This window comes from Carcharhinus amblyrhynchos, chromosome 7 (genome assembly GCF_965287045.1).
Source record: "Carcharhinus amblyrhynchos chromosome 7, sCarAmb.v2.hapA, whole genome shotgun sequence".
In the NCBI taxonomy this organism is placed as follows: domain Eukaryota; kingdom Metazoa; phylum Chordata; class Chondrichthyes; order Carcharhiniformes; family Carcharhinidae; genus Carcharhinus; species Carcharhinus amblyrhynchos.
This window is the reverse complement of record NC_137330.1, coordinates 90,750,275-90,822,363: the sequence shown is the minus strand read 5'-3', so window position 1 is coordinate 90,822,363 and position 72,089 is coordinate 90,750,275. Positions and strand designations below refer to the sequence as shown.

At 42.4% G+C, this 72,089-nt stretch overlaps 1 protein-coding gene across 3 annotated transcripts; it reads right to left on the bottom strand.

Moving 5' to 3' along the window:
* Positions 1–22,602: 22,602 nt before the first annotated feature.
* cnr1 (cannabinoid receptor 1) lies at positions 22,603–59,648 on the bottom strand. 3 transcript variants are annotated; one of them, XM_080192780.1, is made up of 3 exons: positions 59,587–59,648; positions 59,141–59,254; positions 22,603–26,417 (listed from the first exon to the last, which is right to left on the bottom strand). In XM_080192780.1, the coding sequence occupies exon 3, from the start codon at positions 26,350–26,352 to the stop codon at positions 24,931–24,933; it is 1,422 nt and encodes a 473-aa protein (XP_080048906.1). In that variant the 5' UTR covers positions 26,353–26,417; positions 59,141–59,254; positions 59,587–59,648; the 3' UTR covers positions 22,603–24,930. The 3 variants fall into 3 exon arrangements, with proteins under 3 accessions (XP_080048906.1, XP_080048907.1, XP_080048905.1); XM_080192781.1 differs by lacking the exon at positions 59,587–59,648 and adding an exon at positions 59,504–59,554; XM_080192779.1 differs by lacking the exon at positions 59,587–59,648 and having other exon boundaries at positions 59,141–59,391.
* Between the last annotated feature and the right edge of the window lie 12,441 nt (positions 59,649–72,089).

Here is a 72,089-nt window from a genome sequence, read left to right as displayed (position 1 = left end):
TTGTGCTCAAAGTTGACAAAGCACTGGGACTGGATGTAATGTGTCCAAAGATACCGAGGGAAGTGAGACTGAAAATTGTGGAGACACTGACCATAATTTTTCAGTCTTTCTTAGACCCGGGGTTGGTGCCAGAGGACTGGAGAATTACAAGCATTACATCCTTGCTCATTGTTCCTCCTTGCCATCCCTGGTGAAGTACATAGAACATAGAACACTACAGCACAAACAGGCCCTTCGGCCCACAAGTTGCGCCGAAGGATTGGATAGGGTGGACAGTGAGAGCCTTTTACCTCGGATGGTGATGGCTAACACAAGGGGACATAGCTTCAAATTAAAGGGTGGTAATTGTAGGACGGATGTCAGAGGTAGGTTCTGTGCTCAGAGGGTAGTAAGGGCGTGGAATGCCCTGCCTGCAGCAGTTGTGGACTCGCCAACTTTAAGGGCGTTCAAATGGTCAGTGGATAGGCATATGGATAACATTAGAATAGTTTAGCTTAGAGGGTCATTAGATTGGTTCCACTGGTCGGCGCAATATCGAGGGCCAAAGGGCCTGTACTGCGCTGTAATGTTCTATTCTATATAAGATCATATCCCTACCTACCAGGCCTATCTGTAACTCTCAATCCCATTAATTCCCATGTACTCATCCACAGTACATATATGGAAAGCCACTCTTGCCTGTTGTAGTCTGATCTGATGGAGTGAGTCACTTGCTTGTTGTAGAACCAGCTTGATTTTCCTCCCATTGAAATGAATTGTGCAAATAATTGCTAAAACTGATGACTGGAGCTGCTCCTGCTGCAAGGCAGAAGTCAAAATGACAAAGCTGCATAGAATTAATAATGAAGCTAAAACAATCCCCTCCATGTTAGTGTCCTTAAAGTTGTGTAGGTGGTGAAGAACCTCAGATTGAATTGTTTTCCTGCTGTGATTCCTGTAAATTTGAATTTAATGCTAGAGTGGGAAGAAGGACATTTAAAAATAATGTATCCTAGTTAATTTTAGGATGCTTTTTTAAAAATACGTATCTTATTCTTGATCACTTCAGTGCACTGAATCAAATATTCAGGCTATTTTTATTAACAGGTCAAAATATGAGCAAAATCACATTTTAGTTATCAACAACTCACTGAAAATTGAAATGCTGAGGGAATAAAGCAGCTAGAAAAATTAACACACAACCCCATTGTGACTTGATACCTCATGTCAACCTATGTCCTTCTAAACCCATTTCTCCTCATACTCCATGTCAGCCCATGCTCCTTTATCTCCATGGCCCCTATACCCCCATGCTAAATTAGTGCTGACACATGTCAAACCATGCTCACATCCACCAACTTTTAGCTCTTGGCCCCTCATGTCAAATCATCTCGTATCCCTTGACAGCTATGACACTTCTTTGACAGTTTTGAGTTTGTGTGTAAAAGAAGCCGCTCCATCATGCCAAAAATATGGACCAATGGTCTTCCATTTAATTAGAAGGAATTTCTGCTGATCAAGCAGTCTGATAATTTAGAAATCTCACAATATCAGGTTGAAGTCCTACAGGTTTATCTGGAATCACAAGCTTTCGGAGTGCTGCTCCTTCGTCAGCTGAGTGACTCACCTGATGAAGGAGCAGTACTCTGAAAGCTTGTGATTCCAAATAAATCTGGGTGTTGTGAGACTTCTTATTGTGCTCATTCTAGTCCAACTCCAGCATCTCCACATCCTGATAATTCAGAGACAGTGGCAAGATTGAGAGAGGTGATGGTGAAGTAGAGCTGGGTATTGTCAGCTTTCATGAGAGAATAGACATGTCTTGGCATTGTGTCACTGGGTGTCAGCACAACAATGAGAAAAAGGAAGGAGCCAAGGGTAGATCTTTGAAGAACACTAAATGTTACAGCATGGGATCTGGATGAGAAGTCACACAAGTGATTCTCCATATGACTAGATAGATAAAAATGGAACTAGGTGACAAAACTTGGACAAGTGGTGCAGCATTAGGAGAGGACGGTGTGGTCAACTGTGTTGAAGATCACAGACAGGTCAAGAAAGATGAGGAGGGGTAGCTTATCTTATTTTAGGACAAGAATATGAGAATATTGCTGCAGTGATATATTACATATCCAAAATTTCAGGGAGTTAAACAAAATCTTCTTTATTTCAATGATCACAGCTTGCTACCAAATGTAATTCTCTTACAAAATGTGATTGCAAAATGCTGTCGTTGCAATTGAATGTAAATAGCAATATTATCCAGGATAGTATTTTATTTGTTCAAACAAAATGTCTGAACAAAATTAATATCTGATTTTTGGGAGTATTGATTCACCTGCATTTTACAAAAATATTGGTTTAGTTTGTATTGGATTTGCAGAAGACAACTCAATGATATAGGGGAGCATGGGAAACAAATTCTGTTTCATGATGGCGTTCCAACATGTAACAAAATATCAGTCACTGACGGTCCTTGGGAATATAATCAATGGAAACCGTGAAAGCTATGTGTGGTTGGATGTTGCAGAGTGAGGACTGCTTTGTTATCATATTACTATTTTAAATAAGAACATAAGGACATAAGAAATTGGAGCAGGAGTAGGCCATCTAGCCCCTCGTGCCTGCCCCGCCATTCAATAAGATCATGGCTGATCTGAAAGTGGCTCAGTTCCGCTTACCCACTTGCTCCCCATAACCCTTAATTCCCTTATTGATCAGAAATCTATCTACCTGTGACTTAAACATATTCAACAAGGTAGCCTCCACCACTTCAATGGGCAGAGAATTCCAGAGATTCACTACTCTCTGAGAGAAGAAGTTCCTCCTCAACTCTGTCCTAAACTGACTCCCTCTTATTTTGACGTTGTGTCCTCTAGTTCTTGTTTCCTTTCTAAGAGGAAAGAATATCTCTGCCTCTACCCTATCTAGCCCCTTCATTATCTTATATGTCTCTATAAGATCACCCCGCAGCCTTCTAAACTCCGACAAGTACAGGTCCAATCTACTCAATCTCTCCTCATAAGCTAACCCCCTCATCTCCAATATCAACCTGATGAACCTTCTCTGTACTCCCTCCAAGGCCAATATATCCTTTTGCAAATAAGGGGACCAAAATTGCACACAGTACTCTCGTTGCGGCCTCACTAGTACTTTGTACAATTGCAGCAAGACCTCCCTGCTTTTATATTCTATCCCCTTCGCGAAAAAGGCCAACATTCCATTTGCCTTCTTGATCACCTGCTGCACCTGCAAACTGAGTTTTTGCGATTCATAAACAAGGACCCCCACGTCCCTCTGCACCTGCATGTTGCAAATTTTCACCATTTAAATAATAGTCCATTTTACTATTATTCTTTCCAAAGTGGATAACCTCACACTTACAAACGTGAGACTCCATCTGCCAGATCCTCGCCCACTCACTCAGCCTATCCAAATCTCTCTACAGACTTTTTGCATCCTCCATGTAATTTGCTTTCCCACTCATCTTTGTGTCTTCAGCAAACTTTGTTACCCTACACTCGGTGCCCTCCTCCAGACCATCCATGTATATGCTAAACAGTTGAGGCCCCAGCACTGATCCCTGCAGTATGCCACTAGTCACTAACTGCCAACCAGTAAAGCACCCATTTATTCCAACTCTCTGCTTCCTGTTAGATAGCCAATTCTCAATCCACGCTAACACTTTACCCCCAACTCCGTGTACCTTAATCTTCTGCAGCAACCTTTTGTGAGGCACCTTATCGAACGCCTTCTGGAAATCTAAAAACACCATATCCACCAGCTCCCCCCTGTCAACTGCACTCGTTACATCTTCATAAAAATCCAATAAATTCGTCAAACACGACTTTCCTTTCATGAATCCATGCTGCATCTGCTTGATCGAACCACTCTTTTCCAGGTGTCCTGTTAGTTCTTCTTTAATGATGGATTCCAGCACTTTCCCAGCTACGGATAGATCAATATTACTAAATAGATCAACTACTAAATAGATCTATATTACACAGGAATATTCCCTGCTGGGTAAGCCAGAGAAAAATCTATGTTTGTTAATCACTAATGCTTTAAATAGTAAAGTAATTATTCAAACATAAACTTTTAACGTCAAAGATTACTGGTGAGCGATGTTAAGAAGGCAATTTAGTTAACATTTCAAGTTGCTCAAAACACTTGTAAAAATAAACTTCACATTGTGCTTGATAAAAATTCAACCTCATTCCTTCCCTCCTAATCAACCCTCATCTCTGCCTATACCTGATAATACATAGGCCAGAATATTTTCACCATACACACTGGTGGGGTTTTCCCGTCACGCTACAATGAGCAGAGATTTGGCCTGCTGCCAAATTCCCCAGCCTTGCTGCAGCAAGGGTGTGATGTGAATTGCTGGTATGATTTGCCCCTAGTCATAGAATTATAGAATCCTACAGTGCAGAAGAAGGCCATTTGGCCCATTGAGTCTGCACCAACCACAATCCCACCCAGTTCCTATCCCCACAACCTCATGCATTTACCCTAGCTAGTCCCCCGACACACTAAGGAGCAATTGAGTATGACCAATTCACCTAACCTGCACATCTTTGGACTGTGGGAGGAAACCGGAGCAGCTGGAGAAAACCCACATAGACACAGGGAGAATGTGGAAACTCTACACAGACAGTAACCCAAGCTGGGAATCGAACGCTGGTGCTGTGAGGTAGCAATGCTAACCACTGTGCCACCGTGCTGCCGCATGCTCCCAGTCAAAACTAAATTAAGTAAAACTCAATAAACATTTAATTCAAACAATGTTGGGTAATAGCACTTCCTTTTAACATATGATTCAAGCTAGGAAGTTTTCTGTCCATCACAGTTATTTGACGTCTTGTGCTAGCAAAAAATGACTTACCAAAAATGGTAATACAGTAAAATGTTCTTGCGCATAACTTCCTCCACAATTATATAGAAGATTGGAGTGTATTTTAAGATTGTAGTGCATCTTAATGTTGAAATCTGTTTGATGAGTCATTTTCAGTTAGTAGTGCGTTCTTCAGCCCTTGATGTGTTGCTGTATTGTCAACTTTTATGGCCTGTGTTCCTATATAATACCCTACTGAGGCTAATGCCTGGTAAGATGTTTTGTCCTGTATGGATACTGAATAAAAAAGTCTAGAAGGTATCAATTGATTAACATGCAAAGGGCAGAGTATACTTCTTCCATTGGAGTGAGCAGAGAGGTGGGGGTGTCCTTCACCTTCCCGAATCCTGCTGATTCAGTCAGGGGTGAGGAACATCAAGGGTGGCCATCCTGCTCAGAGGCCAGTTGAAACTGCTAAGTGATGAATTAATTGACACTGAATGTCAGCATCCAGGGAAGTGTGTCAGCTTGTCTTAGCCATTCAAGCAGGCACCAGCAAAGGTGGGGCAGGATCAAACTCAAAAGTAGAATCTAAAACTAGAGGCATAGGTTTAAGGTGAGGGGGAGAGATACAGAAGTGTCAATTTTTTCACACAGGGGGTGGTGAGTGTCTGGAACAAGCTGCCAGAGGTAGTAGTAGAGGCAGTACAATTTTGTCTTTTAAAAAGCATTTAGACAGCTACATGGCTAAGATGGATATAGAGGGATGTGGCCCAAATGCAGGCAATTGGGATTAGCTTAGGGGTTTAAAAAAAAGAGCAGCATGGACAACTTGGGCCGATAGGCCTATTTCCATGTTGTAAACCTCTATCAATGACTTTATGTCACATCCTGCTCAGTGACATTGGTGGGACTGAAGAGTTATTCACCCTCTGTTTGGCCAGTAACTTGGGTAGGTTGAATCTCTACCCTTAAAAGAATAGAAGACTCAATGTCAGGCGGGAACTGCCTGATGAGCATGTGTTTGGGTTAGGGCCAGGGTGTGGATGCCCTCATCCATGCTTTTGTTCCATCTAGACTTTTCCATCTGGACTGTTCCATCTTTGCACTCCTGGCTGTTCCCCCACCTTCTACACTCCACAAACTTGAAGTCATCTAAAACTCTCTGTCCGTGTCTTAACTCACACCAAGTCCTCTTTCCCTTGTGCTTCCTGGCCTACACCGGCTCCCAGTCAAGCAATGTCTTAATTTTAAAATTGTCATCTGTGTTTTCAAATCCCTCATTGCCTTACCCCTCAGTACTCTGTATCTACAACCGCACAACCATTCTAGATATCTGTACTTTAATTGTGGCCTACTCTTTCCCAATTATATTTACTGTACAACTGTTGCCGTGCCTTTAGTTGCCTAGGCCCCAAGCTCTGAAATTCTTGTCCTACACCGATCTGCCTCTCTATCTTGCTTTCCTCTTTTAAGGCACTCTTTTAAACTTTCAGTTCTGATGAAGGGTCATCCAGACTCGAAACGTTGGCTCTATTCTTGCTCCACTGATGCTGTTAGATTTACTGAGATTTTCCAGCAATTTCTGTTTTTGATTCCTTCAAACCTACCTCTTTAACCAAGCTTTTGGTCATCTGACCTAATATCGCCTTATGTAGCTCAGTGTAATACTTTGTTTTATGATTCTTTAATGAAGCATCTTGGGGTGTTTCATTATCTTACATGTGCTATATTAATGTAAGTTATTGCCGCCCCTGGTTTTCCTCTTTTAGACAGCACTATCATCATTAAATACATCCATAATATTAAATATCTGCAAATTGAAAGAATACAGGAAAAATTCTCCGGCCTCCCAGCTGCGTGTTTCCTGGCAGCGGAAGGTGGTGCACTGTTCACTGGCAGCAGGATTCTCCAGTCCCGCTGCTGTAAATGGGATTTCCCCTCAATGTCACCCACATCGCTGCAAAACCTGCGGGAAGGGGTGTGCTGCTGGCAGAGCCAGAGAATCCCACTGGCGTGAATGGCTGGAGAATTCTAGCCTGCATGTACATCTACATCAAATACCAGAAATTCAGAAAACAGAGATGGACATGACAATAACAAGTGCAGGATTACTAACTTTCTGGCTAGATGATTTGCCGTACTTAAAGCGTATACTGGTACATAACCATGAGAAAATAACACCGCATTCCTTAGCCGTCAAACATATCTTTATTTTACAGGATGTCAAAGACTAATACATTAGGTGTTAGGCATCAATGAAAAATCACAAATAGCAGTTGGCTTTGTCCTACAAAACCAGGAGTTTATCTGATTTATACTGTTAACATGCAAATTCACCAGTCTTAAAGTGCAGATACAATTACATCCTGGCACACGAGTCACGATCAGAGGTTGACATCAGATTTTACAAATAAATAACACTGGTTCCCATTGGAATAATACAAGGAAAAGGACTCTATAAACCAGGAAGCAAAATCACATCCTACCTGCTAAAGAACTGTGTATCTCAGGTTACAGGTTGCACACACTTAATACATCTACCAATCTCAGCTAGTTTGTCATTTTAAGAACAACTCGTCACAATTTACAGTTGGTTAACTAAACAGGCAGTACCACTTGCTTTTTCTCTACGTTATTTTCCTGTCAAATGTGCTTAAAACAAAGTCTGTAAGAACACTTTTCAAAAGTCTGTTGACTGTTTTGGGAGTTTTTTTTACATTTATTGTTTAATTTCAAAAATGCCTGAACAAAGGAGGTTGATGTAAAATATCCTGTCTTTTCAATAATCCAATGCCAATTTTGTTACCAGGCTGAGTACAGTGGGAGACATTAGTGTCTGAGTAAACAATTAAGGATTTTATTTTTGCTGTGCCATTAAAAAAGGTGATGGATGCCAATACTGGGAAATCAAATTACTTTTCCATTGATTATATCCAGTGGCAGTATATAACACTCCTTGGCAAGGTACAGCACAGCTAGATGCAGAGTTACAAGGCCTTAGCTTGATAGAGCAAAACCTAATGCATCAGCGTAATTCTTTTCTCCCCTTTTCCCATAGCAGCTATTCTTGGGACCTCCCTGAGTGAGATTGCCAATTTAGTGACAAATTAAGAGCCATTTGTGCTGTGGATTCATACACATTAGGAACTGAGTTGAAACTGCTCAAATCATTTCTCTTAGGACCTTTCCAGGCAGCAGATTGAAGCACCCTTTGTCTCTTCAGTCTGGGCTAGATATGAACCTCGATCCCAGAAGTAGGACAACAGTATGGAAACCCACTGTGCCACACAGCTGCCAACTGTTGGCAATTATCGAGTACAATTTTCTTAATACGTTAAAAGAGATGCTGTCGCTTCCATAACACTCATGAATCATATTGCAGCTGCACAGCAGTCTCCCTCCCGTCTCTCTCTCTCTCTCTCACTGTCTCTCTCGGTTTGTGCTCCGAGTGAGCTGTGTAAATTTGGAATTTACCCTGATCTAAGATTCAGTCACCATTGTATAACCAAGTTTGAAAAAACACAACTTCCACTTTTCTAATTTGATGCACAGACCAAATACATTCAACAAAGCACACAAAATATTTTACAGTAACAGATGGGAAATGAGCGCCCTTGTACTTTTTTTTAACCCATCTTAAAATTGTTTATCCTAGCAACAGAAATGTAAATTGCACATTTTGCAGCTGACAATGCCGCCTTTGTAATGTAATGAGTCCTTTATTACACTGCTTTTTCATATTGATCAAAGATAACTCTCATTTTCTAGTAGATAACATTGGCCCTGCTAACAAATGTTATTGTACCCTCTAATGTTGGAAAAATTTCTCATCACGATATCTTTGAATAAACTGAAAAAACAATTACCTTGTGCTTTCTTTCATATATTTTGATGGAAAGATGAAGCCACTAACATCAAGCGATAAGGATGATGGCAGCATGAGATGTCAGGAATTGGGCTGCGCAGTTATTTTCTTATTGAGCTTTATTCCAACAAATAGGTCGCAAGTTTCTTGTTTCCCCCATTTGACAATGCAGTCCTTTAACTCTCCTAAAATTTCTACAGCCATTTTTAAAAAATACCATTAATATTTTTCCTCTTTAAAAGAACTAATCCCCTTCCCCCACTCCCCCCCACCCCACCCCACCACACCCTACAACCCCTTATGGGTTCCTTCAGCACATTCCCTAACAGTGAGAGGCAGGGGTGATTTGCTCCCAGGTTTCTGTCAGTGCCACTCTTAAATCAATTATTGGCAGATTCATAAGAGCATCCTGAGTGACTCATTCTTTGACTTTCCTTCCTCCTCTAACAGCCCAACTGAGACTGAAAAGTCACACTCCGGGGGACTGCAAGCACAGATGCTCATGTAAGTGCAGTATGTTAGATACTGCATTGTGGCCTAAAAGTCTTTTTTAAATCCACTTAAAAAAAAGGCTCAAGAGATTTTAACTTTTCCTTCTAACCCTACCATTAGCAGTCTTTATTCTCCGCCCTCTTTTTAATATTTATTGCAGCAATTTCATTGAGATTCGATTTTACAGACAGATGATCAGTAAGAGACAAAGTTAAGCCTCTCGTTTAGTTATCTTTGAGCTTTTAGTCCAAACAGCATTTTGTGTGAATGATGGTTAACACTGGCAAAAGCAAAAGCGGAGACAATTACCAGCAACGGTCTTATTAATCAGGGGACATTTATCAATCAGAGAACTGATGCAGCACAGCACTAATAAACAAGTCAACCAATACTGGGTGCTTCAGTGTTCCAAAAGCTAAAATCCATTTTTAAACATTTATTGCAGCAAACATAAATTGTGGGATTCTGTTAAAAACAATCTGAATTTCAGTGACACTGCCAAAGCCTAAAATGTTCTCCACTGGATACCTCTTCTTCCTAGAGAGATGCTGAGGTTAACTGATGCAGATCTAGTTCTTTCTTGCCCTCTCCAACAGCACTGTATTAATCACATTTATATATAAATGATTAAAACTGAGTCCAACAGACTGATTTGAAAATGCTCCCTCTTGATTAATGGGCAGCACGGTAGCACAGTGGTTAGCACTGTTGCCTCACGGCGCCAGGGACCCAGATTCAATTCTGGCCTCAGGGCTCTGTCTGTGTAGACTTTGCACATTCTCCCCATGTCTGCGTGGGTTTCCTCCGGGTGCTCCAGTTTCCCCCCCTCCACAGTCTAAAGATGTGCAGGTTAGATTGATTGGCCATGCTAAATTGGCCCTAGTATGAGGGGATTAGCAGGATAAATAAGTGAGGTTACGAGAATAGGGCCTGGTGGGATTGTGATTAGTGCAGACTCAACAGATCGAATGGTCTCCTTCTGCACAGTAGAGATTCTATGATACATGTGGGGAAATCATGCCAACCTCACTTTTTAAAGTGGGGATTTTATAGGGGCCTTGTCTGTCAGCAAGACAGTCGGTAAGAGACTTGCCTTGCTCCCTCTGGGAAGGCCTGTCAGTATTAGGTGCTCCTTAAGTGGCCACCATCTGGCCTTCCTTGGGATCATAGACCTGGAAATCCCACCCCTGAGAGCTGCTGGCCAGTCAGAGCTGCTGGTCTCCAAGGGGGTGGCGGCTGTGTTACTGGGACAACCTGCCAAACCAGAGGTCCATCGATCATGGAGCCACCCAGGCCAAAAATAAGGCATGACAGTAAGGGTTTCATGGTGTGGGAGTCAACAAGGGCAAAGAATTTCTCTCAGTGGGTCCCCCTGTTCCTGCTGCCAGGTCCCTCAATTAGGTTCTGAGTTCCTTTCAATAAGCAATCCCCCACTGGAGACCACAAGTGGTTTTCTTGTCATACAAGTTTTTTTGTCATGCTCATCGAGTGGTGAAAGGCCCTCCTGCAGTTGAGTTAATATCAATGATAGTGGGACCTTTAAATGATCATTAATTGCCCAGTGAAAGGCCTTAACTGACAACAGCTGGAAATCTGGCCATAGGCCGTCTCACCTCAACTTAATCTTGGTGCAGACTGGAAAGCACCAGCATGCTCACCCATTGTCCTCCCATTTGATTAAATGCCCCTCCCTCCTACAAACATGCCCCCATGTTTCAGGATCACTGACAGTTTGAGTGTTGTTGCTTTATCTCTGAGAATCTGGATTCAAATGTTGCTCAGACGTTATGGGATGAAAGTCTGCTCTCCCTGATAGGTCAAAGGAGTCAATAGTGATAACAGAATTATGGTTTGAGCTTGGCCAGTCTCCAGCTTCTAATGGACATGCATTCAATGGCATCAAATTACTTAATTTGATCGCAACGACAATGTTTCCACTTGTCGGCAAGTGCAAAACTAAAGTCATTGATATGATAGTCATCGAGAAATCAATTAGGAAATTCAGAATAAACTCCTTTGCTCAGAGAGAGGCGAGAATGTGGAACTTGTCACCAGATATTGGTAGAGGCAGATATGCTGGAGTTTTACCTTCCTGCCCGCCAAGGGAATCATAGTGGCCAAGGGGTGGATTTTACAGTTTCGGGACAAGCGAGGCAGTAAAATCCCACTCTATTTTATGGACACGAGACTAAATCAGCATAAGGGAGAAGGAGATGCAGAAGGATTGACAGAGCTAAACGTTGGAGATTTAGAAAAAGAGCATAAAAAGCAGCATGAACTGTTTGGGCCTGTCTCTGCTCTACATTCAGTGGAATTCTATGTATTATATTAACATGGCAATTCCAACCGAACAACAGAAAAGGCCAACAGAATTGGAATTCTAGAAATGTTACCATAGAGTACAAGAGTAAAGGAGTAATGATAAATTTGCACAAATCATTAACTTGGTTAGAGTTAAGAGTGGTTACGTTCCAGGCACTCTTGTATAGAAAGGTCATTAAAGCAGCTTTTAACATAGTCTCTAAAGTATGATGTCAGGGATGGGAAACTATAATTACGAGGAGAGAATTGAGATGATGGAACTATTCCCAAAGTGACAGAGAAGGCTAAAAGATTTTTTAAAAATTATTAAGTGTTTTGTTAGAACGAATAGAAATGGAGTATTCCCCTTGGCTGGAAAGTCAATAATGAGCACTCATGAATTTAAATTTGCCTCAAAGAGAGTAAGTGGAGAGCTCAGGAGAAATGTCTTTCCACAGAGCGTTACTGAAAAGTGGATTCTTCAACACACACAGTGGGTGAAGCAGAGACCATTGCTTCTTTCTTGGGGAAATCTGGGAAAAATCTTTAAAACAAAGAAGGAATGAAAGAAGGGCAGTGGGGTTCATTTTCATTTGTAGCATAGAGCCGACACAGATACTGATGGTCCTTGCCAAGATGTTGGCAGGTCAGGAACCTGTTGACAGTTTCAGCAGGATTTGCTGAGGCTCTTTAACTGAGCCAAGGCATTGGCATCCTGCTTCTGGATTCCCTCACTTGTCAGTGGCAGCAGGTGGGATCACACAGAGATTTTTAATTGAAGGGCTCCTGGAAAAAGCCATGAAAGCACTTGGATTTTTGAGGTTGCAGCAACCACAAGAATGGAGAGGGACTTGAGAAAGCCATTCCTCGAGTCTTTCACTCTTAGCCGGAGGTACTGCAGCGTGAGTTTTTGCAAGGACAGGAGGAATGTCCTTAAGGAAAGAAATCTGCCGTCCTTACCTGGTCTGGCCTACATGTGACTCCAGAGCCACAGCAATGTGGTTGACTCTCAACTGCTCTCTGAGCAAGGGCAACTAGGGATGGGCAATAAATGCTGGCCAGCCAGCGACTTCCATGTCCCCTGAATGAATAAAAAAAGAGACATTGTCACCAACAAAGCAGGTGTGGATGGAAGTGACTGTGGAAGTCAGCAGATTGAGTGTGATCCCTCCAACCTGTAGACAGTGTACCACGAGGATCTACGTTCTCGGAGGTGCAATGACAAGGCAGTGACAAACCATTTTCAGATGACAAGCCACGCACTCTGACCAATTCAGCATTCTACTGTCCAGCACCCCTCAGAACAAGATACCCTGCAGCTTCACTCGTTCCTGCCTCTCCGGGCACCTCACATTCCCATCCGAACAGCCAACACTCACACTCATCCTCATGCAACCATGAAGTGACCTGCTGTGAGGGCCCAGGCCTCTGGAGGTAGTTGTGTTTAGACATGTCAAAGAAACTGAATCCTTTGCCTGGATACATTGTGTTGGGGCTCACGCCTCCTTTCACCTGGATTTTGGGGTGTCCATCCACTCTGTCCTATGGAATGCCATGCAGTTGAAGGCAAGGCTGCTGGTGTTGCTCCTGCTACTGTTGGTGCTCTTGCTGCTCCTTGTGTCCTTCAGCAGAGGATAAAAGCTGCTGCTAGACTGAGGTTAAAGCTAGCAGCTAAGGAGTGCAGTTGAATATGGGTGAAGTGCCAGACAGGTGGAATGTCTTCCATGAAGTTAGTAACCACATGTCAAACAGTAAAAGAACTCTTTGAGAGAAGGGGTATGGTGTCCGGCAGCCTTTCACTTGGCAATGGCTGGTGCTCTTCACCTTCACTGGTCAAAGCCTTACAAACCTGTCAGTTTCACTGGCTAATTCTGGTGAGTTGCTGACAGTTCTGTTACATTGGTGCACAGGCTGGTAAAGTCAGAATGCAGGGCTACACAGGAACTCAACTGCATCATCCAAATAACTTCCCAACAACTCAAAGAGGCCTCCTCGTTCACCTTTAGACCCTGATCCCCAGTGTCACTTTTAGGGTATTTAACTCCCCGCATCCACCCAAACCCATCTCCCTCTTGCTTGGGAAAACTCCTGCTGGTGAGCTGAATGATTTCTTGCTGCTCTAATGTTTTATCTTGTGATCAATGCTCCCTCTAAGCTGCGACACCACTTCTCAAGCCAAAGGTTTCCATGCAAGCCGCACATGTTTTGATTCCTTTTAAGTTACCACATTTACACAGTTGTAATGACTTCTCACCCGTAATAAAAATTACCCTGACATTGCAAAGAGGCTCAGTTGCAAATTATATGTTAATTTAGAAATTTGTTCTCCTTGCCTGAACAACAATATAATTTTGAAGACTGACATCTTAAAAGGTATTTGTGGAACAAGATGGGCTTTTCTGAACAGGATGACCGATTAGATAATCAATTAGAAAATCATTTGCTTAGACCTCAGCTTTCAAAATCTCAACCATCTAGTCTTTGCACTACCACTAGCCCCACTCCCCCAATTCACCACCCCCCTCGCTCTCCCTGCCATCCCCTACCATCCCCCCTTCACTCAGTAAACATTTCTGCTGTTACTGATCAGCTTATCCATATGCTCATTTCACACCCTAATCTCCAATAAAACCATAACTCTACTCACTGTGGTCGTTCCCCCAGTCCGGCCCTCATCACCACTCCCTTACATCAAGACTCAGACTTGAAAGGATATGGCAGTCATCTGTTTTAGCCAGCCAAATCTGGCTGGACCACCTGTAGCACTATCAGGCCCTGCTCTGGTCTATTAAAATGGTTCATGCTTCTAGGACCATTCTGGAATGCCTGGCTTCTTTTCTCTACTGCAAACCATCTTCTGAAACTTTTGTATTTCGCTTCTACTTCTGTCCTTATTTCCAACAATATGCATAAGGAACACAGGGAACTTTAGTCAAGCAGAGTAAAGTTATCCAGTTGGCTGTCTCTGGCACTTCCCTTCCCTTCCACTAGTCCTCTAGGCCAAACCTTCTCTAAAGTTCAGTCCTACCCTATCCTTGAATTCATATTATTCTCCAGTTTCTTCCCTGTCTCCCCTTTTGACCTCTCCAAGCTTATGAAGTCCGCCTCCTGCTCCCTCAATATTTTTCCCACTAAACCCCTGACCACACAACTCCTCTTCCTGATTCCCTGTTAACTGATATTGCAAACAGTCCTCTCACTTCAAGTGTTATCTCTTTCTCCTTTAAATCTGCCAGCACTACACCATCCTCAAAAAAAACACTTGACCCCCCACCATCTTTGAAAACTAACATCCTATCTGGAGCCTCCAGTTAATTTGAAGTTTTTTTTATTAGTGTTACAGGCAAGCTTACATTAACACTGCAATGCAGTTATTGTAAAAATCCCCAAATCACTGACTGTTCAGATGTACTCAGGGGGAATTTAGCATGGCCAATGCACCTAACCGCCACACCTTTCAGACTTGGAAGGAAACCGGAGCACCCTGAGGAAACCCATGCAGGCATAGGGAGAATGTGCAGACTCCACAGATACAGTGACCTAAACTGGGAATTAAACCCGAGTCTCTGGGGCTGTGAGGCAGCAGTGCTAACCATTGTGCCATCGTCCTTGGAAAGTTCCTGTCCAAATGTTCTTAAATGTGTTATTGCTTCCCAAATCCATGCTCGTCTTTCCAGAAATGTCTTCAATTAGGTCTGCCACCTCCTGAACCCTTCCATCTTCCCACCACTGCCACCCCTCTGGCACAGAACTGATATAGATCATTTCGAAGTCACAAATTACACCTAATGAGATAGTGACAAAGGTAACTTACCCCTTCTCATCCTTCTTGACCTATCTCCAGCCTTTGACACAGCTGACCATGCCATTCTCCTCCGGAACCTCTCCATTATTGTCCAGCTGGGTTGGGCTCTTTTCACCTGGTTCCATTCTTATCTATCTACCCATAGCCAAAGAATCACCTACAATATTGCTGCTACCTCAACATTACCTCTGGTGTTTCCCTAGGATCTATCTGTGACCTCCTCCTGTTTCTCATCTACATGCCTCCCCTGAGCAATGTCATCCAAAAGCACAGCATTAGTTCTCACATATACACTGAGAGCACCCATCTCACCACCACCACCTCTTCCAACCCCTGCATAGTGACCAAATTACCAGACTGCTTGTCCCACATTCAATACTGGATGACTAGAAATTTCCTCTAATTAAATATTGGAAAGGTTAAAGTTATTGTCTTCTGTCATCATCCCCAACTCTACTCAACAGTTACTGACTCCACTCATCTCCCTGGCAGCTGTCTGAGCCTAAACCAACTGATCCACAAGCTAGGTGTCATATATGATCCAGAAATGAGCTTTCAGCCACATAGCTATGTTATTATTAAGAGTGCTTATTTCATTGCCTAACTGAGCTCACCTGCCGTTGAAACATCATCCGTGCCTTTGTTATTTCTGGATCTGACTATTCCAATGCCCTCCTGGTTGGAAGCCCACATCCTACCCTTTGTAAACTTGAGGCCATACAAAATTTGATTGGCCAGGCCCTTACTTGCACCAAATGCCATTTGTCTATTAGCCCTGTACTCACTTGTTTCTGATATTTTTACTTCTGCCTGAAGCATGCTGCACAATTGGAAATTCAAGCACACACCTCATCCAATTTGTCAACAATATTTACATATCACAGACATACCGTCTCCCTCAGCTGGGAATTAAATAGATTACTTTCCTGTTCCAGAGCATCCACAGTAAAAGTGAAGCAGCTGTTTTATAACAGCTGGCTGTTTCACATTAGCACCTGATGTGGATTTTCCTCTACAAATGGGACAACATGACAGCAAATAATAATTGCTTTATAATATTATTTAACTAAATGGAAGTATTTACCTTCATAATGTGACTGTCTTAATTCCTGACATTCCTATCCATTCTATGGTGCTGAATACATCAACCACAGTTTGTAGATTCAGAAATGGGCCACTTTCACCAAGGGTCTCTCATTTTAAGGACAATTCTGAGCATTTTCACTCAGTGTTTCTCCCTCCACTGAGTGTCATTTTAGATCTATACACTCAGGAAGATGTTCCAACTAATCTTGAATGCTGAAGTTAAACACTGAATAATCGTACATACACATTGTCATAGAAACCAAATGCAACCCTCATCGGATGAAATAAAGATAAAAGACGCTGGAAATACTCAGGGGGAAAGAACCAAAGTCAATTAACCTCCTGTCTTCTGCTCTGTCACAGGGCTTCCTTCTCGCGGTTTCCCCCTTTCATGCCCTGTTTCTGTACTTGCTTGAAACATTCTGTGATCATCCTTAACACCGGTGCCCCACAAGGCTGTGTCATCAGCAGCCTACTATACTCCTTACACACCTATGACTGTGTGGCCAAATACTCCTCCAATTTGATTTTCAAGTTTGCTTATGACACCACCATAGTTGATCGGATCTCAAACAATGACGAGACAGAGTACAGGAATTAGAGAATCTGGTGAATTGGTGTGGCAACAATAATCTCTCCCTCAATGTCAACAAAATGAAGGAGATAGTCATCGACTTCAGGAAGCACAATGGAGGACAGGCCCCTGTCTACATCAATGCAGATGAAGTAGAAATGGTCGAAAGCTTCAAGTTTTTAAGTGTCCAGATCACCAGCAACTTGTCCTGATCCCCCATGCCGACACTATAGTTCAGAAAGTCCATTGACTCGTCTACTTTCTCAGAAGACTAAGGAACTTTGGCATGTCAGCTACAACTCTCACTAACTTTTACAGATGCACGATGAAATGCATTCTTTCTGGTTGTATCACAGCTCCTACTCTGCCCGACCGCAAGAAACTACAGAAGGTTGTGAACGTAGCCTAATCCATCACGCCAAACCAGTCTTCCATCCATTGCCTCTGTCTACAGTTCCACCTGCTTCAGAAAAGCAGCCAACATAATTAAATATTCCGTGCACTCCGGACATTCTCTCTTCCACCTTCTTCCGTCAGGAAAGAGACACAAAAATCTGAGGTCATGTACTAACCGACTCAAGAATAGCTTCTTCTCTACTGCCATCAGACTTTTGAATGCACCTACCTCACACTAAGTTGATCTTTCTCTACACCCAAGCTATGACTATAGCATTACATTTGGCAGTCTCTCATTTCCTTCGCTATGAATGGTATGCTTTGTCTCTATAGCATGCAAGAAACAATACTCTTCACTGTATACTAGTACATGTGACATTAATAAATCGAATCATATCAAGTCAAATGCCTATAACTTTATCCGCTTCTGATAAAGAGTCATTGATCTAAAATATTAATCTGATTCTGCTACTGCAGATGCTACCTAATCTGCTGAGTGTTACATATTTTGACAGATTTCCAGCATCTTAACACATAAATGTGCAATAAAAATAAAATGTGCTGGAAAAACTCAGCAGGCCTGGCAGTACCTGTGGAGAGAGGTACAGAATTAAGATGCCAAAACCTGTATAGTTTCTCCACAGTTCTGAAAAAGGTCGTATGAACTTGAAACATTAACTTTGTTTTTCTCTTCAGGCCTGCTGAATTTTTCCAGCAATTTCTGTTTTTAGGTTTCCAGTGTGTGCAGCATTTTGCTTTCACACAGAAATGAGTATACTTCGATCGCCTGACAGATAGTAGAGTTAAAGGGTTTTTTTTTGGTTTGGGACTCTCAATGGTATCCCTCGATTGACTAAGGGTGATTATCATTGCCATGCAATGATTTTTTAAAAATTCATTTATGGGATGTGGGTTTCGTTGGCCAAGCCAGCTTTTATTACCCATTCCTAAATGCCCTTGAGAAGGGAAGGAGTAACATGAAGAGATACCAAAGTGATCTGTATTGTCACAATTGTGTTACCGTTTAAAGTTGTGTGGGACCATCCAAAATCAAAATCAAGGTGAGGAACATTCGAATTAGAAGCAGAAATCAGCAAATTCAGCCTTTCACACTTGCTCTGCCATTCAATCAGATCATGGGTGATCTCTCCTTGGTCTCAAATCCAGTTCCTCACCTTTGCCCACATCCCCTGATCCCTTTCTTTATTAGAAATATGTCTATCTCCTTCTTAAATCATTCAATGTTTCAGACTCCATTGTGCTATGGGGACAGCAAGGCCCACAAATACATCACCCTCTGCAGGAAGTTCCTCCCCATCTCAGTTTTAAATCTACCATCTCTCAACCTTTACCTGTAACCTCTTGTTTCAGATAGCACCAAAAGAGGAAACACTTGGTCTGCATTTATTTTATCAATCCCTCTTAAAATTTTATATACCTCGATCAGATCCCCTTTCATCCTTCTAAACTCCAGCAAGTATAAGCCCAAACTGTTCAATCTCTCCTCATACATCAACCCTTTCATCCTCGGAATCAATCTGATGAACCTCCTCTGAACTTAAAGTTTTTAAAGTTTATTTATTAGCGTCACAAGTAAGACTTACATTAATACTGCAATGAAGTTACTGTGAAATTCCCCTAATCACTATACTCTGGCATCTGTTCAGGTCAATGCACCTAACCAGCATATCTTTCAGACTGTGGGAGGAAGCTGGAGCACCCGGAGGAAACACACGCAGACACGGGGAGAATGTGCAAACTCCACACAGGCAGTGGCCCAAGCTGGGAATTGAACCCCAGTCGCTGGTGCTGTGAGAGAGCAGTGCTAACCACTGTGCCACCATGCCATCCCCAACTGCCTCCAATGCCACCGCATTCTTCCTCAAGATTGATCTTTGATCTTTGCAAACAGATTCAACACTAAAGTTTCAGATGAGGATGTAACCTACCTTAATTAAAAACCCCTTTTGCTTATGTAAACCAATTCACATGGCAGCATCATTCCGTGAGTATCAACATCATTTATCCAAGTTATGAGTTCCTTGGGGGTCCTGTGTATGGTGTCAAAAGGACACATTAACCGAGAACTTATTTTGTGATATTAGTGTACGGAATCTTTAAAACATTTGTATGACATTCACCACTTCACCAGCAATGAGCCACATAAAATAAACTTAATGATGCCTAAGCAAAGATAGTGGGTAGAAAAGTATCATACAAATGAGAGAAACAATAATCTGTTAATACAAGGAGTGTTAAACTCAGAGCACTACTATTCTGAAACAGCCTAATGTGTCCCATTCATCCTTTAACAGAATGGAACAATTGAAAAACTTCAATAATAATTTGTGTGCCATCGTTAGGAATAAGAGTGGAGAATGGAGAGAAGCAACTTTTTTAGCCACTCGTGTATCAAATCAATGCGTAGCAGCAACTCACTCTTTGGGGTGAAATTGATCGGCCTGAAAATGGGTGTGTGGGTTCCGTTGTGTGATTAACATCCACCCATTGATTGCAATACTGGCCAAACTTCAATTGTGCGCTGCCTGCTTTTAAACGATTTTTGCTTCCAGCCGGGCTAACTAGCTAAATGCATCCGGAAGGAGTCAATATTATGAGTGGCTAGCATCATTTAAAGATAGCTTAAAGCTATCCTGCGGTTGTGAAAGGGGAGATATATTTTGGCTGTTCGGTCTCGTGATAGGACGGAACCTGACCTGTAAGAGAGTAAAGAATGGAGGAGAAATGGGCATTGTGAATGCCATATATTTCAGATGCTGCATTTGAGGTTGGTGGGAATATGTAGTCAGGAAGGTCACCAATCTACAATTTTTGTCAATCAAAACTCATATCTAACAACTATATATTCTCCCTCATTCTCACACACTTAGCATTAGAGCAAACCTCATACCCACAGCATGCACACTGCTAGTTTTTCAACTATGGCCGTCACATCAGCCACAGACCGTACAACACTCTCTGACATGTTTTCCTCTCTCTTGCTGGACAGGGTGGCACTCAACCTGAGACACCAGGAGCTCACCGGGCAGAAGCCCTCCATGTCTTAGTCCCCTGCATGGAGGAGGTGATGCTGTTCATTACTGAGATGTCCATTCATTGTTGAGGGTGTGGCCAGCAGTGAGGCCAAAATCACTGAAGGTGACAGCATCTGCAGAGTTTCCTTCTCAAATCCCTCTTTCCCAGCATCTCACAATCTCTTCTGATGTACAGGCTGCAGATTGAATAAACATGAACCTTCAACTCCCCGCCTTGCACCCCCCCCACCACCAACCTCCCCCCCCCCCCCCCCCCCCACCCAAATACCACAACCTTTTCCTTGTGCTTTTGTCTTTTCAGATACCCAAGAACTGCAACCTGACCAGGCAGTGGAGAGTGAAAACACACCGTCCCTTTCTTTCACACTCGCAATCACCAGCTCAAACATTGGCACAGTTCTTATCTTTGAGGAGGACATGGAGTGCGATTTGTCGATGTTGCGACACTGAGCATGAGGGGCTGCAGCCAGGTCAGGGGGGAAAGGATAGCACAGTGCTAGCTCAGATGAGGGAAAAGCCAAACATTGGTTCTGTGACAGAGGACTTCAGTGGACCGCTTACAGAAGTCGACTGATTGGTATGTCAACAAAATGCTTGAAGTACTGGGAAGTTTGCTGGAAAGCCTGAAGTTAATGCCAAGGAATATGGAGGAATCCAGCACTGATTTGGAACAGGGCTTTGCACAGTGATTGGAACCCATAATTCCCAGCACGGAGGTGGTGGCCAGGTCTTTTTGCACAATTTATGATCCAAGCAAAATGCAGATTCTTATAGTTGATATCATGGCTTCCATTGCAACACAAGGAGCAACCACCCAAAATCTAAGCCTGAAGCTGCTGTCTTACAAGATCAGACTGTTGCCAGGAACATTCACAAGCTCAACTCCATGGTTCTGGATCAGAGTGTCCTAAGCAGCTTGCAAAGTGTCAGGGCAATGCAGTAACCTGCCCTCTAACTGATTACTAGGTTTACTGACTTTTCACCTCCCCCTAGAGTGACTCTTTAGAGCACAATCCCTCCCTCAGAAGGACTGCAGTAGCCTTTGCACTTTTGCCACTCCACCTGTGCCCTTGCTGTTGTCCATTGGTCAGCCAGCCCAGACTGCTGCTGTCCACAGTGAGAAGTTGCAGTCAATACTAGGACAGCAGAGGCACACAGAAAACTGACAATAAGGGAATGCAGAAGGCGGATATGTCAACTTTTGTAAGCTGCAAGGCATGATACCATTTTTAACTTTGGTTTGGGGTGTATATTTTATATTGTTCTCGACATGTTTAGATTTTGTCCATGTGACAGTGACAAAGGTAGGGTGTGGTGATACGGTCGGTGGAAAGTGATTACTGGTGTCGCAACAGATGAGTTCTCCATGGCTAATCCAGGCAGAAAGAGATAGGTTGCCTCCTCCTCTCCTCTTCCCTCCCCTCCTGTTCTTCAATTGCTTGCCATTTAACTGGTGGCATGGGCTGTGCTCTCATAATGGCATAGTTATACAGAGTGCAGCAGACCACTACATGCCTTTACCTGTGCTGTCAAATACTACAAGGTTCATTCAGAGCTATCCAGGCAGCAGAAGCACCCAAATGGTCTGCTCAGTCACATTACGTATGGCAGCAGGGGTTTTATTATATGCATGCTGCAGATGTGTTTGTGGGTCACTCACTGGAGCCATTAGACATCTGGTCAGTAGATTGCTCTTATTGACCAACAGCCACCCTTTGGTTTGCTGTTCAAATGCAGCTGGCACAGCATATTGCTGCAAAATGATGGCATTGTGACTGCTACCATGGTACTGGGCATTGCCCTACATAATTTGTTCCCACTGTCTCTCAACAACTGGATGTTAAGGATGTGGAATCTCTTTTCAGTTTCAGTATAGGACAGAGTTGTCTTGCAGTGCCAACAATGCGATGTCAATGGCACCCTGCACCATGAAGAAGCCTGAAATCCTAGTGAAGACATGTTATAAATCTTAGAAATTCTATAGCACAGAAGAGGCCATTCGGTCCATCAAGCCTGCACCGACAACAATCCCACTGAGGCTCAATCCCCTTAATCCCCAAGTATTTACCTTGCTACTCCCCTCAACACAAAGGGGCAATTCAGCATGGGCAACCCACCTAATCTTTGGACTGCTGGAGGAAACCAGAGCACCCGGAGGAAACCCACGCAGACACAGGAGAATGGAAACCCATGCAGACACAGGGAGAATGGAAACCCATGCAGACACAGGGAGAATGGGCAAACTCCACACAGACTGGCACCCAAGGCTGGATTTGAATCTGGGTCCCTGGTGCTGTGAGGTAGCAGTGCCGCCCTTGTTCTCACCCTACCTGTTTCTCTGTGGCAAGATACAATAAAATGTATTTAGCTCTCTTTGCAAACAGAGTCTCAGGGATCTCCCTTGTGTAACAATGAATTATAAACTGGGAGGTGTTGCAAATCTCCAAACCCCAGCCTAGAAGGAGGTAGGCATATAAAAGGTCATTACCATAGTCAATCTCACAGACTCTTACGATGCCATGTTTGTCTGGTAAAAAATTGCAACAGGTGGCAGATTTCAATAGGAACACTCTTACTGAAGTAGATATCACATAAACACACTGTTCCTTGCTGAGGTTCAGGTAGAAGAATTGTTCTCTGAATACTCTGGCTGGATATGGCCTCCTGTTGAGAACCCGCCTCCTCCTCCCTCTTCCAGCAGCTTGCCCTGCTCTACGTGGTTTCTCCTCACTCTCCAAGTCACGTTGTGTTCCAAGGAGAATGCCTACAAGTACACACAAATCTTTTTGTGCAGACACCTTGAAGTCAGCAAAAATCCATCTCCATCTGCCACACCACTCCCCATAGCCTTTTGTAAATTGAAACAGTTCTAGAAAATACTGAATGCTTATATAATCATAGCAACAACCAGAAGAGATGAAACAGCAGCTAACCTGTAAGTAGTTGATGAATTCAATTAAATAGTGCAGGTGGTTGGGGGAGGGGTCCAGGGCGGAGACAGATCCTTCCTGCTTCTGGACATGTGTTTAGATGTGTAAGGTTATGAGAAGGTTTTAGCTGGAGCCTTGAACTTCAAAATTGCTGGCATCAAATCAGCATTGCACGCTGTTTGACATTGGGATCTTCCTGCTTCTGGTGATGTTTGCTGCCTGCATCGAGTACTTAATTCATCTCACAGGTATCCACAGATGTTGTGGACACCAACTTGGAGCCATAAGAGCTCACATGGTACCCCAAAAGCAAACACAAATGAGCTCAATTTCTCAGCCCATCTGTGCAATAATATTTTGAAAAATGCATCTTCAGGGAGCTTTAACAAAGATTTGTGCCTCTGAATTCAAAACTACCTGAGTAATTATTCCAATCAACAACCACGCTTAGAGAGAAAGGTCAAATTTAACCACCACTAGCATATTTTGATAAGCATTACTAAAATATTAAATAATTGTACTTGTCTTTACTTTTTAATTGCTCCTAATTAATTTAACTGATTAATGTCAGATTGAACACCTTTATTTCCAAAATCAAGACATCTGTGTTCAGATTACAAATCAATCTGCATCAATCAGTAAGAAGAGAATTGCTTTACTAACTGGCCCAATGACAATGCTGGATTTTTTTTCTCAGCTGTTTAATCCAATATTCAAAAGATAATGGAGCTGGCAATTAGGGTTATGTCACATTATATGTAAAACTTGCGTATTCTTCTAAACACCCACAACAATCACTGTTGCGTGTTAAAAGGAGATCAATCAGGTCACTATCTGCCACATGACCAAGAAAGAATAAAAAGTTAAGCTTAACCGCTGGTAGACGATGAATAAATTATTTCATTTTTAATTAGCAGATCATTAATTTGTAAATTTAGATATTAACCCAACAGGGGATGCATTACTGATCATATCAAGAATGAGCCAATAAATCAGTTGGCTCTTATGATCAGCCTGTACAATCGCCCATTATGTGGTTATGTGTTCTCATATGTCGCGTTGTTCTGACCAGTTGCAATTAGGAAGCTACGGGCTTGGTCAAAATTTGGTCCAGTCCTATCTAAATATGAGCAAACCAGCCAAATACATCACCAGGACTAGGGTGGAGAAACAGCAACACAAAGGTAGCATCATTCATGAAGTACAGAATGAGTTGCCTTGAACGTCCTAGAAGTACCTGTATGGTTATTGTACATGTAACAGACATTAACTTCTCTGACATTCTTAAAAGGGCACCCTCATTTCCAGATGGCTTAGGGATTGTCCTTGAGAATGGCTTTTGAGTGGGACCTGCGATATTCCCATACATATTTCTCTTTCACTCTTAACGATGTAAACCAAGTTATCAATCAAAAGCTTGGTTCTAGCTTGACGTGCATGATCCTGTTGGATGGGTGCGGTTCCTAAATTGGCTTTGCTGTATATCCAAAGCTAGTGCGAGTGATGTCGTGGCAAAATGTTAGAAGTGCTGCCTAAGTTTTTTGGAAATGATCTTTAGAGGGATGCGATTTAACCACTGTCAGTGTGAACCATCAGATTCTCACACTCAGACGGCCTCAGCTGAGGTCTCAGTGGAGACTGAGATGGCCACTTGGGCTACTTTTACAGTGCTTTTGATGCAGGTCCTGGCAGCTGTTTGCATGGTGCCAGGGTGGTTGCCCTGTTTCTGTTGGCAGTCTGACTCCAGGCTGTTTTCCAGTGGCTGAGCTGATGCCCCCTTGCAGGAGCAGAACATGCTGCGGAAAGCATGCCTCAGATCTTTGCTCCTCAGGGCGTAGATAATGGGATTGACTGTGGAGTTGAGTAAGCACAGCATACTGCAAAAGGCGAAGATCGTCTTTACAAGCTTGTTTATTTTCCCAAAGACGTCGTACACCATGATGGCCATAAGAGGACCCCAGCAGATGATGAGGACCACAAGAATGAGGACCAGTGTTTTGGCCAGTCGGATGTCCATGCGTGTTTGATCAAGGCGAACAGTTTGCACTTTGCCTCCCTCAGTCACCTGCACAATGATACTCTTCTGGGTGCCACGCTGGATCATGCGGACAGCATGAACATGTGCCTTCCACAGAATGTACACATAGGCGTAAATGATGAAAAGCAGCAGAACGCTGGTGACACCAATCCAGAACATTAAATAAGTCTCATCAATGAGAGGAAAGATGTCCGAGCAGACAGAGTTCAGCTTTTTACAATTCCAGCCCAGCAGAGGCAGCACGGCAATTATAATGGATATGGTCCACATCACCGTAAAAGCAATGACCGCCTTGGGCCGTGTGACAATCCTCTTGTAGGCAAGGGGCTTGTGTATGGAGATGTATCGGTCGATGGCTGTCAGGAAGAGGCTGCCCACTGAAGCTGTGAAGGAGGCTGTGACGCCACCTAGTTTGAACAGGAAGACATTGGGGCTGTCCTTCCTCTGAAATACATGGAAGTCCACAAAACTGTACACAAAGATCACACTGCCCAGGAGGTCTGCCACTGCCAGGCTGCCTATAAAGTGGTAAGACGGCTTGTATCTGAGACTGCGAGATCGGATTATAACACATAGAATCAATACATTCTCCAGCACAGTGAATGTCCCCAAAGTCAAAGCCAATACAGCGATGGCCATCTGTTGGCTGGGAGTTAGAATCATAAAGCATTCCATGTCCATGAAATTTTCTCCGCACGTTATCGTCGATTCATCATTCCCAAGGGATTGGTTGTACAGGTAATTAGAGGCATTCATTGATTCATAAAGGTTGGCATTGGACAAAAGTTCCTCTCCTGCTGTCATTTTCTCCAGATAAGCGCTGCCTTTCCCCAGGGGGGAGTGCAGGTTCTGAGTGACATAACCCAGTTTTGTCATGTTGAGGTCTATCTTAGTGTCATCGTACTGCACTTCATTGGAAGCAATGTAAAGGAGATCGGTGGTGATTGTTCGGAAAGTCGTATCCGAGAGAGCTTCTAGTAGAGACTTCATAATCGCTTTCAATATGTGAAACGAGTGGGCCGTTTCTTTCCAGCAGGCTTATAGGCGGGAAAAAACTAGGAAAAGAAAAATAGAAATTACTAAACAAATATAACATATTAGCACAATCTTTTAAATGGTTGATGCTGATTACCATTAGGCTTTGTAAAATTATACAATACTTTACTTGGCTATATTAAGTTCTCTACTTTTTAAATTTTGCTTTACACATCTATTCAGATAATAAAGGGAGATATTTCATTTGAAGATATCAAGCAATTGTTCACCACTGTGGCATGTCGCAAGGGTGGCACAGTGGCAGACTGGTTAGCACTGATGCCTCATGGTGCTAGGGTTTAATTCTAGCCCTAGGAAACTATTTGTGTGGAGTTTGCACATTCTCCTTGTGTCTGCATGGGTTTTCTCCGGGTGCACTGGTTTTCTCCCACATTCCAAAGACGTGCAGGTTAGGTGGATTGGCCATGGTAAAGTGTCAAGGGGATTGGTAGGGTAAATATGTGGGGTTATGGGGATAGGGCCTGGGTGGGATTGTTGTCAATGCAGACTTGAGGGCCGAATGTCCTCCTTTTGCACTGTAGGGATTCTATTCTATGATATAATGGACACCACTCTTCCTAGTCAGAAAAGAAATGATTGAGGAATTCTCCTGTCAATCACACCAAGTTCAGGTACTGCTGTAAGTGACTAGAATTAATATTATCATTTTTATGTAATAACCTTCCTGCCATTTATGTAACTATTCTCACTTGCTGGAAAAATCACCCGTCTTTTACCAGGAGATATAATCCATCTGATTCAGTCATGAGTTCTGTTTGCAGTAGTTTGTGGAGACTCTTTCAAATAGCCCTGTTAACTCTTTGCAATGGTTTATGGCTAAATAAATTTTGCTTTGTAAAACGCCTTTGCTGTTAAATAGACTCATAGCTGAGAGTCTTGCTGCAAGTCCAACCCATTGATTGACACAGTGGTTTCAGTTGGTAGCACTCTTCTCTCTCCAACAACAGGTTGTGGATTATGATTCCACTCTAGTGCAACAATCTAGGCTGGCGCTGCAGTGTAGTACTGACGGAGTGCTGCATTGTCAGAGAAACTGGGTGGACTTTTCTGGCCACTCATGCCCCAAGACGGGTGGCATGGTAACTCAGTGGTGAGCACTGCTGCTTCACAGTGCCAGGGACCTGGGTTTGATTCCCGGCATGGGTCACAGTCTGTGTGGAGTTTGCACCTTCTTCTGTCTGTGTGGGTTTCATCCGGGTGCCCTGGTTTCCTCCCACAGTCCAAAGATGTGCGGGTTAGGTTGATTGGCCATGCTTACAATTGCCCCTTAGTGTCCTGAGATGTGTAGGTTAGAGGGATTAGTTGGTAAAATATGTAGGGATATGGGGGTTGGGCCTGGGTGGGATTGTGGTTTGGTGTAGACTCGATGGGCTGAATGGCCTCTCTCTGTACTGTAGGGTTTCTATTATTTCTATGAAGACTGGAAATTCCTGCAAGATCACTGAACCTTTAAATCATCTGCCAAATTTCTCGTCCCGCCTGCTATGATTCCATGCCAGGCGGGATGGTAAAATTCTGCAAGCTGCCTCTCTGATGGGACGTTAAACCAGTGAGCCTTTTGCGTTCTCAGGTTGATTGAAAAGATCTCATGCAACAATTGTGAAGAAGAGCCAGGGATTATCCTCATCTCTTGACCAATATTTATCCCAAACATCACAAAGAACAGATTCTGTTTATTATCACCTTGATGTTGGTTTGCTACATACAAATTGGCTGCTGCATTGCTTACATTAATTGTGAATACATTTCAAAAGCATTTCATTGATTATAAAACACTTTGGGACATCCTGAGTTTATAAGAGAAACTGTATAAATGCAAGCCTCACTTATTTTTCTTACGAAGCATTGCAATGAATTAATGGCATAGAAATTTAACCTGACAGACTTATCCACAGTCTTCATGCTCCACATGAGTCTCCTTGTTCATCTAATCCCTTCAACATAATCTTCGATTCCTTTATCCCTCATCTGCTTATCTAGCTTCCCTTAAATGCATCCAGGATATTCACTCCCATTATTCCTCATGGCGTCGAGTTACACATTCTAACAACTCTCTGGGGAAAGAAATTTCCATGAATTCTCTGTTGATTTTATTAGTGACTGTCTTACAGATATAGCCCCTAGATTTGGTCTCACCTACAAGTAGAAACAGCTTCCCTACAGCTACCCTAACAAACCACTTTCTAACATTAAAGGCCTCTATCAGGTACTTTCTAGATGAAAGCCTATCTGACCTTTCCTGATAGAATAATCTCTCACGTCTGATAGTATTTGCTGAACCATTTTTTGCATCTTCTTCAGTATCTCTATATTCTTTTCTATAAAATGAAGTTCAATAGGGCTCCCGATACTCCAGCTGTGGTTTAACCACAAATTTAACAAACTTTAATCAGGCTATAATAGTTAAAGGATAAATGATGAAGGTGGACAGAATAGTGGACTACGCTAGAATGTAGTGGGGAGGTCAAAGAGGCTGAGAAGGAATCCCAGAACATTTATTGATTTTGATAGTGGTAGTTCTGATGCTTAGACAGAATAGAAAGTGGAATGAATGAGTCAAAGGGGGAGCGAGGGAAAGGTATGTGTGGACATAGTTACTGATAACACAATTCCAAATTTTACAGAGGATGGGGTTGAGAGTTCTGTGCTAGTTGAGAATGGAGCTGAACTTTGAGATGAAGAAGTCTGCACATTTGGTACAAGAATTGTAGATGGGAACGAGTAGATGAAATGAGTCAGCATAGATTATCATTTAGGAATGGAGGAGCCTAGTTTGCTCCAAAGCTCTAGAATAATGACGGAGCAGTGGGAGGATTTTAGAATCAACGAAATCACAAAAGGTTTATGACACAGAAAGAAGCCACTTGGCCCATCGTGTCTGTGCCAGCCGGGAAATAAGCCACACAGCCCAATCTCACTTTCCAGCATTTGCTTCATAGTCATATAAGATGATGAATGGGATGGATAGGATAGAGGTGGAGAGACTCTTCCCGCTCAGAAAGGACAGTAGGACTAGGGGGCACAGCCTCAAGATAAAGGGGAGGCGGTTTAGAACGGAGTTGAGGAGGAACTTCTTCACTCAAAGGGTGGTGAATCTCTGGAATTCTCTGCCCGTTGAAGTGGTGGAGGCTACCTCGCTAAATATTTTTAAGACGCGGGTTGATGGGTTTTTGATAAGAGAGGGGATTAAGGGTTATGGGGAGAGGGCGGGAATGTGGAACTGAGCCACGACAGATCAGCCATGATCTTATTGAATGGCAGGGCAGGCTCAAAGGGCTAGATGGCCTACTCCTGCTCCTATTTATTTCTTACGTCCTGCTAGGTTTTGATTTGATTTGATTTGATTTATTATTATTAAATGTATTAGTATACAGTGAAAAGTTTTGTTTCTTGCGTGCTATATACACAAAGCATACTGTATGTAGAGAAGGAAAAGAGAGAGTGCAGAATGTAGAATTACAGTCAAAGCTAGGGTGTAGAGGAAGATCGACTTAATGTCTGGTAGGTCTATTCAAAACTCTGACGGCAGCAGGGAAGAAGCTGTTCTTGATTTAGTCGGTATGTGATCTCATACTTTGGTATCTTTTTCCTGGTGGAAGAGAGAACATCCGGGGTGAACATATCCAGAGATCTTTGAAATGAAGTGAGGGTTTCTGCCTCTACTACCCTTTTGGTTAGTGAGGTTTCTTCTTCTCTCCTTTAATCTTTCTACTAATCACTTTATATCTGTGTCCCCTGGTCACCGACCCCGCTGTTAAGAAAAATCAGCCCTTCCAATCCATCCTATCCAGGCTCCTCACAATTATCTACCTCTGAATGAAATGTCCCTCAGCCTCTGAGGAAAACAGCTCCAGCTGTTCCAATCTCTCCTCATAGCCACAATTTTGCAATCCTGGCAACATTCTCGTAGAAAGGTCATATGGACTCAAAATGTTTCTCTCTCCACAGATGCTGCCGACTATCCAGCATTTTCTGTTTTTATAATATCCTTGTGAATCTGTTCTGTACCTTCACTAATGTAACTACATCCTTTCACGTAATGAGGTGATCAGAACTGCACATGGTACTCAAGTTGTAGCCTAACTATTGATTTACGCTGTTCCAGTACAACTTCCCTGCTCTTATATTCTATACCTTGACCAGTAAATAAAAGGATTCCATATTGTTATGTAAAGAAAAGTTTGCATATCATTTTTAAATTACTATTTAAACCATACTTATTTCGCCAGTCCTACTTTTGTGAATCCATTATGATATTATGGTTGCTTCTTGTTCCATGGATAGGTGCTGGAGGTTGTACGCAAGTTGTACCCAGAGTAGAAATATATTTATTAAATATGTGTAACTTAGATCCAAGCCAGCATTATAGTTTTCCAGCATTCAGTTTTCCCATCTCCTGGATATACTGAGTAAAGCATTTAAGAATTTTGCCGGAATGTGGCCAGTTCTAGAGATAATGAAATTTAGTTCCAAGTTCAATAAAAGTTGTTGTTCATATTTTCTTACTACTTGGGTTGCGAAAGGTTAGCAGGGTACATGCTGAGAGGCTGTTTCTCCTGGCCGGAGCGGCTAGAATCAGGGTGTTGGGGTAATGGATTGGCCGTTCAGGACTGGTGAGAAATTCCTTCATTCGCGAGGTTGTGAATCTTTGGAAGGGAGTTGAGGATGTTCAGTCACAGAGCTATGGAATTAAGGAATATGGAGATTGGGTGAGAAATTGGAATTGTAAACCTTCGGCTACGACCTTGTTGAACAGTGTAGCAAGCTCAAGGGGGCTCCAATGTCGAGCCCTGCTCCCATTTTCTCATGTTCCTGTATGGAGTGATTATTTGAAATCCTACTCGATTGGTGACCAACTTGTTAATAATTCTGGACAGCTACCACAAAAGGAAAATGCAACCTGCAGTGAAAAGCATGCTGCTGGTCCTGCTGACCACAAAGACAATGAAGGCCTCTTCCCCCACCATTTCACAGCTCTGTACAAAGGAAAAGAGTCAGAGACGCACTTGGGCAGCATTGTTTGGGGAAGCAAGTGTATCTGCAGTTTCTACCAATACTTTTCTGGGTGTGTGCCAGCTGTGACGGACATGATGGACACCACCCTCTTCAGGCAAAGGGTGGCGAATCTGTGGAACACATTGCCACAGCCGGCTGTGGAGGGCAGGTCATTGAGCGTCTTTAAGACAGAGATAGATAGGTTCTTGATCAATAGGGGATCAAGGGTTACAGGGAGCAGGAAGGAAAATGGGGATGAGAGTCATATTGGCTATAATTGAATGGCAGAGCAGACTCGATGGGCCAAATGGCTTAAATCTGCGCTTAAAGCTTATGATCTTATTCCTTCTTAACCACCTTATCAAGCTGTCCTGCTACCTTCATGGATCTGTGAAAAATCACTTCAAGGTCCTTTACTTCATCTATACCTCTAAGTATCTGATAAAATTTGTTTCATATTCAGTACAACTAATTATGAATGGCATCCTGCTGTGTTGTGAGGTGATGTTCTGTGCCATGATGGTCAACTTTATGTTAAGTACTGTCTGATGTGGCTCAGTAACCCCCCCTCTGGCAAGGCAATTTCTATCACATTTGCTGCAGAAAAAGACAGTGGCTGAGAGGAAGTAAGATTCACTGAAATCATAGAATCATAGAATCCCAACAGTGCAGAAGAAGCCATTCAGCTCACCAAGTCTTCACCAACCACAATCCCACCCAGGCCCTATCCCTGTGTTCCCACGTATTTACCAAGCTAATTTCCCTGAAACATAGGGGCAATTTAACGTGGCCAATCAACCTAACCTGCACACCTTTGGACTGTGGGAGGAAACCGGAGCACCTGGAGGAAACCCATGTAGACACGGGGAGAATGTACAAACTCCACACAGACAGTGATCTGAGGCCAAAATTGAGCCTAGGTCCCTGGTGCTGTGAGGCAGCAGTGCTAACCACTGTGCCACCATGCTGCCCTCTGGGTTCTCTTAGAAATGTCAGCTTTTCGTTTCTGCTCACCTCTTCCAATGCCCTTCGAAACAGTCAATCTCCAGTGGTCATGGCCATCAACGACTGTCTCCCAGTTGTTAGTGTCAATGTCCGCCATCTTCATATCTCGCTTGCAGCAATCCTTGTAGTGGTGGTTTGGATGCCGAGGATGTCATTAGGAATAGAAGGCATCAGGGGGCACAGTGGTACAGTGGTTAGCACTACTGCCTCACAGCACCAGGGACCTAGGCTCAATTCTGGCCTCAGGTCACTGTCTGTGTGGAGTTTGTACATTCCCTGTGTGTCTGCGTGGGTTTCCTCTGGGTGCTGCAGTTCCCTCCCACAGTCAAAGATGTGCAGGTTAGGTTGATTGGCCATGCTAAATTGACCCTACTGTTAGGGGATTAGCAGGGTAAATATGTGGGGTTTAGGGAATAGGACCTGGGTGGGATTGTTGTCAATGTTGACTCGATGGGCTGAATGGCCTCCTTCTGTACCATAAAATTCTATGATTATATGAATATGGCTGCCATCCATCAAAAGATTGTGGCAAGGCCAGTGCAGATACCATTGGTTTAGAAATGTATGTATACTGAAGAAATTAGCATGCTCCAGAACCTCTTAGTTAGTAACTTTGTGTTGCCAAGAGATGCTAAAGATATGGCTGATTAGTGAAGATTGGAGCTGTTCAACCTTTCTTCAGCCTGGCATCTGTTGTCCAGGTCTCACCACTGTACAGTAGTGTGCCAAGGATACAGGCTTGGTATACCCCTAGTTTAATGTTCTCAGTCATGTTTCTGTTGTCCTCAATATCTTATTAAGCTTGGTCATAACAGCTGTACCTTTTGCTTTGTGTGTGTTGATTTCAGCATCAAGTGACAGATTACTGGTGATTTTGGAGCTTAGATATGTGAAGCTATTACCAACCTCCAGCGTCACATTGTCAGTGCTGATAGATGGCAGTATGACAATATCCTGGACCATGACATTTTTCTTCCTGATTCTAACGGTCGTAACGAACACTTTTCAGGCATGAGAGAGTCTGTCTATTGGTCATTTCATGTGTTCTTTAGTTTGGAATGCTAGTGTGGCATTGTCAGCAGAGAGTAACTCTCTGATAAGCACTTGGTGCAGCTTTGTTTTTATCTCAGGCGAGCAAGGGAGAACAACTTTCTGTTAGTTCTGGTATGTCAGTAGATACCTTCGATAGATGAAATGAAGGCAAATGACAGCAACAGAGAAGAATATGTCACAGGGTATCAATGTCAGAACACAGCCCTGTTTGACCCCATGGCGGATCTCAAAGGGTTTGAATTTGTGCTGTCATAGCAAACCAACCCATCATATTGTCATGGAAAATGAGGGTTACATTGAACAGCTTTGGCAAACAGCCAGTTTCCTCTGGCAGTTTAATGAGACCACATTCTCTCACATGGTTGAATACCTTGGTGAGATTTTCCAGAGCTGTTGGCATACTGGTATTCTCACTGGACCAGTAATCCAGAGACACAGGGTAATACTCTGGGTCCAGGGTTAGATTTTCACCATGGCAGATGATGAAATTTGAATTCAATGAAAAAAATGTGGAATTAAAAGTCCAATAATGATCTTGAAAACACTGTCCATTGTCATAAAAACCCATCCGGTTCACTAATGTCCTGTAGGGAAGGAAATCTGCTGCCCTTACCTGGTCTGGTCTACAGAATTCTGGACTTCAGACAGACAGAAATGTGCTTGACTCTTATTACCCTCTGAAATGGCTTAACAGGCCACTCAGTTCAAGGGCAGTTAGGTATGGGCAATAAATGTTGCCAGCGACACCCACATCCCTGAACGACAAAGAAAAGGCAATGATGACCTTCCCTGTCTTTGTTTTCAATTGAGCCATTGTCTTTACTGATGTGTCTGTTACCATTTTGATATCTTCATGCACCTCTTTGTATTCTCTGTGCCAAAGGACACCTGGATATTCTGGCACGATATAATCAGTACTCATTGACCCACTGCCTAACAGTCTACTGGAGTTTACTTTGGGCAGCTCTTAATTCATTCCACTTCTTCACAGTCAGATCTCACTTGTAATTTATGAGACTGGATCACTTAGTTTTAGTGATGTTAGCCTTAAACTGGTCAGCATTTTCCTGCTCTTGCTACACATGTGTCAACGTGGTATTGTAGATGATGTTTCAAAGTATGTTCCATTTTTGCTTCTACATATCACGTGGGGATGATGGAGAGCACCTGATGGTCAAGTTGAGAAACTGTGTTTTTATCAGGGCAGTTAGGCTGACGTTGATATGAGGACTGCATTTCCATTCTAAATGAGAAAACATTGAGGGTTGCACTCAAATCCTGGAGCAAACATGGTCAACATTGTGCTAGCTGTGTGTGTTGAGAACGCTGTTCACAGACTCTGGAAATGATCAGATCCACAGGTGCCAATGCCCTGAACATAGAATCACAGAATCCTACAGTGCAGAAGGAGGCCATTCAGCCCATCGATTCTGCACCAACCACAATCCCACCCAGGCCCTATCCCATAATCATAAGAACATAAGAAATAGGAGCAGGAGTAGGCCAACTAGCCCTTCGAGCCTGCCCCGCCATTCAATAAGATCATGGCTGATCTGTCTTGGCTCAGTTCCACATTCCCGCCCTCTCCCCATAACCCTTAATCCCCTCTCTTATCAAAAACCCATCAACCCGCGTCTTAAAAATATTTAGCGAGGTAGCCTCCACCACTTCAACGGGCAGAGAATTCCAGAGATTCACCACCCTTTGAGTGAAGAAGTTCCTCCTCAACTCCGTTCTAAACCGCACCCCCCTTTATCTTGAGGCTGTGCCCCCTAGTCCTACTATCCTTTCTGAGCGGGAAGAGTCTCTCCACCTCTATCCTATCCATCCCATTCATCATCTTATAAGTCTCAATGAGATCTCCCCTCATTCTTCTAAACTCTAACGAGTACAAGCCTAATTTATTCAGCCTCTCCTCATAGCTCAACCCCTTCAACTCCGGCATCAGCCTAGTAAACCTCCTCTGCACTCCCTCCAAGGCCAAAATATCCTCGCGTAAGTACGGCGCCCAAAACTGCACACAGTACTCCAGCTGCAGCCTCACCAATGCCCTATACAGCTGCAGCAAGACCTCCCTACTTTTATATTCAATCCCCCTCGCGATGAAGGCCAGCATCCCATTCGCCTTCCTGACCACCTGCTGCACCTGCAAGCTGGGTTTTTGCGACTCATGCACAAGGACTCCGAGGTCCCTCTGCACCGTCGCCTGCTGCAGTTTTTCTCCACGTAAGTAATAATCCTTCCTACCATTATTCCTGCCAAAGTGGACCACCTCGCACTTGCCAACATTAAATTCCATCTGCCATTTCCTGGCCCATTCGCCCAGCCTATCTAGATCCTTCTGTAGACTCTCACCACCCTCCGCACAATTTGCCTTTCCACCAATTTTGGTGTCATCAGCAAATTTCGACACCCTACACTCGGTTCCCTCCTCCAGATCATCTATATAAATGGTAAATAGCTGAGGCCCCAGCACCGACCCCTGGGGCACTCCACTAGTCACCATCCGCCAATCCGAATAGAACCTATTGACCCCCACTCTCTGCCTCCTATTTGACAACCAGTCCTCTATCCACGCTAACACCCTACCCCCAACTCCATGCCCCCTTACCTTCTGCAATAACCTCTTGTGAGGTACTTTGTCAAACGCCTTCTGAAAATCAAGAAAGACCACATCCACCGGCTCTCCTCTATCCACCGCCCTAGACACATCCCCATAGAACTCCAGTAAATTTGTCAGACACGACTTCCCTTTAACGAAACCGTGCTGCGTCCGCTCTATCAAGCAGTTCCCCTCAAGATGCCTCGCTATTTCCTCCTTGATGACAGATTCTAACATTTTACCTACAACAGACGTTAAACTAACAGGCCTATAATTCCCCGCCTTTTGCCTGGCACCCTTCTTAAACAACGGCGTAACATTAGCCATTTTCCAATCTTCCGGCACTTCCCCGGAATCCAGCGACGTCTGGAAAATAACCACCAAGGCATCCACTATCACGTCCGCCATTTCTTTCAGAACCCTCGGTTGCATTCCATCCGGTCCTGGGGACTTGTCCACAATCAGCCCCTCCAGTCTGTCGAGCACCACCTCTCTAGTAACAATAATGTCGTTGAGACCCTCCAGTCCTACCACCTTTCCATCTCTAACATCCGGCAAATTATTCACGTCCTCCTCCGTGAAGACCGAAACAAAAAAGTTATTCAAGACCTCAGCCATTTCCCCATCCCCTACCACTAAGTCCCCCCTCTCATCCTCTAAGGGACCAACATTCACCCTAGCCAGCCGCTTCCTTTTTATATATTTATAAAAACTCTTGCTATCCTTTTTTATATTAAGCACTAGCCCAGCTTCATAGTTTCTCCTACCCTTCTTTATCAACTTCTTTGTCAATCTTTGTTGACATTTAAACCTCTCCCAATCCTCTTCTCATCCACTACTCTTAGCTACTCTAAACGCCTCCGCTTTTAATTTAACACGTTCCTTCACCTCCTTCGTTATCCACGGCTTATTACCTCTCCTCCTACGGTCCTTTTTGACCATCGGAATAAATTTCTGCTGAGCACCAAGAAAGATCTCCTTAAAGATCCTCCACTGCTCCTCAGCAGACCTACCTTCCAACGCGCTCCCCCAGTCCACATTCGCCAATTCTTCTCTCATCCTACCGTACTCCCCTCTGTTCAAACAAAGGACGCGTGTCCGGGAACCCACTTTCTCCTCCTCCATCTGCACCAGAAACTCCACCATACAATGATCACTCTCCCCAAGAGGATCCTTCACCGCAAGTTCCCTAATTCTACCCGCCTCATTACATCCCATGCATTTACCCTAGCTAGTCTACTAAGGAGCAACTTAGCAAGGCCAATCTTTGGACAGTGGGAGGGCACCAGAGCACTCGGAGGAAACCCACACCGACACGTGGAGAATGTGCAATCTTCTCATGGACAGTGACCCAAGCTGGGAATCGAACCTCGGTCCCTGGAGTTATGAGGTAGCAGTGCAACTACTGAGCCACCTTGGATGTCTCCAGAGCATCTAGTTTGTTCTGAAAGATGTTCTAAATTACAAAGCTCATGACAGCAGCAAAGCTCAAAAATTCTCTGTCCATTTTCATTTATCTTAGCCTGGTCATGACGTCCAAGACAGGAGGCTCATTCCTCATACTATTACATTGAAATATGCCAGTGGATGAAGATGTTCTGACTGACAGCATTGTCAATCTCCTCCTGGAGCCTGTCTTTTGGCTCTAGTGGAGCACTGTGTTACAGTGTGAGGTGAACTGGCTCTGAGTTGAGTTGAGAGGCAGATTGAGGGAATATGTTCTGAACCATTTGTAGGGGTTCTATCATTGAGAGTAGCGAGTTCATTACAGCAAAATCTCTATCTTGCTCACAAGTTACTTCTGCACTCTTCATCTGCCAGACGAACGAATGGTGTTTTTCTTCCTGTGATCTGCTCTCTTGATCTGGTCTCTTGCAGATGGGGCTAAGTCAATGTTCAGCCTATCAAGTTCCAGATTAATCACGTCTGTCTTGCACGCATTATCAACCAGCCCCACGCACATGGCCATGATGCTCCAGTTTGCCAGCTGAAGTGTTGGAATTTTCCTTCTCATTTGTTTGCCAGGTGCAATGGATTCCAACCCAAGCACCCACTGAAGCTCAAGGACTCTGTGTGTGTGTGTGTGTGTGTGTGTGTGTGTGTGTGGGAGGGGGAGTAGTGGTTGAAGTGGTGGAGGCTGCCTCGCTAAATATTTTTAAGACGCGGGTTGATGGGTTTTTGATAAGAGAGGGGATTAAGGGTTATGGGGAGAGGGCGGGAATGTGGAACTGAGCCACGACAGATCAGCCATGATCTTATTGAATGGCGGGGCAGGCTCGAAGGGCCAGATGGCCTACTTCTGCTCCTATTTCTTATGTTTATGTTCTTATGTTCATGAGTGTGGTGGGGGGGGAATGGTCAGCACTTTACTAGTCAGGGACTACTTTACTTGAGGTGGGTGGTGGCTAACCATGGGGATGTTATAGTTTCTCCTACCGTCGGATACAGCCTGAAGCAGCTGTTCTCTATCCCAAACAAATTGGGCTTATCACATGTGAGTGCTGCCTCCTGTATTGTGTTAATGCTTTGCAATGAATAGTCCTCTCCAGGGTGCACACCCGGGAAAAATGTATGGAAACCCTGGGCTCTCCAAATGTCAGGGTCCCCCTTTTGATCGCCACAGTTGAGTTCAAAGGAATACAAAGCACAGTGTTGGCACCAGCTTGTTTGCAAAGACTACCAGGAAGATGACATATTTAGTCTGCCTTTGGGCTCCAGAATTTTGTTAGGATTTATTCCCTCAGCCTTCACAGCCCGGAGGTATCCACAAGACAGTGGGGCTATTACCCATAAATGAAAGTTTGGTTGATGATTGCCAGGGCCTGTTCACATGCCATTGGGCCTGCTGGGGACCAAACATCCTTAAAGTTTCCCTGAAGCTTTAGCCAGGGACTGGGAGAGATCCAGTTTCTGTATGTCGTCAAGAGGAGGCAGAGTCGAGGACCTACCAATGAGAGGGTATATACAGAAGAGACTCACACTTTTGAATCTCATTTCCTCATTGCTGCTGGCCAGCAGTGGAGGCTGAAGCTGAGAAGCAAACTAGCACACCGCACCCATCAATGTCTACACCATTTTGTGTGCCTCATCCATCCCACTGCCTGGGGGCTGATGTGGGGGTCACCTTCAGTGGGACTGAAAGATCTCACTGGCAGGAAGGGCTGGAAAATCCTGCCCCAGGGCTCGTATACTGTCCTCCAACTCACTAACTCTGAAACATCAGTGAACATGGTGACTGGGTTGCACTATCCTGTGTAACTTCCAGGATAATGTTCCTGAGAAATTTCTAAAGCTCCCTGACCTTAATGTCTGCCACTGCTCAGCGACAGCACTCTCAAGCTGAGTCAGAAGGCTGGAGATTCAGGTCTCACTCCTGAGACTTGAGCACAAAACTATAGGCTCACAACACAGAGCAGTGCTGCAGAAGTGCTGCAGTATCAGATGTGCTGTCTTTTTGATTGGGTAGCGAATTGGGGCCCCATGTGTACATTTGGATAAATGGAAAGGATCACATGGCATTAACTATTCAGAAGAAGTGCATGGAGCCCTCCTTGGGTGTCCTGACCCATATTATTCCCCTGAGCCACCTCACGAAAAGAAACCAGAACACTTGGCCATTATTGTGATGCTGTGATTACATTGTGAAACCCTTTGAAACGTGCTGAGATTGTGAATGGCGCGATTTAAATACAAGGCTTTTCCTCTTCATGAACAAACAATTCATGAGACACTAAAATGAAGCCAATAAATCATTTCTGACAACTTTTCAGATTTTATATATATTTCCTTATTCTAATTTACAGTGCACCAGAGGAGTCCAAAAACCATACTCATGACAACAAGACTCACATTTTAAAAATCATTTGCTTCTTAAAGGTTAATTATCTGGTAATTATTGAAAAAGACTATAAACCAAAGGCAAAATCTTTTGTCATCCTGAACTGCTGTCTCAAATAGGCTATAAAATAGTATTCAATGCATTGCACCAGAAAAGCAACAAAAGCCGAGATATACCAGTATTCAATTAAATGTCACTTTAATATATTTCATGTGGTGTCTAGAGATAACATCTGCCAGCTCTGGAACAAAATACTAAATGCTTTGTTTCCTCAAATTATTTTCTGAGAAGCGTAATTCTTGTTAATTTTTTATTGCTTATCAAAGTGAGGGATGTCACTGCTGGAGAATGTAAGACATTTCCATTTTTGCACCAGCAGCATGAATCACTCCTGGATCACTAAGCTCATGGACAACAACAGGGTTTCACGCCAGCATTTCTTGTGGCCCCTTGAGTGCTATAGTTGCTTGCATCATCAGTTTCAGCTTTGGTTTAGTGCGCCAGTTAGGTTATCTTATCACAACAGGTGTTTGTACACAAGCTCTGACATTCAAAGGACCCCAAGACTGCTCGGCCAACATAATGCTAGCAATATTCATAGCTGAAGGAGTCAGATTCAAAATGGCAATGTTGATGCATGCCATGACCCTGCAGTGCCAGGACATCACAATGTTCAATTGTTTCTGACATATTGAATTGGGACTGCTTGTTTCATTCTAAGGTCACCTGTACACATCTCACAAATGCAAACACAAAGAAGCTGTGGAATGTAGTTCTATTCATAATAACATAGTTATAGAATCATATAATCTACAGTAGAAAGGAGGCCATTTGGCCCATCGAGTCTTCACCGACCACAATCCCACCCAGGCCCCATTCCTGTAACACCTCATATTTACCCTGAAAATCCCCCAGACACTCGGGTTAATTTAGCATGGTTAATCAACCTAATCCACACATCTTTGGACTGTGGGAAGAATCCATGCAAACATAGGGAGAATGTGCAAACTCCACACAGACAATAGCCAGAGGTTGGAATTGAACCCAGGTCCCTGACACTGTGAGGCAGCAGTGCTAATCACTGTGCCACCCAAGAAAGAAGTTATTGTCAATGAAGTTACTGTGAAAACCCCCTGGTCATCACATTCTGGCACCTGTTCGTGTACACTGAGAGAGAATTTAGCATGGCCAATATACCTAACCAGCATGTCTCTATATTACATTATTGTATTATATTACATTAAATTATATGATTGTGACTTTAAAATCATACCATTATATTATATGAATGTGACTTTAAAATCATAGTATCATAGAATCCCTATCCCACCCAGGTGCCCGTAACCTCATGTATTTACCCTGCTAATCTCCTAACAATGAGCGGCAATTTAGCAGAGCGAATCCACCTACACCTAACAAGGCTGAGTTCTCGGCTCCTTACTATACTCCTTATACACCTATGACTGTGCAGCCAATTTCCCCTCCAACTCGATTTTCAAGTTTGCTAATGACACCACCATAGTGGGTCAGATCTCAAACAATGACGAGACAGAATATAGGAATGAGATAGAGAACCTGGTGAATTCTCCCTCAATGCCAACAAAATGAAGTCAACGACTTCAGGAAACACAGTGGAGACGTACCCCTGTCTACATCAATGGGGACAAAATAGAAATGGTTGCCAGCTTCAAACTTTTAAGTGCCCAGATCATCAACAACCTGTCCTGGTCCCCCTGTGCTGACACTATAGTTAAGAAAGCCCACCAATGCCTCTACTTTCCTCAGAAGACTTAGGAAATTTGGCATGTCTACCAACTCTCACCAACTTTTACAGATGCACCATAGAAAGCATTCTTTCTGGTTGTATCACAGTTTGGTATGGCTTTTGCTCTGTCCAAGGCCACAAGAAATTATAGAGTTGTGAATGAAGCCCACTCCATCAGGCAGCCAGCCTCCCACTCATTGACACTGTCAATACTTCCTGCTGCCGCAGAGAAACAGCCAGCATAATTATGGACTCCACGCATCCTGGGCATACTCTCTTCCACCTTCTTCCATTGGGAAAAAGATACAGAAGTCTGAGGACACATACCAATTGACTCAAGAACATCTTCTTCCCTGCTGCCATTAGACTTTTGAATGGACCTACTTCATTTTTCTACACCCTGGCTATGACTATAACACTACATTCTGTACTCTCTCATTTCCTTCTCTATGAATGGCATGCTTTGTCTGTATAGCATGCACAAAACAATACTTTTCACTGTATACTAATACATGCCGACATTACAGTTAAGAAAACCCATCAATGCTTCTACTTCCTCAGAAGACTAAGGAAATTTGGCATGTCAACTACGATTCTCACCAACTTTTACAGATGCACCATAGAAAGCATTCTTTCTGCTTGTATCACAGCTTGGTATGGCTCCTGCTCTGCCCAAGACCACAAGGAACTACAAAAGGTTGTGGATGAAGCCCAATCCATCACACAAACCAGTCTCCCATCCATTGACTCTGTCTACACTTCCCGCTGCCTCGGCAGAGCCGCCAGCGTAATTAAGGACCCCACACACCTGGACATTCTCTCTTCCACCTTCTTCCTTAGGGAAAAAGATACAAAAGTCTGAGGTCACGTACCAACCAACTCAAAAACAGCTTCTTCCCTGCTGCTGTCGGACTTTTGAATGGACTTACCTTTCATTAAGTTGATCTTTTTCTACACCCTAGTTATGATTGTAACACTACGTTCTGCACTCTCTCATTTCCTTCTCCACAAATGATATGTTTTGTCTGTAAAGCGCGCAAGAAGCAATACTTTTCACTATATGTTAATACACATGACAATAATAAATCAAATCAAATCAAATCAAATGTGACAATAATAAATCAAATCAAATCAAATTAGCTGGATGTGAACTTAGCCCTGCAAAGGCAGAGACAGTGACCTACATAAACAACATAGGCAGGAATTTTACTATCTCACCAATCACAAGAAATAAAGAGGGTGAGGGGCAGGCCATGGAAAAGTCCATTGACCTCAGGCAGGATTTTAGGGTTTTGGATGAGCGAAGCTGTAAAATTCTGTCCATAATGTGAGTCAACTAGCCAGAAATAATAAAAATAAATTTTGACAGTTTTTATCAGTACAAAAAAAGGAAGAGACTAGCTCAAGTGAATGTTAGTCTCTTCAAAGCAGAGATAGGAGAAATTATCACAGGGAATGAGGAAATGGCAGATGTATTGAACTTCATTGAAGTTCTGAGAGAAACAAGTGAAGTCAAGGATCATGAATCCCTTGAAGAGTACAGAGGGTGTAGGAGTAGAGTTAAGCAAGAAATCAGAAGGACAAAAAGAGGACACAAGATTGTTTTGGTAGATAAGGCAAAGGAGAATCCAAAGAGCTTCTACAAATACATAAAGGCCAAAAGAGTAACAAGAGAGAGAGTAGGGCCACTTAAGGATCAACAAGGTCATCTATGTTGCGGATCCACAAGAGATGGTGAGATCCTAAATGGATATTTCTCATCAGTATTTACTGTTGAGAAAAGCATGGATGTTAGGGAACTTAGGGAAATAAATAGTAGTGTACATATTACAGAGAAGGTGTTGGAAGTCTTAAAATGCATCAAGGTAGATAAATCTCCGGGACCTGATGAGGTGTATCCCAGGGCATTGTGGGAGGCTAGGGAGGAAATTGCGAGTCCTCTAGTAGAGATATTTGAATCATCGAAAGTTATGGGTGAGGTGCCTGAAGATTGGAGGATGGCAAATGTTGTGCCTTTGTTTAAAAAGGGCCGCAGGGAAAAGCCTGGGAAGTACAGGCCAGTGAGCCTCACATCTGTGGTTGCTAAGTTTTTGGAAGGTATTTTGAGAGACATAATCTACAGGCATTTAGAGACACAAGGACTGATTAGGGACAGTCAGCGTGGCTTTATGTGTGGAAAATCATGTCTCACAAATTTGATTGCGTTTTTTGAAGGGGTAACCGAGAAGGTAGATGAGGGCAGTGCAGTTGATGTTGTCTATATGGACTTTAGCAAGGCCTTTGACAAGGTACTGCATGGTAGGTTGGTGCATAAGATTAAATCTCATGAGATCCAGGGTGAGGTATCTAAATGGATACAAAATTGGCTTCTTGACAGAAGCCAGAGGGTGGTTGTAGAGGGTTATTTTTCAAACTGGAGGCCTGTGACCAGCTGTGTGCCTCAGGGATCAGTGCTGAATCCACTGTTATTTGTCATTTATATTAATGATTTGGATGAGAATATAGGAGGTATGGTTAGTAAATTTGCAGATGAGACCAAGATTGGTGGCATAGTGGACAGAGAAAAAAGTTGTCTCCGATTGCAACGGGATCTTGATCAATTGGGCCAGTGGACTGACGAATGGCAGGTGGAGTTTAATTTAAATAAATGTGAGGTGATAAATTTTGGTAGACTGAACCAGGGCAAGACTTACTTAGTTAATGGTAGGGCACTGGGGAGAGTTACAGAACAAAGAGATCTCAGGGTACATGTTCAAAGCTCCTTGAAAGTGGAGTCACAGTAACATGCTTGGTTTCATTGATCAGAACATTGAATACAGGAGTTGGGACGTCTTGTTGAAGTTGTACAAAACAATGGTAAGGTCACACTTGGAGTACTTTGTACAATTCTGGTCACTGTATTATAGAAGAGATATTATTAAACTAGAAAGAGTGCGGAAAAGATTTACGAGGATGCTATCGGGACTTGATGGTTTGAGTTATAAGGAGAGGCTGTGTAGACTGGGACTTTTGTCTCTGGAGCTTTCAGAAGGCTTTCGACAAGGTCTCACATAACAGACTACTATGTAATTTGAAGCACTTGGGATTGCAGGTAATGTCTTGAGATGGATAAGGGACCTGGATAACGAACCCGGGTTCAATTCTGGCCTTGGGCCACTGTCTGTGTGGAGTTTGCACATTCTCCCTGTATCTGCGTGGGTTTCCTCTGGATGCTCCAGTTTCCTCCCACAGTCCAAAGGTATGCAGGTTAGCTTGATTGGCCATGCTAAATTGACCCCAGTGTCCAGGGGAATTAGCAGAGTAAATATTTGAGATTACGTGAGTAGGGCCTGGGTGGGATTGTGGTTGATGCAGACTCTATGGGCCAAATGGCCTCCTTCTCACTATAAGGATTCTATGATTCTATGATATGGGGGGGAAGAGGGGATCAGGATACTGAATTCATTGATCAGCCATGATCAAAATGAATGGCAGGGCAGGCTCCTGCTTCTAGTTTCTATGTTTCTATATTTCTAAATAGTTTGTGTCTGTGTTCATAGTGAACGAGCCAAGTTCTATTATAGAAATCAATGGTAACCTAGGGACTAAAAGGAGTGAGGGAGATAAGGAAATTAATATCAGCAGAAATAAAATTTTGGGGAAACTTAATAACTTTAAATCTGACAAATCCCCAGGACCAGATGGTCCACATTCTAGGGTTCCAAAAGAGATAGCTGTAAAAATAGCAGATATACTGCCAATAATTTTCAAAAATTCATTCGATCAGGAACACTCTCATTAGATTGGAAGTTAGCAAGAAAGGAGGGAAAAGAGAACACAGGGCACTAAATCAGCTAGTCTATTAGTGGTTATGAAAATGTTTAAATTTATTATTCAGGAAGTCTTAACAATGCACTCAGAAAAACATTATATGATTATGACAAATCAACGTGATTTTACTTCAAGGAAATTCTGTTTGATAAATTTATTAGAGTTTTTTGAGGATATAACTAGTAGTGTAGATAAAGGGGAACCAGTAGATGTAGTAGATCTGGGTTTCAAAATGCATTCAATAAGTGTCACATAAAACGTTCAAAGGCAAGAGGGCTTATGGAGTTGATGGTAATACATTTGCGTGGATAGAGGATTGGTTAATAGATAGAGTAGAGAAGGTGGCCATAAATCAGGCATTTTCAAGTTAATAGGAAGGGAACAATGGAGTGTCACAAGGATCAGTGCTGGGGTCCCAGCTACTTACAATCTATACTATACTGAAATGAAGAGAAAGAAGAATGCATCTAAGTTTGCACAAGATACTGAGCTAGGTGGAAAGGTAAGCTGTGGGGAAGATACAGAAAGGCTGCAAAAGGCAGGTGAATTGAGTGAGCAGAGAATCCAGTATACTAAATCAAAATATTTCATTGGCAATTTATGTCTGGGTATTAGCAATGTATGAGTAAAGGATTCGGAACATATGTTGACAGATTAGCAGAATATTAATGGAGGATACATTTATTTGCATGTTATATTATTTATAAATATTTATAAATATTATACATATATAATACATATTATACATGTATAATATTTATGTTGCTTTCTGATTTGTTTTGTATTTTCTCTCTTTTGAAGTTCTTCCTCCCCAGCACAACACACCATGATTTTAGAAGGTCTCCTGAGGATTAGAAAATGAAGAACATTACACCATTATTTAAAAATTGTCAGTGGGCATAAACAGAAATTATACCAGTTGGTTGCATGTTACTTGTGGAGGAAAATCTTTGAAATGGATTTTAAGGGGTTAAATATGAAAACAAATGAGAAAAGGAGAGAATATCATATTTAAATACTGAATGTTTGTGAAGATGATAATGTAACCCCAATATTAATCCAAGGGTACTACAGTAAATGCCGTATAGTTATATTTTCAATAAATGTTTGATGTGGCTCTAGATCAGAAATTGCCATCCAAGGTAAATAAGCATAGAAAAAAGGGATACAATAGTTAAAAAGAAATTGACTCAAATCCAAGGAATAAAGAACTATAATAATGGAAAATTACAAGCTGAGAAGGGATTGTAAATAACACGCTTCAGGAGTCACTTTTATGTTGGTAAATTGGAGAGAAAGCAAACCATGCAGTTAGATTCAGGAGATTTGGAATAATTTAAGAATCAGGGAGTAGACAGTTAGGGTAGTTCAATGTGTATCAGCTTGGCTCAGCTGACCACATTGTTGCCACTGGATCAGCAGGCTGTGGATTCAAATCCCAAATTGTGATTAGCCCAAAATTGCTACTGATTCTGCAGGACAAGGTTGAGGAAGTAAAGCTTTATTGGTGATGATATACATTGAAAAGCTTTAAAGAGAGCGAGTAAAATGTATTTAACATGATTTAGTAAAAGTAGGCTCACTCACTTAACCTGGCTTTGTATCTTCCCCACAGCTTACCTTCCCACCTTTTTCTGCAAACTTAGATACATTCTTCTCTGTCTCTTCAGTTCAGTATAATAGATTGTAAGTAGCTGAGACCCAGCACTGATCCTTGTGACACACCATTATTCCCTTCCTACCAACTTGAAAGTGCCTGCTTTATGCCCACTCCCTCTTTTCTGTCCATTAACCAATCTTCTATCCATGCGAATGTATACCACCAACTCCGTGAGCCCTCTAGCCTTTTAACATTGTATGTGGCACTTATTGAGTGCCTTTTGGAAATCCAGATGTACTGTATCTACTAGTTCCCCTTTATCTACCCTACTAGTTATATCCTCAAAAAATTTTAATAAATTTGTCTCAGGATGAGGGGTCAGCCATTTAAGACAGAGAAGTTTGGGGGTTGTGAGTCTTTAGAATTCTCTGCTCTGGAGGGCTATGGATGCTCCACCATTGAGTATATTTAATACAGAGATTGATAGGTTTTTGGGTTGAAAGGGAATCAGGAATATGGGGATATGGAGGTCGAAGCTCAACTGCAATCCTATTGTTTGGGGTGAATATTCTTGCTTCTAATTCTGACGTTTTTATGAACTCCTCAATCTTATTCATGTGGTCAGCAAAAAAACAGAGGGCAGGCACATTCCCTTGCGGGGGGAGGAAAATCAGCAGGGTCACTCAGCTTAGGCCACTACCTTGTGCCAAGCATCCAGTGACAGGATGAATTGGCGCAGTGTTGGGAGAGGGAAACCCTTCTTCTGAACAGTGGTGATATGAAGAGCATGAGTGCTAAAAGAGAAATAAGAAAAAAAACTCCGAAAGATCTTGCAATAAAAAATAATTGAATGACACTGTTCTTGATCACTTTGTTCCTTATCTGTCCCTTGCAGCTTCTCTACCACAATGTTTTTTAAAAATAAATAAATAGTATTCCATTCGTTAAAGGCAATGACATAGTTGTTTAGAGCCAAAGCGCTCGCAAAGGGTGAAGGCTTAGTTTTACAGTGAGATAGATGGGGTGGGTGTCCTTTCAACATGGCATGCAGACAAATTCAGGCATTTTCAATATGCTGTTGCACTTCTGCAAATTCTTCCAAATCTCATGTAAGAAAAACATGCACCAATACTGGGCAAATATGAAAAACATCAAAAAATCCATGCACCATCTTGGAAAGTAGTAGAATATGTAAAAGCTCATACACTGTAACTGAAGTGTTAAGATGCTAAACTGCCGTAATAACATCAATAATGTAAAAATTAGTGCAATACTACTCATGTGCCTTTGGGAAGCTGGCTGCTATAAGTGCGTAATCCGCAGGATAATTAGTAAACAGTAACAGCTGCATCCTGCGGAAGCTGAAAATACTAATTGGTGTTCTGGAATATTGTTCCGTCGCAGTCACTAGAGGTCGCCCTTCATGGGGGGCACATGGGAACTACTGGTTTGGCTGCGCAACAAACGCAGTATAATATTATGCTGCATATTAGAAAATGAATGCATGCAGCTTTTGCCTGCGCTGTGTTTAATTGTCTCTGAGTGCAATCCAAGTTTGCTCTGATGTGTTGTATGGTGTGCAATTGACAATTACTAGGATGCAATTATCAAAGTGTACCCATACCCAGATCCGGAGAGCTGCAGACACTTAGATGTATGATGATTTGCTCTTATGAGCTGCAGTTTGCTAGCTGTGTAGTTTGATGTTACCGTGTAATTGCTGAGAAGATACTTTCAATACGTTGATACCTAATTGTTTTAAACTATGCATTGCTGGTTGTGTAGCCGCGCATTACGGAGCAATTATCTGAAACTAGTTCCATATACTCTGTGGCTATCATACAATGTTCAGTTTCATTGAGCATAGGATTGGAGCCTGGTACTACTAATCTGCGATTACGAAATGGCACCCACAGAGGGAGTTGCAGACATTTAGCTATAATCTCCTACATTTAATGATATATCTATGGATGGCTCTTAAAACTTGTGCTTGCATTGGGAATTGCAAGCTAGAAATAAAATCACAGAAATAAATCTCAAATTGTTTTTCAGGACTATTAGTGAACTGAGACTGAATTACACCTTTAAACTCCCTTTGGTGCCAATATACTGTGCTAATTTTTAACAAAAGCTGCAGCTGCTGAAAAACTGAAATAAAACTCTAAAAAGCTGAAAATACTCAACAGTTCAGGCAGCATCTGTGGAGTGAGAGAGAGTTGACATTTCAGGTTGATGACCAGACCATTCATCAGCAGGACGGATGTGAAATATCTTAAGCAAGTACGGTGGCAGGAAAAGAGAGGAAAGAACAACAAGAGATGGACATTGAGATGGAGAAAGACAGGAGTTATTGAACAACAATTTGGACACCCAAGGAGGGAGTTAATGACGCTTGCCTAGAGTTGCCTGAAGAATTCAAAGATAGAACTATTGAAGGGATTATAAAATAAAGGCTATTTTTAAAACTCCTTTTCAATTTCCTTCAAACACGAATGGAAAGGCTATTCATTTCACTTGGAAAATCTCAGCAGGTTTGGCAGCATCTGTAGAGAGAGAAAAGAGCTTTGACAAAGGGTTATCTGGACTCAAAATGTCAACTCTTTTCTTCTCTTACAGATGTTGCCAAATCTGCTGAGATTATCCAGTGTTTTCTCTTTTGGTTTTAGATTCCAGCATCCGCAGTAATTTGCTTTCATTCATCTATTTTGTAAGCTGAGTAGTATAGGTGTACTGAGCATAGTTGATGAGTGCTAAGAAGTGTTTAAGTTTACCGTTACACACAAAGTTTGACATTTTGCCACCAAAATGATGTTCAAGTGCAAATGTAGCAACGGAATATTCACCATTTATTCAGTTACTGTGCCAAAGATGAAAGTCATATCAAACTGGGAATGGACATTTGTGACATAGAATATACAACACAGAAACCGGTTATTTGGTCTATGTCAATGTCTCTAATTGGCATGAGGCTCTTCCCTCCCCTCTTCATCTAACCCTATCAGTGGCGAAAAACTGCAGCAGGCGACGGTGCAGAGGGACCTCGGGGTCCTTGTGCATGAGTCGCAAAAACCCAGCTTGCAGGTGCAGCAGGTGGTCAGGAAGGCGAATGGGATGCTGGCCTTCATAGCGAGGGGGATTGAATATAAAAGTAGGGAGGTCTTGCTGCAGCTGTATAGGGCATTGGTGAGGCCGCAGCTGGAGTACTGTGTGCAGTTTTGGGCGCCGCACCTGCGCAAGGATATTTTGGCCCTGGAGGGAGTGCAGAGGAGGTTTACTAGGCTGATACCGGAGTTGAGGGGATTGAGCTATGAGGAGAGGCTGAATAAACTAGGCTTGTACTCGTTAGAGTTTAGAAGAATGAGGGGAGATCTCATTGAGACGTATAAGATGATGAATGGGATGGATAGGATAGAGGTGGAGAGACTCTTCCCGCTCAAAAAAGACAGTAGGACTAGGGGGCACAGCCTCAAGATAAAGGGGAGGCGGTTTAGAACGGAGTTGAGGAGGAACTTCTTCACTCAAAGGGTGGTGAATCTCTGGAATTCTCTGCCCGTTGAAGTGGTGGAGGCTACCTCGCTAAATATTTTTAAGAAGCGGGTTGATGGGTTCTTGATAAGAGAGGGGATTAAGGGTTATGGGGAGAGGGTGGGAAAGTGGAACTGAGCCACAACAGATCAGCCATGATCTTATTGAATGGCGGGGCAGGCTCGAAGGGCTAGATGGCCTACTCCTGCTCCTATTTCTTAGGTTCTTATGTTCTTATAACCCTCTATTCCTTTTTTTTTGCAAGTTGTGGGGACTTCTCTTTAACAACTGCCAAGACTAAAGTACTTACTTTATCTAAAACTGAGGTCATGTTATCACCCTGATGGACACTAGCATTTATATAGTAATTGGAATCCATGTGTAATTCATTGGTGGCTTTGGCTGGAGTTTGGATCCAATTCTAGGCACCAAACTCCGAGAATGTCAATACCTTGGAGAGGACGTAGAGTAAATTTAGCAGAATTATACCAAGAATGAGGGACTTCAGTTATGTGGAGAGATTAGAGTGGCTGACGTTGTTCTCCTTACAGCAGAGAAGCAGAGAGCTTTCACAAATTTAGTCAGAGCAAATAAGGAAAAACTATTTTCAATGGCGGGTATTGGTAACCGACGGTTACAGATTTTGAGATAATTAACAAAAGAATCACAGGCAGGATGAGGATTGTCTTAATTTACTGAGTTGCAATGATCAGGAATGCACTTCCTGTGGAAGCATAAGCAATTGTGACCTTAAAGTGGGAATTGGATATATATAAAAAGAAAATCATGGCTATGGGAAAGGATAGGTGATATCTCTTTTAATGAGCTGGTAGAGAGTCATCAGGCCACGTGTCCTCTTTCTGTCCTGCATGATTCTATGCTTTTCACATGAAGAATACATCTAAAATGTTTTACAGTAAGAAGGAAAGGGACTTGGCAGGTAACAAGTATTGGGAGAGGAAGGGCCATTGGTGAGATCAGGATGAGGAACTAAAGGCAAACTCAAAGAGTACAGTTTCAAGAAGGTCTCTCAAAGCAAGCAGGGATCTGGAAAAGGTCAGATGGATTGGAATAGATAATTGAAGAGGTTACAATGATAGTAACTGAAGGAACATTTTCCAATGGTGGTACAGGGTCTGGGCAAAGTTCAGAAGAGCAGAGTAGAGGCTGCATGGAAGAAAGCAGGGCAGGAGATGATCACAAAGTAAGGATGGAACAAAGTTATGGTGAATTTTGAACTTGACAACTGCACCATAGATGTATATTGGAGTCTGGTGAGGTCTAGAGTGACAAGAGCATGGCATTTATTGTGGGTGACAACATAGATTACACATTTTGGAAGAAATTAAATTTGTGAAGCAAGATGGGATTATACTGGAAAAATCACACCTTTGAAGTGATGGAGGCATCAGTTATGACTTTAACTTAAGAAATATTAAGGACAGATTTGGATGTGTTATGGAGATTGATATTAAAAACACAAACTGACTAAACTTTTGTTCATCTGTTCTAGTATGTCCTTATGTGGCTCAGTGTCAAATTTTGTTTGGTAATGTCCCTATGACGTGCTGTGGAAAGATTTACAATATTAAAGACTCCATATAGGTGCAGGTTGTTGTTGTGACTATCATGTGATAACAAGATTGGAATGGTTGATTGATGGTTGAATGTCAGAAAGGAATTTTAGATGGAGGATTAAGCTGAAAGAGGTCAACGTGGTGACATGAAGCAAGGGACAGGTAAGCTTGGTATGGTTAGTAACTTGTAGCAAAGGTAGAGCAGACAAAACAAAAAAGATTTCAAGACAAAAGCATATGAGGGTGGGACGAGGATGCAATAAAGACGGAGATCTGAATGGAAATGTACAGAAGGTGATGGAGATGTGCAGGTCAAGTGAAGTAAAACAGGAGGGAAAAATAAGATGACATCTTAGCATGGACAACACACAAAGCCAACGGGATTACTTGTAATGAATAAGGAGTGAGCCAAGTTTCAGTAAATTGAAATGTTGGTTCAAAATGAAGAAATATTTTGCATGGCATTGTGAAAGCGTAATATAACTAGCAGTTCATTGGATCAGATGATGGTGAGGGAGGGAGTGATGACACTAGATTTACCAGGGTATGCTTAAGCAGGGATAAGCAAATGAATAAGAAGAATGGGAATGGATTTAGAAGATTGGTCCCAAAGCAGCAGAACTGATGTGAGAGTTACTGAGAGATGGGAATGAAGTAATTTTACTTGACAAGTACTTCTTGCTACTAAACCCAGCATTACAATAACATAAAAATATAAGAAATAAGAGCACATTGGATCATATGGTCCTTCAAGCCTGTCCCATCATTTAATAGGAACATGCCTGAACTGATCTTGTCTGAACACAGCCTTTCTGCTTGGCTGCCTTTATAGTTCAATAACTGTGCTTCCACAACTCGCTGGAGAAGAAAATGCCAAAGATTGATGAATCCCTGAGAGAAGACATTTGCCTTTTCCTTGTCTTAAGTGGGAAACCCCTTATTCCAAAATAATACCACCTGGTTCTAGATCACTCCAGAAGATGAAATATCCTTGCATCATCTTAACTGTCAAGCCCCCTCACAATTTCACATATTTCAATAAGGTCTCTTTTCATCCTTCTAAACTCCAATTACTATAAGTCCAATCTTTCCTTTTAAGACAACCTGAGAATCAACTTTATTCTCTGTACTGCCTCCTTTGCTAGTGTATCCTTTTTTTAAATAAGGGGACCAAAAATTAAATACAGTATTCATAAGTGTGGTCTCACCAACACAGTACTGTTACATCAATATTTCCCTACTTTTATATTCATCCCTTTGCTTTAAAGGCAAACATTTCATTTGCCTTTCTTATCATTTGCTGTGTCTACCTGCTAACTTTCTGTATTTCACATATAAGGACACCAGATCCCTTTGCATTGCAGAATTCTATAGTTGCTCTCCATTTAAATAATATTTTGCTTTTTAATTATTCCTATCAAAGTCAATAATCTCACATTTAATCATACTTCATCTACAAATTTTTAGTTCATTCACTTAATCTAGCCATATTCCTGTGTATTCCTCACAACTTGCTTTTCCACCTATGTTCATATTGTCTGAAAATTTGGCTCCAACACATTAAATCCCTTCATCCAAGTTGTTAATATAAATTGTAAATAGATGAGGCTCAACATTGATCCCTGTGGCACCTGACAAGTTAGATTGCCTTCCTGAAAATTATCAATTCATCACAACCCTTTTATTTTCTGATAGTTAATCAATCCTCTATCCATGCTAATAGATTACTTCCAACACAGTGAATTCTTATCTCAAGTCTTATTTATGCTACCCAGTAGTGGAAGCTATGCCTGAATCAGAAAGAGGCTGTGAATGTCCAGAACAAATCCTGGCATGGTGGAGAGAGAGAGGAAAAAATACCTACGATGAAAAAGAGAGAGGAATCGAATGGAAAAACAGCAAAGGGCAAGGCAATGAGTTAAAGACGACATGGGGCAGTATGTTTCCAAGAAATGCAAATGTATAGAAAGAGAAGTTTAGTTTAGTTTATTTACTAGTGTCATAAGTAGGCTTACGTTAACACCACAATGAAATTACTGCAAAAATCCCCTAGTTGCCACAATCTGGCACCTGTTTTGAATACACTGAGGCAGAATTTAGCATGGCCAATGCAACTAACCAGCATGTCTTTCGGACTGTGGGAGGAAACTGGAACACCTGAAGGAAGTCAATGCAGACACGGGAAGAACATGCAGACTCCGCACAGACAGTGACCCAAAGTGGGAATCAAACCTGGGTCCCTGGTGCTGTGAAGCAGCAGTGCTAACCACCATACCACCACGTCTGCCAAAGCTGAGGAGGGAGAAGAAGTTGGGGCTACAAGAAGTGTACACAGAACTCGAGCGCTTAATTTCACAGTGGCAGTCATTTTACCCCAATAGACCAAGCACTGCCGAAGCCTATCATCATACCATTCCAAAAGTTAATATGGGCAAAATATACAATTAGGTCATTAGAGACCAAATGCACATTCACTAAATCAGTAAGAACTTATTCTCCACTCTAAATGTTTTGGGGTTACATGCCCTATTCTTTACTGGAAATATGCACAGAGAATCTATGCTCCTCACCCAATCCTTCAATGGTAAAGCAACAATCATGTATTCATCTCACATCAGAACGACCAAAATGCATGCATCCTGTTAAAATATAGTCTTTCACCATATCTACTATTAAAGAAACACAAAATGAAAGGTGGAACTTGCATTTATATAGTGCCTTTCTTAATTGCAGGACATCCTGGAGTGAATCACAGGCAATTGTGTACTTTTGAGGTGTCATGACCGTTGTAATGTAGGCAAATACTGCAACCAACAAGATTGCACTGCAAGATTCCAGAAGTACAAATAAGACAAATAGCAGATTATTCATATTAATTGGTGAATGGATAAATTTTGGCCAGGACACTGAAAGAATCCCCTACCTTTCTTCAAAAAGTGCTGTGAGATCTTTTGTTTCCTTCAGAGGGGGAAGAAAGGATTTCAGTGTAATATCACATCTAAAAGACCTCAGTACTGCATTGAAGTGCTAGCCTAGGTTATATGCTCAAGTCTCTGCAGTGAGGCTTTGAACCCACAACCTTCTGATTCAAAGGCAAAAATGCTACCAATAAACCAAGACTAACAGTTACTTCAGGAATTATGTGACTGCCCACAACTGATAACCAGGAACATTGCATAAAAAGGGACATGTGGTCAAAACTTTTCATCTTGAACTCATCAGGACAGAAGCAAGGATGCCATATTTCAAAGAGAGCAATGTAAAAGGGGTAATAATTGGTTGGCAAGTCTAATTGGTTGAGACATTGCCACAGAGAATGTACCAGGGAGCAGTAGTTTTCGATTAATTCCAAAAATTTCAATTTCAAAAAATTCAAAAAGCAATGCTTGGACATATTCCTGCAAAGGACTAGACCCTGTTTATGAATGTATGTAGCTTCTAGCAAGTGTAAGTGAGCTACATTACAGGCTTGACTGATAATCTTAAATTGGTTGTTAGTGTAATTCTCAGTATACTAGGGATTGTTCAGCAAGTACAATCAAGGGATTGTACCTAACATTAGCCATTATATTCTGAGTTTTGCAAGTGCCGGCTAGTTGAGGAGACAGTAGTGTTGTAGTATATCACTAGATGAGGAATCAGAGGCCCACACTAATATTCTGGGTCACAGATTCAAATTTCATATTCAGTTAATAAATCTGGAATTGAAAGCTAGCCTCAGTAATGATGACCATGAAACTATCATTGACTGCCATAGAAACATTTGGTTCACTCATGCCTCTTAGGGAAGGAAATCTGCCATCTTTATTGGGCTGGCCTACACATGACTCCAGACTCAGAGCATTGTAGTTGAGTCTTATCTGCCCTCTGAAAATGCCTAGCAAGCCACTCAGTTCGAGGGCAATTAGGGATGGACGATAAATGCTGGGCTTGCCAGCGATGTCCACATCCCATGGAAGAATAAAGAATGCAGTCAATATCCTGTTCACAAACAGGCAGCATACTGTCTGTACTCTACCAGCGCATGCTTGAAAAATCCAGAATATAATGTCTAGCATTAAGTGTGATCCTACAATTTGACAGCACTTGCTCAACAATCCCAAAAATGCAAAGAATTATATTAATAACCAATTTAAGATTATCAGTCGTGTTTGCAATCAGGTTCAGTAATGCTCACCAGAAGTTAAATATATTCATTGGCAGGGACCTATCCTCCGCAGGCAAAAGGAATATGTCCAAGTATTGTGCCTTTTGTGCCTTTTCCTGAATTAAACAAAAGCAGGGGTGGGGGTGGGGGGTGGGGAGGAGAGGAATTGTTCCATGGTGCACTATTCATGGCAACCAATCAGAATCAAATTGCCAACCAATCAGCTTCCTTTTATCATGCAGTACAAATTGTTGCTCCCTTTGAAATTTGGTGTTCTTTGTCTGTACTGATGAGTGAAAGACAAAAGCTTTGACAGCATGTCTCTTTTTTCAGCAATAATCAATTTCTGCACTATCAACTGACTATTTGACAACCAGGAATCACATGCATGTAATGGTCCACTGAAGATCATAGGAACAAACCCACTTGCTTCCCAGTAGAGAACAAAAGATCATCGTTTTCATCTCCCACATGACAAAGAAAAACCATTAACTTTCTCCCTTCTACACTACCAGGAATTATCCACTCTCCTCCTGAATCACTGGGTATAAAATGTAGCTATGCTACCTTTCAATCATTGTCTGTGCCTGCAAGCATCAGATGATGCATCTAAACTGCCAGTGACCCTTAATGGGTAAAAAATTGATTGTCGCGGATAATACAAAATTGCTGTATATTGGGCCGCGTGAGATTTCCTTTGTGTTCTGTCTCCTCATGCCAACTGATTTAAGAGGGAGGGTAGTTTACCTAATGAATAGGTGAGAAGGATTGCAGTCTATTGGAAAGACAAATAGTTTTTCAGCTTATTACAGCGATATCTGGAAATCAGGATTGCTACTTCATACAAATATATTGTGAAGACTATGTTGCAAAAGATGATGTGAAACTTTGTTCTTCGGGTGACATTTAATAACGGATTACATTACCCTTCTGTGAATCCTATTGTTCTACACGTATCAGTCTTTACCATAGCATCGATGACCGGCAGCCACTCAACTGACGCCAAGTACAGTTTCTGAAGCCAATGATTTTTACCTCTTACAGTCTTCACTCGCTTTCCTCTGTCAATTTAGGTTGCCTCGTGGCTACTCATGAAGTATTTATTGGCATTAATGGTGAATAATAAGTTTGATAGTTAGCTGCAGATGTAAATAGTCACTGGAGTAGATCTTCTCAGGCAATTCCTCTCCCCAGAGTTTTTAGGGTCATTGATGTTAGGAACTAAATCCGGCGCTCCTTAGCGATTAAAAATGGATTGTTATCCTATTGTGCGTGCGTTCTGAACAAAGCAACTGTTACGTCTATTTAAATGGATAAATACATATCTATAGACCGGTGCTAATAACCAGATCTGGGTGCTATTGTGATCTTTCTCAAACTGTTCATGAAGAGTGTCAATCTTCGGAACCAGGATTCACACTGATGATTGATAGACTGTATCTTAGCGACTCACAAACTTACATGCCGTGCCAGGAGATAGTCGATACTGTTTAAAACTAATCAGTGATATTCTAGGGCCAGTCCATTAGAGCTCAGTCAGACGTCCAACCAGCGGTAAACTGTCCAGCGGTTATTTTTTAAGAGAAGCAAGAATAATTAAGCTATTTATTGTTTTAAGAGGTTTTGCTACACAGCTATCAAACAGTATTCATTTTAATTGCTGGTAGCTTGCCTGATGTAGATTTTTTTTAAGTTGAAATGTCATCCCAATCTCTTTGGTCTTAAGCTTGATGGGCGATTCGCCCACTCATTCAGTGGCTGACTGTTCATTGCCAGAATCAGATCATGTGATGATTGATTGTTTTGGTGACATGAAACATTTGGATGTAAGGAACACAGTGATATGCAGTGGAGTGCATTAAGTGGCGAACAGTCACACACATGCACAGGGTGATTTTCCCTAAAACACATTGCACCTTCGATGGTTAACATTTGCAGATGACTTTTTAATATATATATATTGCACGTTGCAAAACACATTCTTCCATTACTGAGAGAGCGAGCTACACTTGGTCCTATATTCAACCTCAGTCTGGGCTGATAGCAAATACCCGGTGCACAAAAATCTTTTTATAAAGTTAACTGCATATTTTAATCATATGTTAGGCTCACTTTGTCTTTGTATCTGAAGACTTTTCAAATTATTTAGATGATAATGGTGTATTCATGTTTATATTTGTCTATTTGTTGACATTAAAATATCGAAAGGTTATTTTAACAAAGGTGCCCACGTCATCATATTTTAAATCAGACTCATTATTTATTCAGCTATTAATTTGGGAGCCTGTGCAAAAAAAAATACAATGGTCTAATATTGGAGGCATGGAAGAGGTGGCTGAATTTTTCGCACCTGGCCCCTCCAAGGGGAGCCTCCAGACAGCAAAAAAAAGCTTTCAATCACAAAGAGAACAAGGATGCCGGAGATCCAGGGCAGAAGGTGACCAGCTTCGAAATTATAGACCTTTTCCCAATCCTGACTCCTTCCTGGAGTGACTGGGACACTCACGTTGCTCAGCTGACAAAGTTGAATGAAGCACTGCATTAGAAATGTTTCTTTTTTTAAAAAATGAAAACTCCAGTTGAAGTCTAATCAAGTTCGTTATCAATTTAATTTCTATAATAATCATGGACAAACATCATGAAACTACAATGCACCCAAATGTATCACGAGTGAAATTGATTGGAATACCTTTCTTCTCAGCAGAATTCACAATGCCATTGCATTTGAGAGTCAGCGATATCATTTGAATATCTATCTATATACACACATATAGACATGTAGGCACTCAGTCCGAATGAACTTACCTTTAATTTTCGAATTGCATCTACAGCTTCAGGTTCTCTTTTGTCAGGCTGGATTGATTCGTTCTCAAGCACTTTACGTTCTGTCCTTTACCCCCTCCTCTTCAAGGGATTTCTCTAGTGAAAGGAATTGGAGATTGGATTAAAACGCTGCTGCCTCCCATACTGTTCTCGGTCGATTTGATTTCCATAGTTTATTTGCTGTGAGCTGGTGTCAGTGCTGGATGATCTCTCTCCCTCTCTCTCTAACACACACACACACACACACAGACACACTCTTTTCTGCCTCTCCCGGGAACTCACACAGCTCTCTCTCTCTCTCTCTCTCCCCTCCCACCACCCCCACCCCCCTTCCCCCCGCCCGACCTGTGCCTTCTTTGGGATTCTCCTCTTTGCCTCTCATTCCGCTTCTTTTTCCCTCTCCGACACATTTATGAAGCCCTTGTCACCTTATCACGTGTTGACACCCTGTCAAGAAGACTCTCACTGGCTCGATACTCGCCAGGAGCCAGCCGCAGGACTGTGAAACTCGCATGTAAATCAATGTTGCTTTTAGAAGAGGGGGGGGGGGGGGGTGGCTGGTAGTGAGTGAAGAGAGTACCAAATAGACACACACACACACACAATCCTAAATCTGAAATACATCTGTCACGTTGGCTGAGGAATGAACCCATTGCCCTTTTATTTTAGAGTCCCTTTTCACAAAGACATCTCCCTGACATCCTGGGAACAACCCATTTTAATTTGAAATGATCGACATGTGTTTAAAAAAAATGATCTGGGCACATGTTTCTAAAATGTTGCTGTCAGTTGGATTTCGGTTGGGATGTCCGGTCACAGATGGGTGACCTTTAAATAAAGACGTTCCGAAGGTACCACAGGGTAACAAAGTGGGGTAGGATGAGGGGGGGCTGAGGTCCGGGCTGGCTGGCTGGATTCAGCCCCCCCACCTCCCATTAAAGCAGAGGGAGTTTACCGAGACTCCACCCCACCCCCGCCCCCAGCCCCCAAAGCTCAGATAGAATCCTGCATGGGAACAAATTCCCCTCCCTCCGACTGCCATTGAACGTGGCAGAGCGGTACATTTTGCTGGTGTAACTAAATGCCCCGGGTCCAAGTTTAAGAGGGAGGCTGCTGGAAGCAAGCCAACAAGGTAGCAAGAAGACGGACAACAATCGTGTCTCAACATCTGTCTCAACATTGGACGGCTGATGGTTGGGGAGGGGGGGGGGGGGAGGTGGCGGCTGGGGGGCCGTGTTATTTACTTGTCAGATGATCTCCGGCCACTGTTTTTTGTTATCTGAATACAAAGCACTGGGGCTAAAAAAAATACACATGCACACAAATGAACCGAAATCTAATGCTGCTTCCAGCACAACCTCTGGTTATCAGTAATATGTAATCTACTAGGCTTCGCCAGACTCAACATCCGGACACTGCTGTCTATTATTTCTATAACCAGACCCCCGTCCCCCTCCCCCATTAAAAAAGACCCCATTAATCCGACCTTGTATCACAGCCATTCTCTTGTGAATTCTAGGTAATCCACTGTTACATGTGTGCAAGTTTGTCGACCTGAAACTTTCCCTGGGCTTCTCTCCCCACAGATGCTGCCTGACCTGCTGAGTTTTTGCCGCAGCACCACCTAGCCTTTAATTTCACTCAGGGGACTAGCTGGTAAGCTTACCTCTTGGGATATTAGAGGGAATTGTCAAAAGAGTAACTCACTGCTAAGTAGTTTGTTTTACCTAACAGGTTGGGAGGGCGCAGCAGGAACTGTTTTATATACAGTATATGTAAATAATAAGTTTGTTGTTGTTTAGTTTATAATTCACCGAGGCTGCGAGGTCTGGCTCTCTCTCGTTCTCTCTTGCTCCCTTTGAAAATGAATCAAAATGGGTAAACATCTCCTTTGCGGGGACAGATTGGATTGAGGAGATTTCACCGGACACCAAGTCCTCATTGATCACACCTCCCCCTCCCTCCCCCTTGCTTGGATTCTCAGCAATGCCCCGGAGCCTGTCCCCTGAGGAGCAGAGCCGCGGACTGTACGTGGTGAATAGAATGGACGGTAAATTTGCTCATCTGGATATGAAAAGACAAAACAGCATCTCTGACCGAGGGTGCACCACACTGCTTGCTGCTGTCACTGCAGCCCCCGAGTGCTCCCATTGTCTCCTGTCAAACATGATCTGACTAGATCTGGCTGCTCATGTCGAATTAGTGTCACTGGAGAGTGCGAATGGTCATTAAAATCGACTCCAGATCAGGGTTGCAGAACGCCGCTTTTTACTAAATTGCGAAAATGCATTAATCCCGCGGAAACCTCTGGTTGATTTAAATTTTGGGAGGCGGATTAGACACAAGAACAGCGCCCCAACCAAAACGTGTTTGCCATAAAAGCAAACGCTTTGACCCCTTCAAACTAAAACACCGAATGCTAAAAGGTAGCTGAATGCACCAGAATGAATTGACTTGGACCATGGCATTGATCCAACTCAATTACCTGCGATGGGATTGTTGTTCGTATTGATTTAAGTGATTATATGATAAAATGAATAGGAGCAATCTTATATTGAATGCTCAGGTGAAAGTTTAGACTTTGACTCTGTACTGCAGACTTCTTTTTAACTCAAAAAGTTTTAAAATTCTCCCAAAGGTCCCAATTTAGATCAGCCCGTGTACGTTTGATAACTGCCCGATCAATTCTTAACCAGCAAACTGAGAAGGTAGACTACATCAAGCTGTTCCTGAAATTCAGAGCTTGCTCCCAGAATGGAGACAGATTACTTTTTCCAATGCACCAGAGCTGTTTTAGCAACGGTCCACTAATTTACAATATTTTTTCCCCTGTTAATGCTGAATTTAAAAGCTCTGATATAAAATGTGCAAAAACAAATACATAACACGCGAATGTAGGTGTAACCCTAACAAAGACATTCCCAAATGGATGAATCAAGAAACTAAATTGGAAATTTACAAATTTTTTAAAATTCCATGCAACATCTATGGGGGAAGAGCAAGGGTAGAATTCTGGGAAGGAATACAGGAGACTTCTGAAATAAATTGATATGGATAGCACAATCTGGACCCACAAGAGGAATGTAGCCAAATAAGCGAATCGCATACAGCATTTTTTTCATATGCTGCCACAGTGGAAAAACTGAGGGAAGTCAGAAACTTCAAAGCGGGAGTAGTAGAGAAATTAGAGATGAGGGAAAAATGATCGAATTAACTTAATTATTCCCAAAATTATCCGCTAAAAGTTGAAGTGTTGGCACGGTATGGTGTACGAACTCTAGAAAATGTTGACGTTATGTGAAAAGTATTCATTTTTAAATGATTAAAGGCCAACACATCTTTGAGCCAGTTGATTTGTGTCCTAGCTGTTTAAGGAACACAGAACAGGCATTTTTGGGGGCACTCACTAGAGTTATAAAATAAATGGTGGGTTCGGATGAAATTTTATAGGGTTGGCAACCAATAAAATGCGCTGGCAACTCTTAAAGGTGTGGCAACAACTTGATCAACCTGTCTAATCAAACAAAAATGACAATTGCAATCCACTGTATAAAACGAGACTAAGTAAGAAGTTGGGGGGAAGGGGGGGAGAGGTGAGCGGTTAAAAACGCCTGTGAGATCCATTTGGGGCGGGGAGGGGTGTGTGAAATGGAACACTTCAGTGATGGTACTTGAGCGCAAGAACACTTACCTAGACAGATAAATTGTCAGTAAAACTAATTGTACGTTTGTTAAATTTGTAGATTGTAGTGAAAGAGAGAAAGCACTGAAGGCAGGGAACATAAGTGATTAATTTGCAGGGGAATTTAGATTGATTATTGGACTGTGAAAAACACATTAATATTAAAGGGTTCTATATTTCATGAAAAATGTGCAAGATAATGATAGTACAAAAGAACAAAGAACAAAGAACAACACAGCACGTAAAATAGAGGATTTCTGTATTATAGTTTTAAGTAGCTCAAATAGGTAGAGGAGATATGATTTAAAATTGAGAACAACCAACTGGAAGAGAAAGAGGTCAATACTTGCAATTGGCTATGCAATTATACATGGCAAAGGAGATGTCTGTTTTGGATGGATTCTCTGTAACTGTGTCAATATCTGTGCCCAGAAATTAATTAAGTCATGCTCAATGACTAACACTAGCTGTTTTGGAAATTATGCACATCAACAGACCAGGGATAGTGGATCTCAGTTGTGCTAATGATCAAAATGTTAATGAGCGAAGTTTTGAGGCAAACCATAGCACTCTGACACAAGCACCTTCCCCACATTGTGTTTTTGATTGTTTAAGGATTTCAATGGAATTCAATAAGGATCTCCTGGTAATAAGCCACAATTCAGTTATTCAATTTCAATTCTGTCTGGCGATCTAGGCTGCACAATTCAGTTAAGTAGTGTGTGTATTTTTGGAGCTAGGGATACCGTTTGGGTTCAAAGTGCCACCTGTAGCGCAACTGGCATTTTGGTAAGGACATTAGTGCAGGTGCAGGGAGAATGCACAGTAGGTACGCACAGTGGGCAACTTGTCACATCAGTCAATGTGTAATACTGACTTGATGCCAGTGAAGTCACTTTCGACCTAAACACTGCAAGTAAGTGCCCTCTCTTAATATTGCACAGTTGAATGTGCAATCAGCAGCATAGGAACCCTCTCCCCAATGCTACTTAAAGGAATCATCAACCACTTTCAAGTTAGCTGCTGATTTTTTTTCCCGACAGGCTGCTGCTAAGTTTGTAGAAGTGTTTAGTGCTTTATTTCAAGTTGGTGAAGTCTACAGTGAGTGGTGTGATATGCGCAAGATATAGATGCAGTTAAGAATAATACCAGGAATGGACGGGTTGCCTTACGAAGAAAGGTTGGAGATGTTAGGTTTGTATCCAGTAGAATTTAGAAGAGTTAGAGGTAACTTAGAGTTATAGAGTCATATGGTTTACAGCATGGAAACAGGCCCTTCAACCCAACTTGTTCATGCCACACTTTTTTTTTAACCACTAAGCTAGTCCCAATTGCCTGTATTTGGCCCATATCCCTCTATACACATCCTACCTATGTAACTGTCTAAATGTCTTTTAAAAGACAAAATTATATCCACCTCCACTAATATCTCTGGCAGCTTGTTCCAAACACTCACCACCCTCTGTGTGAAAAAATTGCCCCTCTGGACCCTTTTATACTTCTCCTCTCTCACCTTAAACCTATGTCCTCTAGTTTTAGACTCCCCTAACTTTGGGAAAAGATATTGACTATCTAGCTGATCTCTGCCCTTCATTATTTTATAGACCTCTATGAAATCATCCCTAAGTCTCCTACACTCCAGGAAAAAAACTTGATCAAAACCTTTAAGTTCCTGAGGGGTAATGACAGGTTTGGATGTGGAAAGGATGTTTCCACTTTTTGGAGAATCTAGAACTAGGGGTCACAGTTTAAAAATAAAGGTTGGTTCATTTAAGACGGAGAGGAGCATTTTTTTTCTTTCAGAGGTTCATGAATCTCTGGAACTCTCTTCCTCAAAAGACAATAGAAGCAGAGCCGTTGATTATTTTTAAGGCAGATTCCTAATCAACAATGAGGTGAAAGGTTATCAGGGTAGGCAGGAATGTGGAAATGAGGTTACAATCAGATCTTATTGAATGGCAAAGCAGACACAAGGGACCGACTCCTGCTCCTAATTCATATGTTTGTATGTAAGAGAGGGGCAGGAGGGAGAGAAGGCAAGGTGAGTGCAGGTGACATCCCAGGTGACCTATAAGAGAAGAGGCATGGGCTCAGTTGGTGCAGGGCCAGCATAGAGGCCAAGGCAGGAAAGTTTATTGAAAACACCATTCCCCAGTAGCTAGAGCATATAGACAGTGCACTGACTCCCTCAAAATGCCTGAGCTCCAGTGTCACAGGAGGCTCTGCCTCTCCACAGACATAGTGACATCCTGTTGCAACATGAAAGCTCCTGAAACTGTCTCCAACTGCCTAGGGATCATGCCATGCCAGTAGAGTGAAGATCACAGTGCCCCTCAACATCTGTACCTCCAATCCGTTTCAGAACTCAATGGGGGTTCTGTGCAGGACTTTGCAATCAGCTGCACACAGTTACATCAAACTCATGACTGATGCCATCTTCAGACATGCCAGCAAATTCAGCAACTACTGGACAGACTAGGGAAACTTGGTGGAATGAGCACGATGACAGGTTCCCCTGTATCCAGGGTGCTATAGATTGCATGTCCATCAAGACAACAATAGGAGAGCTGGAAACTTTCATCAACAGGCGTGGGTACCACTCAATGAATGTGCCAATTATCTATGATCAGAGGACACAGATTTTATAAGCCTGTGCCCGTTATCCAGGGAGCTCACATGTTTCATACATTTTACAGCACCCATGTACTAAGGCTATTCATGCTTCCTGTAAATTTGGATGGCGACTTCTGGTGAACAAGGACCCATTCCCCAATATGGGCATTTAGTGGGCCATTTCTCCATGGCGCAAATTCCCCCTCCAATGCACTGCAGCCTATTGTGCTGACAGTGCAGGTTTGGCAGTACAGGCTTCAGTTCCAGTTGGAGTACACAGGTAGACTTCTGGCCTTATAGAAGAATGAATACCTGACTAAACCTCTCCCCATAGGTCCACGCCATCTCTGCACTTACCCTTTCCGACTGCAGAAGATCGTTGCACCTTTTGCATCTCTGCAGCCATGTGCGGTGCACAATATTGTAACTGCTGACTTCGGCAGCCACCTCAATCTAGGTCTTCTTACTCAGGGGGGACAGCCTTCTCTTCCAGTCCCTGGGTATAAGTCTGTTGGACATCGCATTGTGCCTGCTGCACTAGCACAGGTAGGTACTCATTGGTGAAATGGAGGTATTTATTTCTCCCCACTTGCCCTCCTGCCTTCAATGGCCTCTTGGTGCTGAAGACATTGCTCGAGAGCAGTAACATTCTTAGTCTTCAGCCACACAGCCTCCCCAAAAACCCCTGGTAGCCTTCAGGAAGTTACCTCGTCTCTTTTATCTCCCCTCTTTTATCCTCAACTCTAAGAAAGCAGACTGGAATAATTGTGAACTAAAGTGCCACATTTGGCTGTAAGTAACTAAAATAGGGGATGAGGTTAAAGTAAGTGTTTCCCTCATCATGATGGAACCATTTGCTTTTGCACTGGTGTCTAACCAATGTTCTCCATTCAGCACTATGGAATATTCTGAAATTAATGAGATTCTGGACTTCAATTATGGCAAGATCAGGAATGAAATGCCACTGAGAATTACATTCTGTGAAATGGAACAGTTGTCAAGTGAGACTGTTACAGATTATATTCTCAAATGAATTAAATTTCTCAGAGAAACTCACTCATCACTGCGAGGATGGCACAAATTTAGACGTCAACCAGAGAGGCATATTCTCAGAAGGTCTAAAGGACAATAAAATCTAAGCTATAAGTTTGAGTAAAAGGAACAAGCTGATGAGGAAGGAGGCCTGCAATAAGGCCACAGGTAAGAAAATGGCAGGAAGAGATAGTTGCAGATTGAAAGTGGTTTCTTTTCCTGAGCCAAAAGGACAGTTCCATCAGACTGGACGACACAGTGGCACAGTGGTTGGCACTGCTACCTCACAGTGTGAGGGATCCAGATTTAATTCTGGCTTTGGGTGACTGTGTGGAATTTGTATGTTCTCTCCATGCCAACGTGGGTTTCCTCTGGGTGCTCCGGTTTTCTCTCACAGTCCAAAGATATGCAGATTAAGTGAATTGGCCAAGGTAAATTGCCCCATATGTCTCAAGGTGTGTAGGTTAGGTGAGTAAGCTATGGTAAATGTGTGGAGTTATGGGGATAGGGTAGGAGGTGGGCCTGTGTAAGATAATCTGTTAGAGCGTCGGTGAAGACTCACAGCGCCGAAAGACCTCCTTCTGCACTATAGGGATTTTATGACTCTATTCTATCATTCTATGGTTCTATGATTTATGCGAGGCACAGGTTATTTCAATCAAGTTCACAATCTCAGAGTCAAATATTTGACGTTACCGTTGCCGTCGTAGCAACCACCAATTTAAACGGCCTTGTTTCTAGACAATGTGCCAAGCCTGTAGGAAAGTTAGTCATTTCCAGACTACAGGCAAGCGTAGAGGAAATAGTAATGTCCCAGGTCCTGGTAAAGCTTGAGGTCACAACAGTGCACTATGGTAGATCTAAAGCTAGTTTTGAAAATCCTCAAGTGTGCATGTGATAGAAATGGAAGCAGAAGTTGATGTTATCGAGCAGGAAGACCAAGCATTCAGGCAGAGAGCAAAAAAAAACAACAAATGGAAAATGAGAATAGTTGATAGGGTGGGTACTGAAAGGATATTTCCCCTTGTGGGACAAACTAGAACTAGAGGATACAGCTTTAAAAAAAGGGGTTTCTCAGTTAAGATGAAGATGAGAAGAATTTCTTTTCCCTCAGGGGTCATGAAACTTTGGAACTCTCTTTCCCCAGAGGGAGGAGAGGCAGAGACAGTGAATGTTGTTAAGGCAGAAGTCATTATTTTCTTAACTAACAAGGGAGTCAAAGGTTATCAACGATTGGTAGAATGCGGAGTTGAGGTGGCAGTCAGATCAGTCATGATCTAATTGAATGGTAAATGAGGCTTGAGGAGTTGAATGGCCTATTCCTGCTTCTAATTTGTGTGTTCATATGTTCATATACATATAATTCCAGCACCCACAGGAAAAATGTTTAAAGTTTTAAAGTTTATTTATTAGTGTCACAAATAGGCTTACATTAACACTGCAATGAAGGCACTGTGAAAATCCCCTATTTGCCACACTCGGGCGCCTGTTTATGTACACTGAGGGAGAATTTAGCATGGCTCGTTCACCAAACCAGCATGTCTTTCGGACTGTGGGAGGAAACTGGAGCACCTGAAGGAAACACATGAGACACAGGGAGAACCAGCCTGACTCCAGCAGATAGTGACCCAAGTGGGGAATTGAACCCGGGTCCCTGGTATTGTGAGGCAGCAGTGCCAACCACTGTGCCACCCTGCTGTCCCATAAGGATTCACAACTTACTTTCCTTGTTGATACAGCTGTAACCAGCTTCGGCCAGGATTTTCCCATCCCGCCCACCACTGGAATTCTAACGGGTGGGAGGGCAGATTATGTAAAGGTCCTCTGATGTCAGGCAGGAATCTCTGGTTTTCAGGAGAATCCAGCCCATTAACTCAGAAGAAGAATACAAAGTCCTTAAGGCATGTTCCCTTATGCAAGTGAGCAATTTATCTACACCAGGTTCAGTAACTACATCTGACATTGAGGAAGTGGTAAGAGAGCACAAAATGGTCTTTGAATGAGGAGAATCAAATGATAAAATTAGGCATCAGTATGATATTAAATATCATAAATCAGCAGATGAAGCAAATGCAGAACTTTTTTTTGCAATTTCCCATGAAGTCTAATTCAGTTCCAGTCAGTAATCTACCAATTACTTTACATATACCAATGACAGAGTCAGTGCAGATTCAATGGACCGAATGGCCTCTTCTGCATTGTAGGGATTCCATATTCCTATGATATACCAGCAAATAAATATACAATGATATAGTGCTCAGTAAAGGGTTCAATTATGATAGAATGGCTGGCCTTAAGAGTGTAACGATGAGGATTTGTGGGAGTATTTCACACATAGAAATGAACTGAGTGCATTCAAGGCTGTCTCCTATGGTGTTTAAGATTCATTACTCTGCCACGGTTTAGAAAAAGATTGTTAGAGCAGCTTCATCAAGAGCACGCAAGGATAGTCCAAACGTAAGCAGTAGCAAGAAGCTACTGGCATCTGAAGATGGATAGAGATATTGAAGAGTTGGTGAAAAGTTGTGAAGTGTGTTTTAGGATGAGAAGTAATCTATCCAGGGTTCCTTTAATCCCATGGCCAAACACTGGGAAACCGTGGGAATGAGTAAATGTTGATTCTTTGATGTGGGAGGTATTTTGATAGCTATAGCAAGTGGAAATTTTTGATTTACAGCCCAATATCACAAGTGCCAAGCTATTGAGGTTTTGAGAAATTGGTCTACAATTTATGGGTTGCAATAGGTGCTGGCATCAGATCATGGTCCACTGTTTATATCAGAAGAGTTCGAATAACTTCCGCATCCGAATGTAGTCAAATACAGTCTAATCCTAGCCTTTCACTCTGCATTAAATAGTGCTGCAAAAGGAAGCATACTGGTTGTGAAGAGTTCTTTGCTGTAGTATTTGCCAGCTGACAAGTTAGGCAGTAATTCACATGTTTCTTTGACACAGGCTAGACAGTTTTCTGTTCTCCTTCAGAATAGTCCCACAGTCTACAACACTTGCTCACCTTACAAGTCAGTGTTTAAATATGCTCCTAGGGTAAGGTCTAGTTTACTTAAACCGGATGTCAAAGGCAAAGTGAGAGAAAATCTAGGCAAAGTGAAGATGAGTCACAATACATGAGGCTCAAAGTTTCAACACTTCAGAGCTGGTTAGAATGTCATGGTGAAAAACCATCAAGTTGATAAGTAGAAGTACATATTGCCATGAAGACATGCTTTACGTTTATATTTTAATCTACTGGCTAGAAACCAGAGCTGAGCTTTTTTGTTTGAAACTGTTTTTACTGAGGAACTTCCATTTCACCAACTAACACAACAGCAAAATCCAGTTCAGCACAGAATAATCATCATTCCATATTTACATACAGAAAAGACTAGCAAATATTGCAATTGGTTCAGATTATCAATTATAATTTGTTGTAATTGTTGTAATCAGTGCCTACTTTCACACAAATAATGAAAGGATATTACAACATATAGGATATAGCAGAGATGATGGTCTATTAATCCAAAGACTCAGTTAATGTTCTGGGGATCTGGGTTCGAATTCCACCACAGCTAATGGTGAAATTTGAATTCAATAAAAATACCTGGAATTAAGAATCTACTGATGACTGTGAAATCATTGTCAATTGTTGGAAAAAACCATCAGGTTCTCTAATGTCCTCTCAGGAAGGAAATCTGCTGTTGTTACCTGGTCTGGCTTACATGTGACTCTTGAGCCATAGCAATGTGGTTGACTCTCAACTGCCCTCCAAGGGCAACGTGGGATGGGCAATAAATGCTGGCCAGCAAGCGACACCCATGTCCTATGAATTAATAAAAATCACATGATGAAGGAGCAGTGCTCCAAAAGCTTGTGATTCCAAATAAACCTGTTGGACTTTAACCTGGTGTTGTAGGACTTCTTACTGAATTAAAAAAAACAAAAAGTGGGGGAATATCAGGATAATAGGATAAAGTCATGAACACATGGCACAGTGGTGCACATCCTCACCCACAGAATAACAAGACTGAACTACACAGCATTAGGGAGCCTCTCTGGGGTCAGAACAGGGCCAGAAGTAGAATGTGCAGATCCTTTTAACCACTCCGCTCACCCGGTACCACTCAGAAAGACCAAGATTGAATGTAAATGGTAACACACTTTAAACTAAGATCTCTCTCATTCTACTGCCAGAGCATGCAGTTGGATATATTCCATTATAAATAAATGGATATCCCTGGCTTTCAAAGAAAACAGGATAACAGGCGACCTCAGTGCCCATATATCAAGCACCCTCGTCAAGATAAAAGACACCATCAGAAAATCAGGATTATAATCACAAGGGAATAGTATAGGATTAATGAGGAATTGTAGGAAAATATAGTCATTGTGAAGACCAAAGACTTGAAGCATTGTCGAATAACATCAAGGATTAATCAAAGTGGTCTTTGCGTCTCCACTGTGTTATTGTTCAGAAGCCCCGGAAAGAAATCTCGGCCCTGGCAAGTGGCAAAGCCCCATTGAGCCCAGACCTTCTCGACAACCCTGAGGTCAAGACAGCACAAAATCAGCGATAGGGGTATATAACCAACCCCAGATCTCAAAGATTGAGTATAGTATGTCTCTCCGAACTTGAAATGCCCAACATTCAAAATAAGATTACAAAAGCATGGCAGCCAGTTCTCAAATTCAGCCAGAAATTTATCCACAATCCCCTTGAGAGGTTAGGTGCACAGACACTCCTTCACCACTCCCATCTCCCCGAGTTAATTAGGATGTCTGGCATACCATATAGCAGGATTTCCAAGGAGTGAAGGTGAGACTCCAGCAAGGGAAGTGCTCTATTGAGTGATAGGATCTTTCCACTGCTTTACCCATTTTCTTTCAGAGATCTTGCAGTTCATCAGTGTGAACACCAAGGATTTGTGCTAGGGAGCTGAGACCATCTTTCACAACTTTACTCACAATGGCAGTCACCATCTCAATACCTATAATGTCACTTTGTATCACTGTACCGTCTAAATTCCAATCTATTTAGATGGAGACATCACGTCTACAAAAACCCATCAAGGACAGTACCACAGGAGAATATGAACAATCCACTTATCCTCTCCCCATTAGCAAAATTTAAAGGGATATTCAACAGGGCATTCCTGACACAAACTGATGAAGTTACAAGTGGGAATAAAGCAGTAATGGCCATGTTTGAATGAAAGGGTGATAGTCAGGTAACAGGCACACTCTTTCTGTGTTTAAGTTTCTGATTTCTCTGCAGTAAGAGGACAAGAAATTGAGTTGCTAATGAGAGGAAACCAGAGTAAGATTACTACTTTCTTCCTGTCTCTCAAACCCCAATTTACAAAGCTCTGGACACTATTTGTTGGCCATGACCACCAAGGATGCCTGTGCTTCTTGGAGAGACTTCTTGAAGGAAATCAACCTTGCGCTACTGTCACCAGTAAACAGTCAAATCAGTCATCGACATCTTTAAATCACCACAACACCAGAAACACTGGGACCACTGAGGGACAGTCGCAAAGGGATCAACTTCAGCATAAAGCCAGCCATGTGTGTCTGTTTGTGTGTATGGGCATATTATATTATTTTACT

What these genes read in the sequence shown, in the direction of transcription:
- cnr1 (XM_080192780.1), bottom strand. Translation starts at nt 26,352, where the DNA reads ATGAAGTCTCTACTAGAAGCTCTCTCGGATACGACTTTCCGAACAATC.